The 72,089-nt window shown below is 42.2% G+C and overlaps 1 protein-coding gene across 1 annotated transcript; it reads right to left on the minus strand.

Annotated features, from left to right (window-relative positions):
- Positions 1–18,814: 18,814 nt before the first annotated feature.
- Positions 18,815–25,617, minus strand: LOC307096416 (tubulin alpha-8 chain-like; the record flags this gene model as incomplete). Its single annotated transcript, XM_079766027.1, has 4 exons — positions 18,815–19,108; positions 21,957–22,634; positions 23,814–23,962; positions 25,590–25,617. The coding sequence occupies 4 exons, from the start codon at positions 25,615–25,617 to the stop codon at positions 18,815–18,817; spliced, it is 1,149 nt and encodes a 382-aa protein (XP_079622153.1).
- Positions 25,618–72,089: the final 46,472 nt, after the last annotated feature.

The raw sequence follows: 72,089 nt of genomic DNA on the forward strand, positions 1-72,089 counted from the left end.
ATTTGTCCAGTGGTGATAGTGGGGTATTAAAGTCTCCTACTATGATTGTGTTGCTATTAATCTCTCCCTTGATATCCTACAGGAGTTTTTTTATGTATTTGGGTGCTCCTATATTGGGAGCGTATATGTTTACCAGAATTATTTCTTCTTGTTGGATTTCTCCCTTTAGTATTATGAAGTGGCCTTCCTTATCTCTTGTTATGGCATTTACTTTGAGGTCTATTTTGTCAGATATAAGTATTGCTACCCCAGCTTTTTTTTCATTTCCATTTGCCTGAAAGATATTTTTCCATCCCTTCACTTTCAATCTGTGTGAGTCTCTTGTTCTGAGGTGGGTCTCTTGTAGACAGCATATATATGGGTCGTGTTTTTTTATCCATTCAGCTACTCGATGTCTTTTGATTGGAGCATTTAGTCCGTTTACATTTAAAGTTATTACTGAAAGGTATTTGTTTGCAGTCATATCTATTTTTGTGTCTGTATTCCTTCTTACCTGTTTATTTCTTCTTTTTACAGAATTCCCTTTAGCAATTCTTGCATTGCTGGTTTGGTGGTGATAAACTCCCTGAGGCTTTTTTTGTCTGCAAAGCTCCTGATTTCCCCTTCAATTTTGATTGATAGTCTTGCTGGATATAGTATTCTTGGATTCAGTCCTTTGCTTTGCAACACTTTGTATACCTCCTTCCATTCACTTCTAGCTTGTTGTGTTTCTGTTGAGTAATCATTTGACAATCTGATGGGTGTTCCTTTGTAGGTAACTCTCTGTCTCTCTCTTGCCGCCTTTAGGATTCTCTCTTTATCATTTATATTTGCCATTGAAATTATGACATGTCTTGGTGTGGGTCTTTTGGGGTTGATCCTGCTTGGGACTCTCTTTACTTGCGTAACTTTTATCTTTCCCATATCCGGGAAGTTTTCTGTCATTATTTCTTCAAATAGATTTTCTAATCCCTGCTGCTCTTCTTGTCCTTCTGGCAGCCCTATTATACGCATGTTACTTCGTTTCATGTTGTCCCGAAGCTCCCTTAGGCTTTCCTCCTGCTTTTTAATTTTTTTCTCCAATTGCTGTTCAGCTTGAGCTTGTTTCTGTACCTGATCTTCTAACTCACTAATTCGGTCCTCTGCTTCTTGTAATCTACTGTTGAAACTTTCCATGGTGTTTTTGATTGTAGCTATATCACTTTTCATTTCTTCCTGATTCTTGCATAAGTTGTTGATTTTCTCATCCATCCGATGTATAAATTCCATGACCATTACTCTGAACTCCTTTTCGGTCATGTTGCAAGCTTCATTTTCACTAATTTCCTTTCTTGGCGACTCCACATTTTCTTTCCTCTGTGAGTTATTTCGTTTCCCCATTCTGGCTATTACCAGAAAGCTCAAGCTTCTGTTTGCATGGACCTGGGTCGTGTGCTGTGGGGACTTCGCTCCACCCTAGTTTCACTGAAGTGCTCTGACACTAGGACGTGTGACTGTCTTTGGTTGGTGGGAACCAAACTTGCCCAGGATCAGTGTCCCCAGTGTTCCGTGTGGTCTCGTGTGCACTTTTAGAATCAGGGGCCCTGTCTGCACCACACTGTTGGTATGTGCCGAGAATGAGATCCTTAGCATGTGCCAGGAGTCAGAGTTTCCCTGTGTCTGCACCAAGACTCGAGTGTCAAAGTCTCTGTTGCCTTGTGCGGTTTCTCGTTGAGAATCAGGGTCCCTGTGTGTGCACGCACCAACAATTGGGGTCGCTGGCTCTTAGTGTGAATGCGCTGTGAGTCAGGGATCCCAGGCAGCTGTGTCCGGCGTGCCAAATTCCCTGAAGTGGGGCTGCGTCCTGTGTGTGCTCTCTCTACTGAGCCAAACCGGCTAGAGCGCACATTCTTAAAAACCTGAAGGTGAGCCGGCTCAGTGCACTCTCCCAAAGTCCCAGAAGGGGGGCGGAGTCCGTCCTGCGCGCCAAATTCCCCAAAGGGAAGCCCCTCTGTGCACGTTTTTAAGAATCTCCGAAGGGGGAGCTGTGCCCCGCGAGCCAAATTCCCCCAAATTCCCCGAAGGGGAGCCCTCTGTGCGCACTGACAGATTTCCCCGACGGGGAGCTGCTTCTGTCCCGTGCGCGAGCGCGCGCCAAATTCCCTAAGAGGGAGCGTGTCCCTGAGCAAAGCTCGGCAGCTTGGGCCAGGGGCGGGTCTATCAGTTACTATGACGCTGTCTGTGCGCGCGCCTGTGAGCAGCTTGGGCGAGGGGCGCGTCTATCAGTTACTAGGGCGCTATCAGCGCCTGCGAGGAGGGGATAGGCTCTTTGACTCACGGAAATCTGCCGGGAAGTCTGGATTCTTGTTTGTTTGTCTGAAGCTGTGATAGCAGTTCTCTGTCCCCAGTGGCTGCAGGGTCCTGGTTTGTGTCAGAAGCCAGGATCCGAGTCTCGGGCAGCTCTGTTTCCCAAGATGGCGTGGTCTCTGAGTCCGCACCAGCCGCCGAGAAGTGTCCGCTTTGTGCGCGGGGCTCCGCCGTCTAGGGCTGCCCTGTTCGGGAGCCCCTAGGAAGACCTGCAGAATCTAACTGACCCTATCTCATACACACACACACACCACACACATCTACACTCTCCTCTATGGGTTCCTCACTCACACTCTCTCTCTCCCTACCTTCCTGCCGGTCGCCATTTTTTTTTTTTGTCCCATAGATTTTGAATTATTGTGTTTTCATTGTCATTTGTTGCCATGATGTTTTTTATATCTTCCTTGATCTCTCTGATGACCCAGTCCTTGTTCAATAGCATGCTGTTTAGTCTCCATGTGTTTGATTTCTTTGGATTGTATTTATTGTAGTTGATTTCCAGTTTTATGCCACTGTGATCTGAGAAGATGCTTGATATAATTTCTATCTTCTTGAATTTGAAGAGACTTTGCCTGTGACCCAGCATATGGTCTATCTTTGAAAATGACCCATGTGCACTTGAGAAGAATGTATATTCTGTGGCTTTGGGGTGAAATGTTCTGAAGATGTCAATTAATTCCATCTGGTCTAGTGAGTCATTTAGGATTGCTGTTTCTTTGCTGATTTTTTGTTTAGAGGATTTGTCCAATGGTGATAGTGGGGTATTAAAGACTCCTACTATGATTGTATTGCTATTAATCTCTCCCTTGATATCCGCCAAGAGTGTTTTTTTGTATTTGGGTGCTTCTATAGTGGGTGCATATATGTTTACCAGAATTATTTCTTCTTGTTGGATTTCTCCCTTTAGTATTTTGAAGTGGCCTTCCTTATCTCTTGTTATGGCATTTACTTTGAGGTCTATTTTGTCATATATAAGTATTGCTACCCCAGCTTTTTTTTCATTTCCATTTGCCTGAGAGATATTTTTCCATCCCTTCACTTTCAATCTGTGTGAGTCTCTTGTTCTGTGGTGGGTCTCTTGTAGACAGCATATATATGGGTCATGTCTTTTTTAAAAATATATTTTATTGATTTTTTTACAGAGAGGAAGAGAGAGGGATAGAGAGTTAGAAGCATCGATGAGAGAGAAACATCGATCAGCTGCCTCTTGCACACCCCCTACTGGGGATGTGCCTGCAACCAAGGTACATGCCCTTGACCCGAATCGAACCTGGGACCCTTGAGTCCGCAGGCCAATGCTCTATCCACTGAGCCAAACCGCTTTCAGCTGTGGGTCATGTTTTTTTTATCCATTCAGCCACTCGATGTCTTTTGATTGGAGCATTTAGTCCGTTTACATTTAAAGTTATTACTGAAAGGTATTTGTTTGTATTCATATCTATTTTTGTGTTTGTATTCCTTCTTACCTGTTTATTTCTTCTTTTTACAGTATTCCCTTTAGCATTTCTTGCATTGCTGGTTTGGTGGTGATAAATTCCCTGAACCTTTTTTTGTCTGCGAAGCTCCTGATTTCCCCTTCAATTTTGATTGATAGTCTTGCTGCATATAGTATTCTTGGATTCAGTCCTTTGCTTTGCAACACTTTGTATACCTCCTTCCATTCACTTCTAGCTTGTTGTGTTTCTGTTGAGTAATCATTTGACAATCTGATGGGTGTTCCTTTGTAGGTAACTCTCTGTCTCTCTCTTGCCGCCTTTAAGATTCTCTCATTATCATTTATATTTTCCATTGAAATTATGACATATCTTGGTGTGGGTCTTTTGGGGTTGATCCTGCTTGGGACTCTCTGTACTTGCATAACATTTATCTTTCCCATATCCGGGAAGTTTTCTGTCATTATTTCTTCAAATAGATTTTCTAATCCCTGCTGCTCTTCTTGTCCTTCTGGCAGCCCTATTATACGCATGTTACTTCGTTTCATGTTGTCCCAAAGCTCCCTTAGGCTTTCCTCCTGTATTTTAATTTTTTTCTCCAATTGCTGTTCAGATTGAGCTTGTTTCTGTACCTGATCTTCTAACTCACTAATTCGGTCCTCTGCTTCTTGTAGTCTACTGTTGAAACTTTCCATGGTGTTTTTGATTGTAGCTATATCACTTTTCATTTCTTCCTGATTCTTGCATAAGTTGTTGATTTTCTCATCCACCTGATGTATAAATTCCACAACCATTACTCTGAACTCCTTTTCGGTCATGTTGCAAGCTTCAGTTTCACTAATTTCCTTTCTTGGTGACTCCACATTTTCTTTCCTCTGTGAGTTATTTCGTTTCCCCATTCTGGCTATTACCAGAAAGCTCAAGCTTCCGTTTGCGTGGACCTGGGCCGTGTGCTGTGGGGACTTCGCTCCACCCGAGTTTCACTGAAGTGCTTTGACACTAGGACATGTGGCTGCCTTTGGTTGGTGGGAACCAGACTTGCCCAGGGTCAGTGTCCCCTGTGTTCTGTGTGGTCTCGTGTGCACACTTAGAATCAGGGGCCCTGTCTGCACCACACTGTTGGTATGTGCTGAAAATGAGATCCTTAGCATGTGCCAGGAGTCAGAGTTTCCCTGTGTCTGCACCAAGAATCGAGCGTCAGAGTCTCTGTTGCCTTGGGAAGTTTCTCGTTGAGAATCAGGGTCCCTGTGTGTGCATGCACCAACAATTGGGGTCACTGGCTCTTAGTGTGAATGCGCAGTGAGTCAGGGATCCCAGGCAGCTGTGTCCAGTGTGCCAAATTCCCTGAAGTGGAGCTGAGTCCTGTGTGTGTTCTCTCTACTGAGCCAAACAGGCTAGGGCTTCACACACTCTCAAATTCCTGAAGGTGAGCTGCGTCCGTGCACTCTCCCTGGTTCCCCGAAGGGGGGCAGAGTCCATCCTGCGTGCCAAATTCCCCAATGGGGAGCCCCTCTGTGCACGCTCTAAGATTCCCCGAGCGGGAGCTGTGACCCGCAAGCCAAATTCCCCCAAATTCCCTCAAGGGGAGCCCTCTGTGCGCACTGTCAGATTTCCCCGAAGGGGAGCTGCTTCTGTCCCACGCACCAAATTCCCTAAGGGGGAGCACGTCCCTGTGCAAAGCTCTGCAGCTTGGGCGAGGGGCGGGTCTATCAGTTACTTTGGCGCTATTGCAAGGCTGAGGGCGCTCTGCAGCTTGGGCGAGGGGCGGGTCTATCAGTTACTATGGCGCTATCCACGCCTGCAGGAAGAGGGATAGGCTCCTTGACTCACGGAAATCTGCCAGGAAGTCTGGGTTCTTGTTGTTTTTTGGTCTGAAGCTGTGATAGCAGTTCTCTGTCCCCAGTGGCTGCAGAGTCCTGGTTTGTGTCAGAAGCCAGGATCCGAGTCTCAGGCAGCTCTGTTTCTGAAGATGGCGTGGTCTCCATGTCCGCACCTGCCACCGAGAAGTGTTCACTTTGTGCACGGGGCTCCACTGTCTAGGACTGCCCAGTTAGGCAGCCCCTTGGAAGACCTGCAGAATCTAACTGACCCTAGCTCATACTCACAAACACACCACACACGTCTACACTCTCCTCTATGGGTTCCTCACTCACACTCCCTCTCTCTCCCTACCTTCCTTCCAGTCGCCATCTTCCCCCCCCCCCCATAATCAAACTTCTAAAACCTAAAGGTAAAGAAAAAATCTTGAAAGCAGCAAGACATAAAAATGACACCTTATCAATAAGGAGAAAGCAATTTAAAAAATGAAAGTGGATTTCTTCTCAGACCAGAGGCCAAAAAGAAATGGCACAACATTTTCAAATGCTGAAAGAAAAGAGCTCTCTACTCAGAATTCTATTATCCAGTGAAAATGCCCTTCAAGAATAACACGGATATCATGACATTCTCAGATGAAGGAAAACTAAGAGAATTTGTTTCCAGGAGAACTACTCATGAAAGAATGACTAATGGAAGTTCTTGAAATTGAAAGAAAATAATAAAAGAAATAATTTTAGAACATCAGGGAAGAATAAAGAACAACATAAAGAATAATAATATAATAGGTAGACACACTAGATTTTCCTTTTTGAGCGTTCTAGAGTATCTTTGATGGTTGAAGTGAAAATTATAACATTATATAATGTGGTTTTCAAAGTATCTAGAGGAAATATTTAAGAGAATTACATTATAAATGAGGGAGGGTAAAAATTACTTAAGGGAATATAAGGTTTCTATACTTCTCTTAAATTTTCAACACGAGTGGACTGTGATACCAGTGTAATATAGTAACTACAGCAACCTAAAGGACAGACCTAAGACCTAACATACCAATAATTACTAAATGTAAATGGTCTAAATATGCTAATTATTAGACAGATTGGCAGAGTGGGTTTAAAATAAACCATGAACCAACTATATGTTGTCCTCAGAAAACTCTCTTCAAATATAATGATATAAGTAGGTTGATAGTAAAACTGGAAAAATACTAGTAAGTGCCATGTAAACAACAATCAAAGAAAGCAGCAGTGGCTATATTAATATCAGAGTAGATTTCAGAGCAAAAATTATGAGGGACAGAAAAGCATATTACATAATGATAAAAAGATCAACCCACCAAGAAGACATAGAAATCCTAAATGTATATACACCAAAATGTACAGATGCCAAATATGTGAAGCAAAAACGGACAAAACTAAAGGGAAAAAAGAGACAAACTCACATATATAGTTGGGGACTTCAATACCTTTCTCAATAAGTGATAGAACAGCTAAATGGGAAATCAGCAAGGATTATAGATACACAAGAATGCCATCAACCAACAGAATATAATCAATATTTAAGAACACTTTCTGCAACAATAGCAGCATATATTCTTTTCAAGTGCACATGGAATATTTACCAAGATTGAATTTATCAGACCACTGGCACAACATATCAAAATTTGTGGGACATAGTTAAAGCAGTGCTGAGAAAGAAATTTATAGCACTAAACATCTACATTAGAAAAGAAGTCTCAAACCGCACAAGGCAACAGACACTCTGACACCCGATTCTTGGTGCAGACACAGGGAAACTCTGACTCCTGGCACATGCTAAGGATCTCATTTTCAGCACATACCAACAGTGTGGTGCAGACAGGGCCCCTGATTCTAAGTGTGCACACGAGACCACACAGAACACAGGGGACACTGACCCTGGGCAAGTCTGGTTCCCACCAACCAAAGGCAGCCACATGTCCTAGTGTCAAAGCACTTCAGTGAAACTCGGGTGGAGCGAAGTCCCCACAGCACACGGCCCAGGTCCACGCAAATGGAAGCTTGAGCTTTCTGGTGATAGCCAGAACTGGGAAATGAAATAACTCACAGAGGAAAGAAAATGTGGAGTCACCAAGAAAGGAAATTAGTGAAACTGAAGCTTGCAACATGACCGAAAAGGAGTTCAGAGTAATGGTTGTGGAATTTATACATCAGGTGGATGAGAAAATCAACAACTTATGCAAGAATCAGGAAGAAATGAAAAGTGATATAGCTACAATCAAAAACACCATGGAAAGTTTCAACAGTAGACTACAAGAAGCAGAGGACTGAATTAGTGAGTTAGAAGATCAGGTACAGAAACAAGCTCAATCTGAACAGCAATTGGAGAAAAAAATTAAAATACAGGAGGAAAGCCTAAGGGAGCTTTGGGACAACATGAAATGAAGTAACATGCGTATAATAGGGCTGCCAGAAGGACAAGAAGAGCAGCAGGGATTAGAAAATCTATTTGAAGAAATAATGACAGAAAACTTCCCGGATATGGGAAAGATAAATGTTATGCAAGTACAGAGAGTCCCAAGCAGGATCAACCCCAAAAGACCCACACCAAGATATGTCATAATTTCAATGGAAAATATAAATGATAATGAGAGAATCTTAAAGGCGGCAAGAGAGAGACAGAGAGTTACCTACAAAGGAACACCCATCAGATTGTCAAATGATTACTCAACAGAAACACAACAAGCTAGAAGTGAATGGAAGGAGGTATACAAAGTGTTGCAAAGCAAAGGACTGAATCCAAGAATACTATATGCAGCAAGACTATCAATCAAAATTGAAGGGGAAATCAGGAGCTTCGCAGACAAAAAAAAGGTTCAGGGAATTTATCACCACCAAACCAGCAATGCAAGAAATGCTAAAGGGAATACTGTAAAAAGAAGAAATAAACAGGTAAGAAGGAATACAGACACAAAAATAGATATGAATACAAACAAATACCTTTCAGTAATAACTTTAAATGTAAACGGACTAAATGCTCCAATCAAAAGACATCGAGTGGCTGAATGGATAAAAAAAACATGACCCACAGCTGAAAGCGGTTTGGCTCAGTGGATAGAGCATTGGCCTGCGGACTCAAGGGTCCCAGGTTCGATTCGGGTCAAGGGTATGTACCTTGGTTGCAGGCACATCCCCAGTAGGGGGTGTGCAAGAGGCAGCTGATCGATGTTTCTCTCTCATCGATGCTTCTAACTCTCTATCCCTCTCTCTTCCTCTCTGTAAAAAAAAATCAATAAAATATATTTTTTTAAAAAACATGACCCATATATATGCTGTCTACAAGAGACCCACCTCAGAACAAGAGACTCACACAGATTGAAAGTGAAGGGATGGAAAAATATCTTTCAGGCAAATGGAAATGAAAAAAAAAGCTGGGGTAGCAATACTTATATCTGACAAAATAGACCTCAAAGTAAATGCCATAACAAGAGATAAGGAAGGCCACTTCAAAATACTAAAGGGAGAAATCCAACAAGAAGAAATAATTCTGGTAAACATATACGCTCCCAATATAGGAGCACCCAAATACATAAAAAACTCCAGGAGGATATCAAGGGAGACAATAGCAATACAATCATAGTAGGAGTCTTTAATACCCCACTATCACCATTGGACAAATCCTCTAAACAAAAAATCAGCAAAGAAACAGCAATCCTAAATGACTCACTAGACCAGATGGAATTAATTGACATCTTCAGAACATTTCACCCCAAAGCCACAGAATATACATTCTTCTCAAGTGCACATGGGTCATTTTCAAAGATAGACCATATGCTGGGTCACAGGCAAAGTCTCTTCAAATTCAAGAAGATAGAAATTATATCAAGCATCTTCTCAGATCACAGTGGCATAAAACTGGAAATCAACTACAATAAATACAATCCAAAGAAATCAAACACATGGAGACTAAACAGCATGCTATTGAACAAGGACTGGGTCACCAGAGAGATCAAGGAAGATATAAAAAACATCATGGCAACAAATGACAATGAAAACACAATAATTCAAAATCTATGGGACACAGCGAAAGCAGTCTTGAGAGGGAAGTTCATAGCTCTACAAGACTATTGCAAAAAACAAGAAACAATGGTAATAAATTACCTAACACTACAACTCAAAGAGCTAGAAAAAGAGCAGCAAGAAAAGCCCAGTGTAACGAGAAGGAAGGAAATAACAAACATCAGAGCGGAGATAAATGACATAGAGACCAAAGAAAAAATACAAAAGATCAACAAAACCAAGAGCTGGTTCTTTGAAAGGATAAACAAGATTGATGGACCTCTAGCCAGGCTCACCAAGAAGCAAAGAGAGAGGACCCAAATAAACAAAATCAGAAATGAAAGAGGTGAAATAACAACAGACCCCGCTGAGATACAAAGGATTGTTACAAAATACTACGAACAACTCTATTCCAACAAACTGGACAACCTGGAGGAAATGGACATATTCCTAGAAAAATATAACCTTCCAGAAATCAATCAAGAAGAATCTAAACAGCTCAATAGGCCAATAACTATGGATGAAATTGAAGCAGTCATCAAAAAGCTTCCGGCAAGCAAAAGCCCAGGGCCTGACGGCTTCACAGGAGAGATTTCCCAAACATTCAAGGAAGAACTAAAACCTATCCGCCTCAGACTATTCCAAAAAATTCAAAGAGGAAGGAACACTTCCAAGCTCCTTCTATGAAGCTAGCATCACCCTAATACCAATACCAGATAAAGACAACGCAATGAAAGAGAATTACAGACCAATATCCCTCATGAACATAGATGCCAAAATCCTCAACAAAATTCTAGCAAATCGGCTCCAGCAATACATCAGAAAGATCATACATCATGACCAAGTAGGATTTATCCCAGGAATGCAAGGATGGTACAATATCCGCAAATCAATAAACGTGATACATCACATAAACAAATTGAGAGATAAAAATCACATAGTCATATCAATTGATGCAGAAACAGCATTTGACAAGATCCAACACCCTTTCTTGATAAAAACTCTCAACAAGATGGGAATAGAAGGCTCGTACCTCAACATAATAAAAGCTATATATGATAAACCCACAGCAAACATCATACTCAATGGACAAAAAGTAAAAACATTTCCCCTAAGAACAGGAACAAGACAGGGATGCCCACTCTCACCACTCCTGTTTGACATAGTACTGGAAGTATTAGCCATTGCAATTAGACAAGAAGAAGAAATAAAAAACATCCAAATTGGAAAAGAACAAGTAAAGCTGTCTTTATTTGCAGACGACATGATATTGTACATAAAAAATCCGAAAGACTCCATCAAAAAACTAATAGACTTAATAAATGAATTCGGCAATGTAGCAGGATACACAATTAACGCCAAGAAATCTATGGCCTTTCTATACACCAATAGTGAACTTACAGACAGGGAGACTGAAAAGGCAATCCCATTTACCATCGCTCCAAAAATATTGATACCTAGGAATAAACCTAACTAAGGAGGTAAAAGACCTATACACAGAAAACTACAGGACACTGAAAAAAGAGATAGAGGAAGACGTAAACCGATGGAAGAACATACCATGTTCATGGATTGGTAGAATCAACATCATTCAAATGTCCATACTACCCAAAGCAATCTATAGATTCAATGCACTCCCCATAAAATACCAACGACATATTTCACAGACCTTGAAAGAACTCTCCAAAAATTCATCTGGAATAAAAAAAGACCCAGAATAGCCACAGCAATCCTGAGAAAGAAGAATAAAGTAGGAGGGATCTCAATACCAGATTTCAAGCTGTATTACAAAGCCACTATTCTCAAAACAGCCTGGTACTGGCACAAGAACAGACATATTGATCAATGGAACAGAATAGAGAATCCAGATATTGACCCAAACCACTATGCTCAATATTTGACAAAGGAGGCATGAACATACAATGGAATAAAGACAGTTGGGAAAATTGGACTGATACATGCAAAAAAATGAAGCTAGATCACCAACTTACGCCATACACAAAAATAAACTCAAAATGGATACAGGACTTAAACATAAGATGGGAAACCATAAAAATACTAGAGGAATCCACAGGCAGCAAAATCTCAGACATATGTCAAAAGAACTTCTTCACCGATACTGCCCCTAGGGCAATGGAAGCTAAAGAGAAAATAAACAAATTGGACTACATCAAAATAAAAAGCTTTTTTACAGCAAAAGCAACTATCAACAAAACAACAAGAAAGCCCACTGCATGGGAGAACATATTTGCAAATGGCATCACTGATAAAGGTTTAATCTCCAACATCTACAGGCAGCTTATACAACTTAATTAAAGGAAGATAAATGATCCAATAAAAAAATGGGCAACAGACCTAAATAGAATCTTTTCAAAAGAAGACAGAAGGAAGGCCAAGAGACACATGAAAACATGCTCAACGTCACTTATTTTCCGAGAGATGCAAATCAAAACAACAATGCGGTACCATCTCACACCTGTCAGAATGGCTATCATCAACAAATCAACAAACGAAAAGTGTTGGCGAGGACGCAGAGAAAAAGGAACCCTCGTGCACTGCTGGTGGGAATGCAGACTGGTGCAACCACTGTGGAGAACAGTATGGAGTTTCCTCAAAAAACTGAAAATGGAACTCCCATTTGACCCAGTAATCCCACTCCTAGGAATATATCCTAAGAAACTGGGAACACCAATAAGAAAGGATATATGCACCCCTATGTTCATAGCAGCACAATTTACAATAGCAAAGATCTGGAAACAGCCTAGGTGCCCATCAGCTGATGACTGGATCAGAAAACACAATGGAATACTATGCTGCCATAAAAAAGAAGGAATTCTTACCATTTGCAGCAACCTGGATGGAATTGGAGAACATTATGCTGAGTGAAATAAGCCAGTCAATGAAAGAAAAATACCACATGATCTCACTCATTTATGGATAATAAAGAACATTATAAACTTGAACAAAAAGATAGATACAGAGGCAGTAAAGCATCAAACAGTCTGTCAAATTACAGCAGGAAGGTTAATGAGAGGTGGGGAAGATAAGAGATCAATCAAAGGACTTGTATGCATGCATATAAGCATAACCAATGGACGCAAAACTCTGGGGGGTGAGGGCATATATGGGAGTGGGATGGGGACAATGGTAAGGTATGTATACATATAATACCTTAATAGAAAAAATGTGCACTAAAAAAGAAAAGAAAAGAAGTCTCAAATCAGTAATCTAAGCTCTAACCATAAGAGATTAGAAAAAATGCAAAGCAAACCCAAAACAAACAGAAGGAAGGAATTAATAAAGAGTATAAATCAATGAGAGTGAAAACTGATACACACAAAAAAAAATCAATGAAATAGAAAGCTTATTCTTTGGAAAGATCAATAAAATTGACAAACTTCTAGCAAGACTGACAAAGAAAAAAAGCAAGAAAATACAAATAAAGAAGTATCAGGAATTAAACAGGAATACTACGAGGACCCTGCAGACACAAAAGCATAATAAGAATATACTATAAACTCTATACACATAAGTTTTTTTAAGTTATTTATATTGATTGTAGAGAGGAAGGGAGAGGGATTGAGAGTGAAAGAAACATCAATGATGAGAGAGAATCACTGATCGGCTGCCTTCTGCACGCCCCCTACTGGGGATTGAGCCCGCAGCCCAGGCATGTGCCCTTGGCCGGAATCGAACCTGGGATCCTTCAGTCCACAGGCCGACACTCTAGCCAATGAGCCAAACCGGCTAGGGCTATACACATAAGTTTGATAATTTATTGCAACTGGACCAACTTCTTGAATAGCACAAACTGCCATAGCTCACCAATACAAAAGAGATCATTTACATAATACTATAACTTTTCAAGAAATTGAACTGTTAATTTGTAAAACTCCCAATAAAGAAATATGCAGGTCCAGTTGGTTTCACTGTAGAATTCTGCCAAATGTTTTAAGAATTAACATTAATTGTACACTTTCAGAAATAGGAGAGAAACCATTTCCCACCTCATTTTATAAGACAGGTATTATCTTTTTTTTCTCTCATATATTTTTATTGATTTCAGAGAGGAAGGGAAAGGGAGATAGAAACATCAGTGATGAGAGAGAATCACTGATTGGCTGCCTCCTGCACGACCCACACTGGGGATTTGGCCGGAATCAAACCCGGGACCCTTCAGTCCGCAGGCCGACGCTCCACTCACTGAGCCAAACTGGCTAGGGCAGACCGGTATTATCTTTTTTTTAATATATTTATTTATTTTTTTAAAAAAATATATTTTATTGATTTTTTACAGAGAGGAAGGGAGAGGAATAGAGAGTTAGAAACATCGATGAGAGAGAAACATCAATCAGCTGCCTCCTGCACACCCCTTACTGGGGATGTGCCCACAACCAAGGTACATGCCCTTGATAGGAATCGAACCCGGGACCCTTCAGTCTGCAGGCCGACGCTCTATCCACTGAGTCAAACCGGTTTCGGCTAGACCGGTATTATCTTGATACCAAATCAGACACAGTACAAATAAGAGAAAACTGCAGACCAACATCCCTCATGAATGTAGATGTAAAATTCTTCACAAAATATTAGCAAATAGAATTCAGCAATGTATAAGACGAATTCTACACCTTGACCAAGTATGGTTTTATTCCAGGAATCGAAGACTGGTTCCCTTTCAAAAATCAATTTAATCCACCATTTCATTCTATTTTTCTCAGGGCTTCCAAAGAATATCGAATAGAAACATTTAGGAAAAGTTAACAATTAATAAGGTATCCATTTAATGGATATGGACATACTATGGGCCCATCCCTGGATATCTTACCTACCAGTAGTTTAGAGTTGTCTTGATATTTTCTAAAATCCTGCTAGAGCTGCCAACTTCAGAGAAGAGATGCAATAACTTGTCCTCTCCTATGTAAATGATATACACTTTTTCTTTTCCCCCATCCATCATTTTATGAGGCAGTAAGTGTAGGGTAGACAAGAGAATAGAATTGGTAGTCCATTTCTTACACAAACTCTAAATCTCAGGTTCTCCATTTGTAAAATGAGAATATCCATTTGAGACTGTTGGAAGAATTAGAGATAAGGTATGTATATATATAAACTATAGTTGATATTCTATTTAAAACCTTTCAATGCTTCTGTGTATACTAGTACTTGTTCCACATATGTGTTTTTGCCCTATGGGCAGCATCTCCTGACTCCAGAACTCCCCATGATGGCTCTTTTCTTTATTCAGGTCTCCATGCGGCCTTTTCTGACAACCCAATATAAAAGAGTACAATAGAATCTTGGTTCTGAAACTTAATTTGTTCCAGAAGGCTGTTGGAGAAGCAATTTGTTTGAAAACCAAACTGTTTTTTTTCCCATCAGAAATAATGTAAATTGAATTAAATTGTACCAGACCCACAAATGATTCCTTCTTTTAACCTTTCATATATACATGTCTAATGCACTGTTTTTTTAATTTAATAAATATTTATTGTTCAGATTATTACAATTGTTTCTCCTTTTTCCCCCCATAGCTCCCCTCCGCCTGGTTCCCACCCCACCCTCTGCCCTTGCCTTCCCTCCACTGTCCTCATCCATAGGTGAACGATTTTTGTCCAGTCTCTTCCCACACCACACACACCCCCTTCCCCCTGAGAATTATCGGTACACTCCCTTTCTATGCCCCTGATTCTATTATATTCACCAGTTTATTCTATTCACCAGTTTATTCTGTTCCTCAGATTTTTAATTCACTTGATTTTTAGGTTCACTTGTTGATAGATATGTATTTGTTGTTCATAATTTTTATCTTTCCTTTTTTCTTCTTCCTCTTCTTAAAGAATACCTTTCAGCATTTCATATTATACTGGTTTGGTAGTGATGAACTCCTTTAGCTTTTTCTTATCTGTGAAGCTCTTTATCTGACCTTCCATTCTGAATGATAACTTTGCTGGGTAGAGTAATCTTGGTTGTAGGTTCTTGCTGTTCATCACTTTGAATATTTCTTGCCACTCCCTTCTGGCCTGCATAGTTTCTGTTGAGAAATCAGCTGATAATTGTATGGGTGCTCCCTTGTAGGTAATTAACTGTTTTTCTCTTGCTGCTTTTAATATTCTCTCTTTGTCTTTTGCTCTTGGCATTTTAATTATGATGTGTCTTGGTGTGGTCCTCTTTGGATTCCTTTTGTTTGGGGTTCTGTGCTCTTCCTGGACTTGTAAGTCTATTTCTTTCACCAGGTGGGGGAAGTTTTCTGTCATTATTTCTTCAAATAGGTTTTCAGTATCTTGCTCTCTCTCTTCTTCTGGCACCCCATAATTCTGATGTTGGTACGCTTGAAGTTGTCCCAGAGGCTTCTTACATTATCTTCAACTTTTTGGATTCTTTTTTCTTTTTGCTTTTCTGGATGAGTGTTTTTTTACTTCTTTGTATTTCAAATTTTTTACTTGATTCCTGCATTCCTCTAGTCTGCTGCTGGGTCTCTGTATAATATTTTTATTTCAGTCAGTGTATGTTTAATTTATAGTTAGTCCTTTTTCATATCCATGAGGGTCTCACTAAATTTATCGGCCTTTTCTAGGAAATTCCTGAAAAACCTTATAACCATGGTTTTGAATTCTATATCCAGTCGTTTGTTTTCCTCCATTTCTTTCGTTTGTGATCTGTTACTTTGTCTCTGCATTTTTGCTGCTTCCCTGAGTTGGTAGGGTAGCTCTGTGTGCTAGGTTTCCTATATGTCCCAGTGGGTCGGCCTCCCCAGTTACCTGAGGTAGGACTCTCTTGGTGCACCCCTTTGTGGTCTGTGTGTACAGCCTTGTTGTAGTTAAGTCTTGATTGTTGTTGGTATCACTGGGAGGAATTGACCTCCAGGCAAATTGGCTATGTGTATCAGCTCTGTCTATGCCAGGAGACCTGTGCTGGAGACAGCCTTATAGGACCAGACTTGCAGAATTGCAAAAGCCTCTGTGCTCAGCTTGGATGGGGTGGAGTCTCAGGGCTGAGCAGACAGTGTTGGCTTCCCGCGCGCCTCCAGACCTCTGCCTTCCGCGGCTCCCCTGAGTTTTTACCTGACAGTCCAGATTTCCCCTGTAAGATTGTGGGTCTCCAGGGGTTCGCCTGGAACTGGTGTTCAGTGCAGTTGGAACTAGGGTTCAGTGCATTCAGGAGCTTCCGACTTCCTTCCGCTAGGGAGAGCTAGCGGCAACCTCTGCAGTCAGTCTTCTCTGTGTGCACTCGTGTGCATGTGCGCCTCCTGACCCCTGCCCATCGCGGCTTCCCCGAGTCTCTGAGTCTCCGTGTGCCTTTCTCTCTACCTGACAGTCCAAACTCCCCCCATAAGAGTCTGAGTCCATGGGGTTTCACCTGGAACTGGGGTTCAGTGCAGTCGGAACTGGGGTTCAGTGCAGTCGGGGGCTTCCTTCCCCCTCCCACCAGAGAAAGCCAGCCAAGCACTCAGCCACCCTTCCTCTCTGCACGCGTGTCTCCGTACCTCAGCCCTTTGCAGCTCCTTTGATTGTCCGTGAGCTTTTCTCTTTCCTTCTAGTTGTAGAATTTCCACTCAGCCAGCTTTCCTGTGGTTCTGGAGGATGTCCATTCTGTCTTTTAGTTGTAGTTTTGAAATTATTGTGTGAGGCAGAAGTTTAGGTGCTTATCTATGCCTCCATCTTGGTTTCTCCCCTCCTAATGCACTGTTTAATCTATAAATAAACACTTTTTAAAAAGGACATGAAATGTAAATTAACATTTAACAAAAAAGAAATGAAATGTACAGTAAAAATTATTTAAAAATAATAAGTAGCAACAAAAGCAAAATAACCTATGAAAATGCCCTAACCAGTTTGGCTCAGTGGATAGAGCATCAGCCTGCAGACTGAAGGGTCCCACGTCCGATTCTGGTCAAGGGCATGTACCTTGGTTGCGGGCACATCCCCAGTAGGGGGCGTGCAAGAGGCAGCTAATCGATGTTTCTCTCTCATCGATGTTTCTACCTCTCTATTCCTCTTCCTTCTTCTCTGTAAAAAAATTAATAAAATATATTTAAAAAAAATAATAACCCATGAAAATATTCACAGCACAATTTCCTGAGATGTTTATAACATGAGGACATGAAATGTAAATGTTAGTGGTAAACTGACTCATACTCATGCATTCTCTTCTTTGTCACCTGAGAGACTTGTGACTAATCATTCAGGCATCAGCACAAAAGGGTTATCAGGTTGAGAAGCAAATTGTTCAAGATGACAGATAGTCAGGAACTGAGATTTGACTGTATTCCCCCAGGCACTTCTCATCGCTGTTGGTTTACTTCATATCACTTAACACTATCTGAAATTATCTCATTCCTTCCTTTGTGTGAATATGTGGGCAGGAGATGTGTCTGTCTCGTTTCTCACTGATTCGCCAGTTCTTAAATAGTGTCACTCCCTTCCTAATGCCAGATCTTTCTTTCCCCTAGTGTTTTACCATCCCCTAACCAACAGGCTGTGTTTCAAGGTGAACATAGCCTGTGGGGAAGCATGGGACTTGATTAGAAAGTCTGTAAAGAGGAAACTCTGAAAGGTCAGAACCTCCTGGGGGAGTTGGATGAAGGCAATCACCCCTGCCTTAATCTTTCCAAACAATTCTGTATACACGGGAGCCCCTGGGTGTTTACTGGAATCTTTATGCTTAATCTTTAGACATCCTTGCTTAAACACTACAGATGCATGTCTTCTCAAGGATACTTACCTTGCTGATAGTATCTGATAGTTAATTTTAGTTCACGCTGTTATTAAATAAAAGCCTAAGGAGACAGGTGAATGGGGCTGTTTGGTTTCTCTAGCTAGGCACTCCTTTAGCCCTCTCTTTCACAGAAACATGTGTCAGAGTAATCATTCATCTGTCGCTCAGGGTCTGCTGGTCAGCTCTGGCAATAACCTAATCCAGAATTCAAAATCCTGATCAGACCTCACCACACGTGTAAGTGGGATTCACCTTAACCCAGAGACAATGACTCTCATTTTCTGTAATGACACAAAGCTGCTTTTACCCAAGGGAGGATCTGATGAAGCACAGCATCCATTTTCAGCCCAGTCATACCATATGTACTGGTGTCAGACAGAGATCAGGCTGGAGCTGGGAGTGTCATTTATGACTCTTAGAATAGTTACATGTGCTTCGAGTGGAACAGCAAAAATAAAGAGGCACAGCCATGAGGAACATGTATATTTAAAATTCCTCCCCTTCATTTTCTTCTTCAAATGAATCAGTCCCCACTTCTTCATAATCCTTCTCTAGGGCAGCTAGGTCCTCCCTGGCTTCAGAAAATTCTCCTTCTTCCATTCCCTCTCCAACATACCAATGGACAAATGCCTGCTTGGCATACATGAGGTCAAACTTGTGGTCAAGGTGGGCCCAGGTCTCTGCAATCGCTGTGGTGTTGCTCAACATGCAGACAGCCCACTGGACTTCGGCCAGGTCCCCTCCTGGCACCACAGTGGGTGGCTGGTAGTTGATGCCCACCTGGAGAACAGATAAAGAGGAAGAACAACAAAAGAAGATGCAGGGTAGCCAAAGGGTGACTTGAGATGAGGCAACTTCATCACATGGTGTGGAAGTAAGACTCAGGCACAGGCATGAGAGTGGGACTACAAAGCTAGGGGTTAAAAGAGGGGAGCAGGAGGTTGGGAAGCAGGGAGGTAGAGAGAGAGGTAAATTCTGAGAAGAAAGTAAAAGTGAGTGGGATTGGGTACAGGCAAATTCAAGAAGAAGGACTAGAGAATCTAAAGACTGATAAAGACAAAAAGGAGAACAGGGCTGGTAATAGAGATGTTTGTGGGGAGATTCAAGTAGACAAATGAAGGTAATGAATGAGATTGTCAAGGGGGAGGTATATAATACTAGTACATGTTTATCTTTAAAATGGAAATAGGTTCCCTTTTAGAGGCAAATTAATTTCTAGACTTGAAGTTATTATGAAGTTTATTCTTTCTCAAATGGTCATTTGAAGTTCCTCTTAGTTATGCTGTCAATAAATTTAGGGAAGTTTCTCTGCCAAGGGTGAAGGGTTGTTTAAAAGGTCATAGAGATATTCCAGAGCAATAAATAAAAAGATCCAAAAGGACTGGCAATGAAGTTAGTGTTAATCAAGCCTTGTATCTCTAAGAAGTGGGACTTCTTAGAAGAAAAGGAAGGACTCCAAGCAAAGAAAGTTAGTTAAAAACTCTTGCCTGGACAAGTCTACTTCTCAATTCTGGTAGCATGACAGGGTCCACCAACAAATCCAGCTAAATCTTATGGTGGGACTACTATGTTAGAAATCTTTCTTTTCCTCACATACATATCAAACCAAAGCCAAGCCTAGGAACTGTAGAAACCTGGAAGAAATCTAAAGTGACAAACTGTGATAATACTTATGGACTGAGATTCATGGTGCCACCTGAAAAATACCTCTTCTACCCAGGCCACCATGCATTAATTGCCAATCTCTTCAATTCATAGCTTTAAAATAAATACATGACTTATTGAGAGGTGGAGGTGGAAGTGACAGCAGGCTATACAGGTAAGGTGGTTAACTCATTAAATGGATTCACAAAGGTCTACTATCTCTTAGATAAAAGTGGTATCTTGGTGATAAAGGTGATGCTAAGACAGGAGTAAGTACCAAAAATAAGAATGGGAAGGGCAATGAATATGAACTCAGCCACATTACATAATTTGCTAGATCTGGCCCTGACCTGAAAAAACGTGTTGCCTAGAGCTAACTCTCTTTTTTGAACCATAGTATTCCTTGACCTAAACCAAGTGGAGACAAGCACCATTGAGAAGGATGAAAGAGGAGGAAGTTCAACACCAGCTTTCCCACTGCCTGTGCTTTTCTGAAAAGCAGATCAAGTTGATGGCACTATCTTATCTTTCTGGAAATGACCCCAAAGCTTCAGTTTAAAATAAAGTAGATAATGGGAGGGGGTCTTCCTTTGTTAATTTCCCCATCACCGTCACATCTCATTTTTTCTACCTTCTTCTTATTAGCATGTGTTTTTTTTTAAATATATTTTATTGATTTTTTACAGAGGGGAAGGGAGAGGGCTAGAGAGCTAGAAACATCGATGAGAGAGAATCATCGACCAGCTGCCTCCTGCACACCCCCTACTGGGGATGTGCCCGCAGCCAATGTACATGCCCTTGACCGGAATCGAACCTGGGACCTTTCAGTCCGCAGACCGACGCTCTATCCATTGAGCCAAACCGGTTTCGGCTTATTAGCATGTTTTATTGTTTCCATTTGAAATAGGAAAAAAAGAAATGCATTTTTCGAAGCGTGTGACTGTTTTCATAAGAATATCCAGAACTGACACACAAAATAGGCAGAATCTAGAAAAAAAAGATTATGTATGTAGCTATGAGTAGGGCAATGAGGAAGAATGTTACAATTCCTTACTCAGCAGATCAGCTAGGTCAGAGTTTCATAGGCCAAATAGGTCAGCCAAGAGGCTGTAACATGGTACCTTGTTTTTGTAAGTCCCACCAGGGAAAAACTGAGATATGTTCATCACTATCTCCAGTCTGGTGCTCAGTAAACCTCTGAATTATTAAAGGCCTGGGCGGTACTAATTAATATAAATGGTGGTAGTTATTTTGCTGGTGGAATCTCTTTAAAGACCATGGAACACAGGACAAAGTGATCAACCAGTTCACATGTTCAGAGCCAGCTGCATGCCCTGCTAGTGCAACTCAAATGGTGGTTTTATCACTATTCAGTGTTTAACTAGCACTTTATCCAGGGGTCTTCCCTGGATATTCCACATCTCCACAAGAATATTTAATTTTTCACAATAAATTAGGAGAACACATCTTTTGTTAAGTGGAGGGAATTACACCTCTTAGGCAACTTTAATAATTTGGTTATCTCCATTTTCTAATATACTATCAAATCACAACTACCTCTACTCCTTTATCCTGTTCATATCATTTGCCCACACATATTCTTTCTAGCCTGTCCACTCCTCCCTATAAAAGAAACACCCTTTTCTGCCTGACCTGTGAGATGCTTGTAGATCTTAGGGTAGGAGCTGTAGAAGTCTTCTCCCTATTTCAATAGTGCCCCTCCCATTCTTTTACTAATCCTTTATAATAAATTCCCCCCTTACCTGTATAAATTAAATGAGTGAGTGAGTGAATTAATGAATTTAATTAATGGTACAGTTGGCTTAAGCCCCTCTTCCCATATCATTCCAATAAAGCCTGAAGTGTCCATGGAATTGTGCATCTGTCCAAGACTCTGAAGTTTATACATCCTTCTCCCTCATCCTTGGTAATCTACCTCTGCTTCTCTAGTTGTCTAACTCCTCCCTGTGTCATCAGCTCTCACCTTGAAGCCAGTGGGACACCAGACTACAAACTGGATGGTCCTCTTGGTTTTGATGGCGGCAATAGCGATATTCACATCCTTGGGCACCACATCCCCACGGTAGAGCATGCAGCAGGCCATGTACTTGCCATGTCTTGGGTCACACTTCACCATCTGACTATTGGGCTCAAAGCAGGAGCTGGTTATCTCAGCCACAGAGAGTTGTTCATGATAGGCTTTCTCAGCAGAGATGATGGGTGCATAGGTGACCAGTGGGAAGTGGATGTGGGGGTAGGGCACCAAGTTAGTCTGGAACTCGGTGAGGTCCACATTGAGGGCCCTGTCAAAGCGGAGAGAGGCAGTGATGGAGGATACAATCTGGCTGATAAGGCGGTTGAGGTTGGTATAGGTGGAGCGCTCAACGTCTAGGTTCCTACAGCAGATGTCATAGATGGCTTCATTATCTACCATGAAAACACAATCTGAATGTTCCACTATGGTGTGGGTGGTTAAGATGGAGTTATAGGGCTCGACCACTGCAGTGGAGACCTGGGCTGTGTAGATAGCAAACTCTAGCTTGGACTTCTTGCCATAATCCAGGGAGAGGCATTCCTTCAGTAGAGAAGTGAAGCCAGAACCAGTGCCCCCACCAAAACTATGGAAGATCAGGAAGCCCTGCAAGCCAGAGCAGGCATCTGTCTTGAGAGAGTAAGACATGAGAAGAAACCATGAAGACAAGTTTCTAAGAATACCCTAATGTGGACAAAGGCAGGCAATCCTTCTGTCTGACCCTCTACATCCCTCAACATTTTTATGTGGGTGAAATCAAGCAGCCTTGAAGGAATAAGGAAACACAAAGGAGTTGGATTGACCTTGGGAAGGCTAGCTAAAATATGGGGCAGCAAACTATACATGCATATGCCTCCAGATACATGAGCATTTCAATCCAGTGGCTTTGTGGAAGCAGGAATGAAAGTTTCAGAACAACAGTAGTTAATGACTATGCCCTTTGAGAGCCCCCAATTCCTCACCCACTTCCCCTGCCTTCATTATTTGATTTTGTGGAAACTGCTGACCTATAGATCTCAGCCCAAACTGGGAAGGTGGCTCAGGAAACAATTTCAGAAATATAAATGGAGTCAGAGAACCTGATTTTTAATATCAATTTGACATTTTCCAGTTGTACAAATTTAAGCAAGTTATGGAACCTCTCCAGACTTTTTTTCTTTGCTTGGAGTCCTTCCTTTTCTTCTAAGAAGTCCCACTTCTTAGAGATACAAGGCTTGATTACCTAGGCTGTTTCCAGATCTTAGCTATTGTAAATTGTACTGCATATTTGCAAATGGTATCACTGATAAAGGTTTAATCTCCAACATCTACAGGCAGCTTATACAACTTAATAAAAGAAGGATAAATGATCCAATAAAAAAATGGGCAACGGACCTAAATAGAATCTTTTCAAAAGAAGACAGAAGGAAGGTCAAGAGACACATAAAAACATGCTCAACATCACTAATTATCCGAGAGATGCAAATCAAAACAACAATGCAGTACCATCACACCTGTCAGAATGGCTATCATCAACAAATGAACAAATGACAAGTGTTGGTGAGGATGCAGAGAAAAAGGAACCCTCGTGCACTACTGGTGGGAATGCAGACTGGTGCAACCACTGTGGAGAACAGTATGGAGTTTCCTCAAAAAACTGAAAATGGAACTCCCATTTGACCCAGTAATCCCACTCCTAGGAATATATCCTAAGAGACTGGGAACACCAATAAGAAAGGATATATGCACCCCTATGTTCATAGCAGCACAATTTACAATAGCTAAGATCTGGAAGCCTATCCACTTGAGCTTGCCCTTATTAACACTTACCAGCTTCCTTATGCGGTCCAGCACCAGGTCGATGCTCTCCTTGCTCACTGTGTAGTGGCCCCGGGCATAGTTGTTAGCTGCATCCTCCTTTCCTGTGATCAGCTGCTCTGGATGGAAGAGCTGGCAGTAGGTTCCTGCCTGAACCTCATCTACCAAGAGAGGGGGACCATTGGGTCTTACCATCTCCTTTCCCATTAGAATATCATATAACACCCTTCTGGGGCTTCACTTCCCTACTGTAAAACTCTACAAAGGTGAATCCAGACAACCTTGTAACAAACATGCAAAAGGCTAAGATAAGTCTAAAGTGGCATAGGCACTAAAAGAACCAGAAGCCAGTGACTCCCAGCAGGTGATGAAAAGCCTGCTGCTCTCCTGGCTACAACTTAAAAAAGCCTTAACTTTACAAAGCTCACTGAACACTAAAGTTGATTGCCACTCCTTCCATCTACCTTGATCCCTCAAGGCTTCCCTCTTATTTTTTCTTTCATGCTGCAAAGTTATCTCAAAACTTAACCTGATTTCACTTGCATTAAAATGTTCTAGAGACAGAGAAAGATTCAGGGTGATCTGCCCATTTTCTAGTCTCTCCCAGGAATAGTTCCCCATCACCTCCACCTCAAGGTGGTAATAATATATATCAGGCATTTGAGATACTTTAGAATGAAAGGTTCTAGAGGAGCAGGAGCCCTGGAAAGGCTGTCAAGAGGACTCTGCTCCCCTCTAAGGGTCCACACGAAATGGGCACATAGCCAATTAGAGGCACCAGGTCCCAACTGCACCCCTTCTTCTCTTCAGGGGTCTCCTACTCCCCTAGAGAAAGCATCCATTTGCATGGTGGCCTGTAAGGGTAATCTGCACTTTTTGTATTTGTACAAAGTTCGCAAGGGCAGAAGTACCTGGAGTCAGCTGTGCCTAGAAATTAGTGGTCAGGCCTTATAGACATTTGCCCAGACATCTTTGTGAAGCTTATCCATCCCTTGATTGTTGACCCAGCTTGGAGCTGAGAAAATCCAAATACAGGGAAATGGTGCTTGAAGGGATGAACTCATGGAGAGACCTGAATTTCTGTTTTCTAAGATTTAAGTGAAGTTCATGCTTCTATAGCCACCTCTGGCTATAAGAAAAATGCCTGCTATTATTCCATTTTGTGTGCCAGGCACTGCAAGCTTATATCAAACCCGTGAGAATAGGTTGAAATTATTATAGAATCAGAAACCTCGAGAAACTGGTTATTTGTTGCCTTCTTATAATACCTAAAATCAGGCGTCCTCAAACTACGGCCCGCGGGCCACATGCGGGTGTTTTTGCCGTTTTATTTTTTTACTTCAAAATAAGATATGTGCAGTGTGCATAGGAATTTGTTCATAGGTTTTTTTTTTTAAACTATAGTCCGGCCCTCCAACGGTCTGAGGGACAGTGAACTGGCCCCTGTTTAAAAAGTTTGAGGACCCCTGCCTAAAATCATTTGTATTTTTTAGCCTTAGTATATTGTAAACAATTTTGACAATTTAATCTGTCTCTACAGGTTTAAGCAGAGAGCATTTTATTTGCAGTTAAGTTAGAGCTGTGATGGGAGAGCAAAGAGTCCTGGTCCCTATTGTGAGTTCCCCAGTTATGGACAATTCAAGGAGCTGACAGACATCATGGGGAGCAGAAGGGTTCTAGCTGAGCCATCCTCACCTTCCAGTTGAAGATTCTGCTTCCTTAGACTTATGGGCAAAACCTCACAGTCTCATGTTGCTTTCTGTGGGGAGGGTCCTAGTCCATACTCACCTACAACAGTAGGCTCCAGGTCTACCATGGCAGCCCGGGGGACATGCTTCCCATTGCCAGTCTCACTAAAAAAGGTGGTGAATGAGTCGTTGTCATTGATCTTGCTGGCCTGGGCACCAAAGGTGCCATCTGCCTGAATTCCGTGTTCCAGGAAGAAGAGCTCCCAGCAGGCGTTGCCAATCTGAACTCCCGCTTGACCCACATGGACTGATATGCATTCCCTCTGTGGGGAGAGTGCAGAATCACGGTCAGAGAGCCCTAGGACCTAGCCATGTCTCTGTCCTATATCTATCACATTTGAGGACTTGTCTCTCCCAGCATTCACCTCACAGGATGTCTATCCCCCAGCCATGCCATCCCAGAACCAGGGTCTGAAGTCTCAGGTGTCTGAGGGCCATTACATGGGGACTAAGAATTAGCTCTGAAGAACCATTTTGTGGTTTGCTCTAAAGGTTACTTTCCAAGGTTAATTCTTTGTAGCAAGAAAAGGAAAAAGGGGGCAGCTGCACAAATGAAACAAGGGACTAATTCTAAACCATGAGACGTCTGTGCTGATGAAGGAGGTCAAAGATCAAACCAGTGATAACAGTAAAAATTACCCCTAAATTCACTACCATATACAGTGCCCCATATACAGTACCACATTCATATTTGTGCCCAGACCCTGACTTTCCTAGACAGCAGGCACACACATGCATGCACACACACAGAGTCTCAAAATATCATAGAGCAGATAAACATTCATGGAAAGAGTATACTTTGGAAGTACATATCATGGGTACAATTAGCATTCTGATCACAAACATAGGAATAAGAAAGGGTTGGTCCTTAAAGAGTCTGAACAGAAACTCTGGCACCAAAGACTCTAGGCCTGCACTGTCCACTGCAGTGGTTCTAGCCGCTGTGGCTACTGAGCACCGGAAATGCAGCTCATCCAAATTGACATGTTATAAATGTCAAACATACACTGGGTTTCAAAACTTATTATGAAAAGGAAGGCAAAATATCTCATTCGTAATTTTATATTAATTTCATGTTAAATCTGTTATGTGTTTTAATTCATTGTATTTTATTTTATTTTTAAAAAAATGGTTGGTACATCATCAAGGGAGAATTGGGAGTATATAAATTAGACTCTTCCTGAACTCTGAGAAGTTAGAAAATTTCTTTGTGGCCACCACAACCTATTTCCTTGCCTATGTCTGGCCAAGTGTTAAATAAAGCTGATCTTTAGAGTGCTCTTACCTCTTACCTCTTTGTTACTCTGATGTGAAGCCGCAATTACCTGATTGTCCTAGCACCAACAGCTTAGGAGGGTTATTTTTTCAGGGAGGAAGGGGAGAATGAGTGTGTGAGTATGTGAATGTGTGAAAAGAAACCAACCATGGTTTTTTTCTGGGAGAAGGGCTTCATTTCCCCTATCACAACCCACCCACCTGTGGGGAAGCAGTGACCAGTACAAGATGACTCTGTGCTTATGACTCCCACCAGAGCCCAGCAGGAAATCATGTGCCTGATCTGTGAGTTTTTATTCTTATCTATGACCCTACCTGGTATTTTCCATCTCTGGGTAACCCAAGCCAGACACAGAGCCTCCAGAGCACGTGGTTGGGTATGGAAACACACTGAGTACAGGTCAGAGTATAGGACTCCTGGAAACTTGGAATTTCTCCAGAGATGGGAGCAGAGCATCTACTCCGAGTAACATCTCAAAGGGTCAGAGATTATCAGGACCCATTGATCCCTAATTAAATTTTCCAACTAAACACCAACTCTACACATGTCTCTGTGCCCTTGCCTTTGGGGAGTCTAGAGTACAGGTATTCACAGCAGCCAATAGATAACACAGCCAAGCTGGAACTACAACTGGCTGCTTTTCCATGACCCTGGTGTCCAGGGTAAGCCTTCATTCACAGTTTCCCACACTCCCGGGTTTGAATCTTGTTGTATTAATTATTTGCTATGTTGTGTGACCTTGGCTGAGTTACTTAACCTCCCCTTGTCTGAAAATAATAAGTTAGCCATGGTTATTGTTGTCATCTTTACCAACATCAATTTCATCATTCCACCTTATAACTTTATTTTCTACCTGAAAGAGATACAAGTAGAAAGATAGAGTCTTCAGGTCCCCATTCCACTCACTTTTATTGGTAAGTCTATTTTTTGCCTTCATATTAGGACTCAATTCTGGCCTAAGAACAGCAGTGTACCACAACCCAGGAACTAACCACAACCAGCACATTATCGACCAAACTACATTTTCACATCCAGCATGCAGCCGTGGCTTCCTAAAGAGGTATCTAAAGCTGAGGGGATGTTGGAAAAGCCTAAAAGAAGCCTCATTCTTCATTCTAGGTGACCACATCCTCTGTGGTCCTGACCCTCAGCTTACGGAGCCTTGCCCCCTCACCATCATCACACTCCAATCATCCTCCAGGCCTGCCTGTGCAGCTGCTTGGTCTCTGGTCAGCCCTCCCTTCTGAACTCCCTGGGCCATTTTGACAAGATGCAGGGATACTTAAAGAAGGTGAAAGGTCATAAGGGAAAGAGTCAAAAGATCTTAGGAACCTGAAAACCACAAACATAGTGATATTAATGTTCTAGTCTCTTTTGATACACCCTTTAGTCTTATACTAATAAATATGCCAGTTGTCACTGACAAAATCTCTCTCTCTCTCTCTCTCTCTCTCTCTCTCACACACACACACACACACACACACACACACACACACACACACACAAGAGTGTCAGTTAATCAATGTAGAAGAAATAATATTAAGAAATATTGCCAGGCCCTGGTTGGACAGCCCAGTTGGTTAAAGCATTGACCCAATATGCCAAAATTGTGGGTTCGATTCCCAGTCAGGGTACATATAAGAAGCAACCAATGAATGCATAAATAAGTAGAGCAGCCCAATTGGTGTGGCTCAACAGTTGAACATTGAACCATGAACCTAGAAGTCACAGTTCAATTCCAGGTCAGGGCACATGCCTGGGTTTCAGGCTCAATCCCCAGTAGGGGACATGCAGGAGGCAGCCAAACAATGATTCTCTCTCATCATTGATGTTTCTATCTCTTTATCCTTCTCCCTTCCTCTCTATGAAATCAATAAAAACATATCTTTTAAAAGTGGAACAAATCAATGTTTCCCTCTCCCACCCTCGCTCTCTAAAATCAATCAGTAAACAAAAAATTTTAAATTAAAAAAGAAATATTGCCATATTACAAATATTTCTAATTACATAATTGATTTGAACAAGGATGCCAACACCATGAAGTGAAAGGCTGGATATTCATAGTGCTAAAGAATTACTTTTACTTACAGGTCACAAGGAGTAAAAGAAACCACAATGGTCACCAGCCTAGTGCTGGGGTCAATATTAACACTACTAATAATGAGAAAACTAAATATTAAGTAACTCCTGATGTGATACAACATGAAAATCACAGCAACACCCACAAGTAATTCTTGTCAGAAATACTCAGTCTTTAATCCATTAAATCCTTGGATTTAGCTTCCATTTAATAGAAAATACAGGAATCAGAGCCATAAGTGACATTATGAGAAAACAATAAAATTAATCCAGAAGGTGGGACATTATACATGGCAATTGATCCAATCTTTTTAATTCAGAAAAATAAAGGTGATACCAAAAGAAACTTATGAAGCAAAATATCTACATCTACATGTATGTAATCTTTGAATTCTGGTTTGAACAAATCAAAATATTTGGGAGACAAATAGAGAAATGGAATAATTTTGTTAAGCATGACAATGAAAATACAGTTAAGTAAAATGTCCTTATTTTTTTTGAGTCATTTTTTAAGCACTTGAGGTAAAATGTCATATCTATATTTTACTTTAAAATACGTCAACAAACACAGCAGGTAAATATAGCAGGAATATAATTATTATTAAATATAGATCATATATGGGTGGCATTATACTACTATATTTTTCTGAAGTTTTCAAATTTTCAAAAAGAAAAACATTAAAGAAAGGAAATAGAGGAGGAGCAAGGGTAGGGATTCTACTCATCATAATTACCTTATTCTTAAGGTTCTTCCTGTCCCATTTCACTTAGTCATTTATTCAACTAACATTTGCCAGAGCAAATAAGAATTTTAAAGTTACACAAAGAAATCACAAATGACATTAAAACTTCCATAAGCCTGCATAGAGCACTAAGATCAGAGCACCTGCTCAGCATTCCAACTCAACACACACAAGGAGCAGTCCAAGGCTCCTCTATGTCACTCCTCCAGCTCAGGCACTGGACTAGCCCTATCCAATCACTTAGCCTCATCACCCTCACCATCCTCCTGTTACAGAGGATATATGACATCTTATGCTAACCAACAAAATAAACTTCTTGATTAAATAACATATAATGAACAATGCTTCTTCCCAAATTAGGGAATAAGATGTATGCCTTAAAACAAAGGCCCGGTTTGTCATATATCGCTAACAGCATTTTAAGCATATTACAGGAATTAGCCTCAGTGAAGGAGGCTGATTCCAGCAACTGGACATTCTGGCTCCAGGAGACTTAGTGACTCTCAACCATAAAAACTGAACCTTCGCTTGACCAGTTCAATATAATCATTGAAATGGACTGCGCTGACTTACGGGTAGAGAACTTTCAACCCCCCTTCCCCATTTCTTTGTTCTGCTTTCCCTCTCCCTCCTGATAAAAATCTCTGCCTGCACTGAGATGTTAAGATGGGCTTTGGGATGAGAGTCCCCCATCTTCTCAGATGGCCAGCACTTGAATAAACTACTTTCCTTCTCATAAGCACCTGTCTCATGAATTTGGCTTTCCTTGTGGCAAACAGCCAAACCTGCATTCAGTTATACTCCTGCCTGGAAGTTCTACAGAGATAAGCACAGAGTAGACCCAAAGCTCGTGACTTTGGGAGGCAAGATGTCATGCACAAGGAAGGTCATCCATCTTCCATAACCGGGAACATTGTGTTAGTTCAGAATGGTTGGGATACCTGAGCTGGACTGGCTTCCTGGGTCACTGAATATGATTCCCTCCCCATCACTTTACAGATGAAGGAGCCAAGGCTCAGAAAGGTAAAGAAACAGATTCAAGATTTTACAATTCTGTAACAAAAGAGCCTAAACTGGAATTCAGGTCTTCTGATCTTGGTCTGAGTTCTTCACTTTATACTTCCTGCTTCACCCATACTCTGAACTTCCAGGGCCCTGGGCTGTGCTCACGCCTACATCAATGCAAGGCCAAACCTGTATGGCAAAACTTCAAACAAGAAAATGTTCCACAGAGAGAAACTGAGAGTGGCTTATGATAGTGCCTATTTGAAAATGAGTCATCCTTCTCTAATAGAAATAGAAATCTGTTTCTCAGGATGGGGGGAGGGTGTGCTGAGAGTAAGCTGAGCCAGCAGAGGATATGTAAGTCATACATTTGCTCATATTTCAGATTCTCCTCTCTAGCCAATCAGAGCTCATGCTTTCTCTCTTACACTATTTCTGTCTCTCGATTCTATTTTGAATCTGGGCTTGTAGAGCTTAGACCAGAAAATTGAATGAGCAACTATTAAATGGTGTGATAAACGCAATGATAGGGGAATTGGGCTCTTGGGACTTTGTGAAGTGAAGTGTGTGCTACTGGTGCCTTTTTGTCCAGCAGTGCAGGGGCTGAAGATGGGAAGATAGAGAGACCCTAATAGAGGAATTCCTTTCCTCAAGAAAACAGAGACATTCCTCCCACAGACCTAGTGCTGGGATAACTATGAAAGTTTCCTACTTTGTCATTCCTACAACAAATATTTATTGTGCTATTACATACAAAATGGTATTGAAAGGTACTGAGCTAATTCCTATTCATCCTCCAGGTCTCTCATTAAAAGCCACTTTCTACAGGAAATCTGGAAAACCACAAACCAACATAGGAGCCCTACTATGTGCTCCCACAAGTCCTTTCTTCCTTATCATTGCATTTATCACACCATTTAATAGTTATTTGCTCAATTTTCTGAATTCCCTAGTAAAGGGAGTAAATTCTGTGAGGGCAAGGAACCCTTGTTTACTCACTGAATCTCCAGCATTGACTACAGTGCTTGAACATAGCAGGTGGTCAATAAACATATGGATGGTTAGTATGAAAACCCTGCCCTAAGGAGGCTCACATCTATTTAACAAGAAGGAGAGTGGCCAGTGCTTATGAGGCAATGGGAATTCAAAAAAGAAAGAAACAATTTCTGGCTTGGTTTCTTGGAGAAGGAATATTTGCAAAGACCTTGACAAACATGACCATTTTAGTTAAGTTTAGGAGCAATATGAACAAGAAGCAGGAAAAGTTAGGGCAGGTCTCACAAATTGCTCAGTTTGTCTGAGGCATAATCTCATGAAGGGCAGAGCAGATGTGACATTTGTGCTACCATTCTCCACAGGAAAGGGGGCCTATGTTTTGTAGAACGTCAAAAAGAGAAACTCAACAACCTTTATAATTGCACTGCAAGAAACCTTTCCCTATGTCAATCTTATATTATTTCTATTTTAATACTAGTTATTTCCTTTTGCTTTCTCTTCAAAGGATTAAGGTCAGCTAATCACAGTCCTCTATAGAAGGAGGCTTTGTAGATTTAATAATCATTTTGAAGTATCACAAAACAGTAAAATTGGCACATTATCTAGGAAAGGAACTGACACAGGCCAATACTATATGCCATGTGAAAACCTGAGACGAGTCCGCATATCTTTGACCACCTGTGTGGCTTTCAGGAAGCATATTATTACAGCAAATTATTTCTAGTTGTCAGACTGGGATAATAAAACACCTAAACTTTAGGGTCTAGGTCAGAGATGGCAAGTAAAACGTAACTCCAACAGTTTCACAGAGGGATAATTAAAGTGAGAACAAATGTGACTCATTAAAAATTATTTGAATTATTTCTGCTCAAAACCCTTCAATTACAACCCTTTGCAATTAATCAGAACAAAGAATAGATTTGCTAATCAGTAACAGCCACAACAAGGAGTCAGCCTAAATTCACATCAGTTGAGTGAAGGTAGCTCTGCAGTTACAGCAGTAGTAGGGACGATATAGAGTAGACCAACATTAGGAATGGCAGGGGTAAGTAGATTCCCTGCAGGAGACCCAGTGATGTCAAAAGTCACTTGAGCTTTAACTGATATTGGGTACAAGTGTAGGAGATATTAAGGAGTGTGAATCTGATTTACACAGTGCCCACTTTGTTTCCCCATTCTCTTCCATAGCTCATTATCTGGGAGAAATTCTAACGGGAAGACACTGACAGGGGAAATGTCAAGGCTGCAGATAGGTGGCCAAATATAAAAGTTTGTCTACTTCCTCCCCCCAACAGTGCCACATACTCCTACTCATCCCCTATCACTGGCCCTATATTCAACAGCTAATTCCCCCTTGAAAATTATTTTTAACTTTCATCTTCCTTTCAAGGTCACCAGGAGCCCCCTCCAAAAGGACCCTCAACATCAGCATTACCTCCCTGGTATCTTCCAATGAAAATGTACCCAGTTCCTTTGCCCCAGCCATGGCCTGAAAGAGCTCTGCTTATCAGGCCCCTCCACTGCTCAGAGGCATGTAGCCACTGAAATCTATAAGAACCTGTGTCATAGTAATATATAGAAATGTTTAAAAATGATTTAAAAATGCCTATATATATATATATATATATATATATATATATATATATATATTAAGGTGACCAGATTTTAACATTGGTAAAGCGGGGCACCATTGACCAGGCGGGGGGGGGGGGGATTCTTTTTTTTAAAAAATATATTTTATTGATTTTTTACAGAGAGGAAGAGAGAGGGATAGAGAGTTAGAAACATTGATGAGAGAGAAACATCGATCAGCTGCCTCTTGCACACCCCCTACTGGGGATGTGCCCGCAACCAAGGTACATGCCCTTGACCAGAATTGAACCTGGAACCCTTGAGTGTGCAGGCCGACGCTCTATCCAATGAGCCAAACCGGTTTCGGCCCGGGCGGGGGGGGGGGGGGTTGTTCTTGATTAAAAATTTGGTCTATATTGTAATCGCTTTTGGTTTTTTTAATAAAAGGAAATTCACTTCTTAGATCATCGTTGAATTTGCATCCTCTTTTCTTACTCATTATGTTAAAAATCTAAAAAAAATAATTTAAAATTATATTATAAATTATTATATACATATTGCTTAAAAACACAGTAAGTAGGTACATAATTTTTTTTCATCAACAGTTCATTTATTCTTTCCAATACATTCTGGTTAGAAATAAAATAAATTTAATCAAATTCCATCTTCACATTATTTTTCAGATTTAATGAACAAAAGTTTGACAACTCCATCTCTTTCCTTTAATTTTCTTTTTCTTTTTTATCTACCTCAGGAACATTAGAACCCTCTTAAATTTCTTTTTAAGTTTACAGGTGTTAAAAGGCAAACTGAGGCATATTAAAAATGTTAAGAATTTATTTGAGCAAAAATTGATTCAAGTTCTAGAAGTGGTCAGAAGTGCTCCGCTGACAGGAGCTGGGGAAGACTTTTATAGAGAAAATGCAGAAGTAACCCAAAGAAATTATTTGATTGGCTATAGCTTAAGTATTTGTATTATTTGGCAAAGCCTAATTAACTGTTTGTGATTAGTTGTCTTTAAGTTTTAATTTTTTTTTAACTTGAGCATTTATAAGCTCAAGTTTTGGTTGCTTGTATAGGACACCAAAGTATTGGAGCCACTTTGTAATAGCGTCCTTTTTTTAATTTAACACGGGTAATTTATTTCCCTATCTTTTCCAATTGAATTATGATAGTCAGATATCATTTTTTAATTTTTTTACAAATCACTTTTTTTATTAAGGTATTATATGTGTACATATCTTACCATTGCCCCCTCCACCCCACTCCCATATATGCCCTCACCCCCCAGAGTTTTGTGTCCATTGGTTATGCTTATATGCATGCATACAAGTCCTTCGGTTGATCTCTTATCTTCCCCACCTCTCCCTAACCTTCCTGCTGTAATTAATTACATGAACATATTTTATTGTTAGTTTATAAATTAAATTAATTTGATTGTTATAAAGTAACTATATTTTAAAAATTATTTTAATCCTATATTTCTTTCTAAATAATAACAATACTAACTTGTACTATTTTTCCTCTGAATTTGCCATAACGTAAGTCGTAAGTGTCACTTTCAAGGCCGGCGCTAGACTTTTTGCTGCCACTATAAAATATAAATAATACGAGTACTGTCTGCTAAATTCAAGAAAATTTATGTATTTATGAAATAAATAAATAAATTACTTACCTAAATTATCTGAATAGCTGATTTGTAATGACATCACTTGTTTAACTAGCTTACTAGCACGCAGTACAATGTGTATCGTCTGAAAGACAGTTACAAAATGTTTTCGTCGTTGCCAATCCCAAAAAATGCCATTGTTCATTAAGTCCAAACAATGGTGGTCGAATTCTAACAACTGATCAACAATGCGAACTTTGATAAGCAGTTCTCGATAATCAGTTCTCAACAATTATTTGTTATTATTAAAGTTTAACATTATTAAATTAACAAAAATAATATAAAATTATATCCTGGCTAAATAGCCACATGGCCGCCGAAAACCGTATATTCCCTTCCCGTTCTCCCATCGTTCCCTAGCTTGTCATGCATTCTTTCCAAAAATCGGGACTTTTTTAAAACACCGCGGGACAAATTGTTAAAAATCGGGACTGTCGAGAGGAAACCAAGATGGCGGCATAGGTTAAACACCTAACCTACAGCCGGGCACAACAATTTCAAAAACACAACTAAAAATCAAAACGGACATCATCCAGAACCACAGGAAAGCTGGCTGACTGAAATGCCCACAATTAGAAGGAAAGAGAGGACCACAAGGAAAATCAGGGAAGCCGTAAAAGCTTGAGGTATGGACACACGGGCGGAGACACGAGCCCGCGCGCATGCGGGGAAGACGGAGCCGGAGAGGAAGGGGCGGCTGACGGCCTGGCTGGCGTTCTCTGGCGGGAAGGAGATAAAAGCGCCAGATTGTGCTGAACCCCAGCTCCGACTGCACTGAACCCCAGTTCCGGGCGAAACCCTGGGAAGCCGGGCTCATGCTGGGGGAGTCTGGGCTGTGGGGCGGAGACACGGAGGAGTTGCGCCGGAGCCACGCACGGGAATGTGTGCAGAGGAGGGTCTGTTGCCTGTGCCGCTGGATTGCCCTAGCGGGAGGGAGACAAGGGCTCCGGACTGTGCTGAACCCCCAGTTCCAACTGCACTGAACCCCAGTCCCGGGAAAGACCCGGGGAAGCCAGGCTCATACTGGGGAAAGCTGGGCTGTGGGGCAGAGGTGCAGAGAGGAGGCGAAGAGCAGAGCACCGGAGGCGCGCAGGGGATTGTGCGCGGAGGATGGGCTGCTGACAGTGCCGCTGAGTCGCCCTGGAGGGAAGGAGACAAGAGCGCCAGACTGCGGTGAGCCCCAATTCTGACTACATGGAAACCCAGTTCTGGGCGAGAATCTGGGAATCCAGATTCATTGGGGGAGAGACTAGACTGTTTGGCAGCACGCGAAACTCCAGGGCGCTTTTCTGTCAGAGGTGTTTGCTGGGAGTACAGAGGGACACTGAGACACAGGAACCTCATAGGGCGGGGCTGACGGGAAGCCAAGGCGGTAGGCTCCGCCCTGTAACTCCGCCCCATCCAAGCTGAACACAGAGGCTTTTACAATTTTACAAGTCTAGTTGAATGGGGCTGTCTCCCGGCATAGACACAACTGATCCTCACAGCCAATTGGACTGGAGGTCACATCCTCCCAGTGTACCAACAGCAATCAAGGCTTAACAACACCAAGACTTTGCACTCAGCCCACAAAGGGGGGTATCAAGAGCGACCACCTAGGGAGATTGGGAAGCTGAGCGATAGGGAGGCAGCCAAAAGGGGAAGACACCGAAACAGGTCACGAATATAAGGGATGCTGTAATTCATGCTGAGGGGCCACAGGCAGTAGCTGACCTACACTCCATTGGAGACCCAGAAACGAAGGCATCTAGTGGTCGGTGTGAGATGACACCAGATTTCAACCACTACCATAAGGGACACATTCAAGAGGCAGACGCAGTGAGCGCCAAAGCCTTGCTGCACCAAGACCCGGCAAATAAACGTGTCTCCCGCACAGCAACTCTTCCTTTATAGACACAGAGGGTCCGCACGACCAATTGGCCTGGTGGACAATTCCTCCCAGTGACACCAACAACAATCAAGACTTAACTATACAAACAAGGACCAAGATGGAGGCATAGGGCAGAAGCCTGATTGCTGCCTACCACAACAATTTTGAGACTACGACGGGAGAGCAGAGCAGACACCATCCAGAACCACCGGAGGGCTGACTGAGCAGATGCTCTACAACTAGAATAAAAGAGAGGGGTATGCGGGATGAAGATGACGCCGGTGACCCAAAGACCACACTTTAAAAACTACGGCTCAGGCGACACAATGGCGACCTGGATCGTGCTCGGCGCAGTTCCCCCAGCGGTCTCCGGCTGAGGGGAAGGCTTCACTCGCTGCCGAGCACGGACAGACGAGCCCCTGGGAGACATGGGGTGGGAGACTACGCGCTTGCTGACCTCCGAGTCCTTCAAGAATCTCAACGCCCCGGAAGCGGCCAGGTGCGCACGCTCGGCGACCGGCCACCGCTGCAGACCCAAGGGCCGACGCAGCCACCCCGGACCAGCCAGCCGCCGCACCGGGCACAACGGAGCTTCGCCGAGCCCGCCGCCCAACGAGTTCTGCGGTGGCTGCCCTGGAACTCTGAGAAAATGGCCGAAGGAATTGCTGAGAGGGAATTGACCAACAGGAATTGGGATCAAGAAGACGAAACCCCGCTGGGTCCCGGATCCGGGTGAAGCTGCGTGCCCCTGGGTCTGGGTGAGGCTGGGAACTGGGTCAGGGTGAGGCTGGGCCCCGGGTCCGGGTGAGGCCACGTGCCCTTGGGTCCGGGCAAGGCCATGCGCCCCTGGGTCCGGGTGAGGCTGAATCCTGGGTCCGGGTGAGGCTGGGTCCTGGGTCCGGGCGAGGCCGTGCGCCCCTGGATCCGGGTGAGGCTGGGTCCCGGGTCCGGGCGAGGCCGTGCGCCCCTGGATCCGGGTGAGGCTGGGTCCCGGGTCCGGGTGAGGCCGTGGGCCCCTGGATCCGGGTGAGCCTGGCCCCGGGTCCGGGTGAGGCCGTGGGCCCCTGGATCCGGGGGAGCCTGGGTCCCGGGTCCGGGTGAGGCCGTGGGCCCCTGGATCCGGGGGAGCCTGGGTCCCGGGTCCGGGTGAGGCCGTGGGCCCCTGGATCCGGGGGAGCCTGGGTCCCGGGTCCGGGTGAGGCCGTGGGCCCCTGGATCCAGGGGAGCCTGGGTCCCGGGTCCGGGTGAGGCCGTGGGCCCCTGGATCCGGGTGAGGCCACGCGCCCCTGGGTCCGGGTGAGGCCATGCGCCCCTGGGTCCGGATGAAGCTGAATCCTGGGTCTGGGCGAGGCCGTGTGCCCCTAGATCCGGGTGAGGCTGGATCTCGGGTCCGGGTGAGGCCGTGGGCCCCTGGATCCGGGTGAAGCCGTGCCCCTGGATCCGGCCGAGACCAAACCAGAGGGAGTCGGACCTGCATTACCACCATTTGTCCACCATCCAGAGCTGAGGGGTCAGTGCCGACATGTACTCATAAGGAACTGGTGGACATTGATATTGGGTCTCAAAAGAACTGTTGGACCAGAAAGAAACTCACTACAGACTGATTCATTTGCCTGTCAGCATAACTATTATTGCTCGTCGCTCATTCAATTCTTATAAGTATATCTCTAGTGACACATGATTTCGCTCATCTAGGGGAATTGATGAACAACATAGACTGATGAACAAGAACAGAACCAGAAACAAGGAGGCATCGATCGGACTATCGGGCCTCAGAGGGAGGATAGGGGAGGGTGGGGGGAGGGGGGAGAGATCAACCAAAGGTCTTGTGTGCATGCATATGAGCCTAACCAATGCTTAAGTTCAACAGAGGGTTGGGGCATCCATGGGGAGGGGTGTGGGATGGGAATGGGGGGATGAGGACAAATATGTGACACCTTAATCAATAAAGAAATTAAAAAAAAAATCGGGACTGTCCCACAAAAAGCGGGACGTCTGGTCACCTTAATATATATATATGGTTTTAAAATGTTTAAATTAACTTTCCTTGAAACTTAAAGTGTGATTCCCCACTGCCCTGAAGCGTGTGTACCTCATAGATAAAAATTTGAACTTCAGTAAACAACTCAGAGTGACTTGTCAAGATAACCACTTGAGTGAGTGATGTACTCTCCCTAGATAACCACATGTAGCCCCTCTCCCTGTTTGAGATAAACATGTGTGCATTGACATAATTCATTGATAGCCACCTGGGTGGCTGCAAATGGGGTACAGGCTTTAAAACGGGTCCAGACCAGCCAAAGTGCTCATCTGTCAAGACAGCCACAAAGGCACGTACGTCCTTTTGCCAGTCAGGCAAGTGACACCACTCCACGCTCCTCTCCCTGCCAGAAGGACAGAAGAATGGCTAGCAACCCCCGATCAAGACACAACTGAGATCTCGGGTGAGGAACGCCAGCCCCCTGCATCTGGACCAGCCCAGCCCAGCTGCTGGACCCCAGAGGACAGCACCACTGGGGATCCCCAATAGGCCTATACCGGCAGCACCAGGAATTGTGTAATAAAGTACTGTGTGATTTGCAACTGCATATGTTTCATGTGGTGTAATTCCTCCAGCAGTTAATTGAATTATTTTGCGTACTCTTAACATTTAAATTAAAGCTTCTGGTCATTTATCCAGCATATAAGACGACTTATTAACCCAGGAAAATCTCAAAAGTCAGGGGTCTTTTGTGCTGGAAAATATGGTATTTGGGTTTTAAGCAATCTGATATACATTGTCAGAGATTTTTCTAACCTACCGTATTTTCCGGCGTATAAGACCCCGACTTTTGAGAAGATTTCCCTGGGTTAAAAAGTCGTCTTATACGCCGGAAAGTATGGTAAAATACCTAGGAATAAACTTAACTAAGGAGGTAAAAGACTCATACTCGGAAAACTACAGGACATTGAAAAAAGAGATAGAGGAAGACATAAACAGCTGGAAGAACATACCGTGTTCATGGATTGGTAGAATCAACATCATTAAATGTCCATACTACCTAAAACAATCTATAGATTCAATGTACTGCCCATTAAAATACCAATGGCATATTTCACAGACCTAGGACAAACTCTCCAAAAATTCATCTGGAATAAAAAAAGACCCTGAAAAGCTGCAGCAATCTTGAGAAAGAAGAACAAAATAGGAGGGATCGCAATACCAGATATCAAGCTGTATTACAAAGGCACTGTTCTCAAAACTGCCTGGTCCTGGCACAAGAACAGACATATAGACCAGTGGAATAGAATAGAGACCCCAGAAATTGACCCAAACCACTATGCTCAATTAATATTTGACAAAGGAGGCAAGAACATACAATGGAGTCAAGACAGTCTCTTCAATAAATGGTGTTGGGAAAATTGGAAAGATATATGCCAAAAAATGAAACTAGACCACCAACTTATACCATACACAAAAATAAACTCAAAATGGATAAAAGACTTAAACATAAGATGAGAAACCATAAAAATCTTAGAGGCATCCACAGGCAGCAAAATCTCAGACATATGCAGAAGCAATATTTTCACCAATACAGCTCCTAGGGCAATGGAAACTAAAGAGAAAATAAACAAATGGGACTACATCAAAATGAAAAGCCTCTGCACAGTAAAAGAAACCAACAAAACAACAAGAAAGCCCACTGCATGGGAGAACATATTTGCCAATGTTATAAGGGTTTAATCTCCAACATTTACAGGGAACTCATACAACTTAACAAAATGAAGATAAACAACCCAATCAAAAAATGGGCAACTGACCTAAATAGATACTTTTCAAAAGAGGACATAAGGAAGGCCAAGAGACATATAAAAACACTAGAGGCCTGGTGCATGAAATACATGCATGGGGGAGGGGTGTCCTTCAGCCCAGCCTGTACCCTCTCCAATCTGGGACCCCCTCGAGGATTGGGCCTAAACGGGTAGTCGGACATCCTTCTCACAATCCAGGACTGCTGGCTCCCAACTACTCGCCTGCCTGCCTTCCTGATTGCCCCTAACCACTTCTGCCTGCCAGCCTGATCACCCCCTAACCACTCCCCTTCCAGCCTGATTAATGCCTAACTGCTCTTCTGCCAGCCCGATTGCCCCTAACTGCCCTCCCCTGCTGGCCTGGTTACCCCTAACTGCCCTCTTCTGCCAGCCTGGTTGCCCCCAACTGCCCTCCCCTACAGGCCTGGTCCCCCCCCAACTGCCCTCCCCTACAGGCCTGGTTACCCTTAAATGCCCTCCCCTGCAGGCCTGGTCACCCCCAACTGCCCTCCCTTGCTGGCCTGGTCCCTCCCAACTGCCCTCCCCTGCTGGCCATCTTGTGGCAGCCATCTTGTGTCCACATGGGGGCAGCCATCTTTGACCACATGGGGGCAGCCATCTTGTGTGTTGGAGTGAGTCAATTTGCATATTACTCTTTTATTAGATAGTATGTTCAAAATCACTAATCATCCGAGAGATGCAAATCAAAACAACAATGCAGTACCATCTCACACCCATCAGAATGGCTATCATCAACAAATGAATAAATGACAAGTGCTGGTGAGGATGCAGAGAAAAAGGAACCCTCATGCACTGCTGGTGGGAATGCTGATTGGTGCAACCACTATGGAGAACAGTATGGAGTTTCCTCAAAAAACTAAAAATGGAACTCCCATTTGACCCTGTGATCCCACTTCTAGGAATATATCCCAAGAAAGTAGAAACACCAATCAGAAAGGATATATGCACCCCTATGTTCATAACAGCATAATTTACCATAGCTAAGATTTGGAAACAGCCTAAGTGCCCATCAGCAGATGAGTGGATTAGAAAACTGTGGTACATCTACACAATGGAATATTATGCTGCGGTAAAAAAGGAATTCTTACCGTTTGCAACAGCATCAATGGAACTGGAGAGCATTATGCTAAGCGAAATAAGCCAGTCAGAGAAAAATAAATATCACATGACCTTCCTCATTTGTGGAATATAATGAACAGCATAAAGTGATGAACAAAAACAGATCTAGAGACAGAGAAGCATTGATCAGACCGTCAAACCTCAGAGAGAAGGTAGGGGAGGGTGGGGGTAAGCGGGAGAGATCAATCAAACGACTTGTATGCATGCATATAAGCCTAACCAATGGACACAAACACCAGGGGGGTGAGTGCATGAGTGGGAGTGAGGGGGCAATGAGGGGATAAGGGCACATACATAATACCTTAACAATAAAGCAGGGGTCCTCAAACTTTTTAAACAGGGGGCCAGTTCACTGTCCCTCAGACCGTTGGAGAGCCAGACTATAGTTTTAAAAAAAAACTATGAACAAATTCCTATGCACACTGCACATATCTTATTTTGAAGTAAAAAACAAAACGGCAAAAACACCCGTATGTGGCCCGCGGGCCGTAGTTTGAGGACGCCTGCAATAAAGAAAAAAGAAAAAAAAGACAATGCTGCCCATGCAATTGAATATTCTAAATAGAACCTACTATATAAAAATCAATGTTTCAAAATAAGTAAAAGATATATTCTCTTTTCAAAATATTCAAACACAGTTTTTAAACATGCAAATTCTTTAGCACATTTAAATAAAGTTTTACTGTTTAAATTTTTTATTTTCCAGGTGTTTTCAGAAACTTGCCCATTGAATACAATCAAAGTTTGCTCAGAGGGCTAAATTATGATCCTTGGCTCCCCTGAAAGCCTACTTTAGGCTCCATTTTGAGAGTCACTATGATGTTTAGGTAAAAATTAAAATACGTAAAAGGAAGCACTTTGAAAATTCTAAAGCACTAGCTAATGCTAGATATTATAAATATTAAATATAAAATATTGAGCATGATGCCTATTTGCTTCAAAATAATGGGGAGAGAAAGGATGATAAATGAAGCAATACTTATAAGTAGGTAATATTTGAAATTGGATGGTTCATATATAGGAGTCCATTACAATATTTTCCTCTTTTCAATATGTTTGAAATTTTGTGTAATAAAAAGTTTAAAAGCAAACACTTGCAAATCTGAACCATAATCCTTCTTCATATTGTAGGTGAGAAAAAACAGTCCAGAGAAGTTAAGTGACTTTCTTGAAACCAAACAGGTAGCTACAGAGCCAGAAGCCAAAATTCTGAACTCCCAGTCTGGGTTCCTTCCATGGTTCCACATATGGGGCCTCAGGCAGAAATTGATTCCTCTAGCCACTTTCCTGAATATCCCTGAGTCCTTAAGTCTCTCAGGTGTATCCAGGAACATGCTCAGAAGAAGGAGGGTGCTGGACAGATCTGGAGCTAGAAACAGCAAAGCTGGAGCCAGAGCCAGAAGGCTCTGGGCACTTTACAAATTGAGCAGAGGCCAGGTGAAGTGGGGAAGTTCTCCCCTGGCTTACTTTGTCACTGACACCTGAATCAAGAGTGCCAGAGAACCTGATCTTGGTCTCAGAGACATGTTTATTCTGTCCTCCTCCCCAACCCAACTTTTTCAAACTACCTCCTTACTGCTAAAATACCACAACTCTGGACCAGGAGATTCTGGGTTTCCAGGTGGTCATAGAAGTGGATTGGAGTGGCTATTACCCACCCCAATTGTGGGGGTGAGGGGAGGGATTCTAGAGGGTGGAACTAGAAATGTGGAGAGGCCTCCTCCTCAGTAAGTAAGATCCATGACAATGAAAGGAGACAGATGCAGTGTGGGGACCAGGCCTGTGCTAAGCCCCCTAAGCCAGGTAGGAAACCAAACAAGAAGTCTGAGATTCCCTGGTGAGCCAGAGAGAGCTATCTGTGTGCCAAAGTCCTTCTGACTGACTGCTAGAAAAACTGAGGAGTTCCAAGTGCTGGGAAGCTGAGAAAGCTCAAATTGTAAGTGGCCCAAACCCAAGCCAGATCGTGGGGACAAGAAAGGAGAACTACCCCAAGTTTGGAGTGACTGTGATGCCCTAAGTCCCCTGTCACATTCTGGGACAATGACACTCGTGGTTGGTTGGGTGTAGTGAGCTGACTGAGCCCACTCCCCCAACCATGGGCCCACCCATCTGGAATCTTGGACTGCCCCTTCCCCCCTCATTCTGATCCCTGAGCTGTCCATTTGGGGCTCCCTCAGAATTTCCCCTGTCTTGTACTGGGCTCTCTCATGTGCACAAAGCTCCATTGGTCCCACCACCCTGAACTGACACCCCCAGGAGACTTCAAACTCTACTGATCCAAAGTTATGGATCCGATATTCCCCACATAGATGTGGCCCTAGGCTGGGTGCCTGCCCTTCCCCAGCCCCTGCGCTTCAGGCTCACCATCTCGGCTGCGCACGTCTCCTGCTTGCCCCCCAGCTGGCCTGCTCACCCCAACTGCTCCAGATACAGCCATGTCCACTGTTGTGACACACTGGGCGGGAGGGGGACAGGCTTGCTTATCCAGCAGCTGCTCTGTAGCATCACAGTGCCCAGGGAGGGGAGGAACCCAGGCAGGTCACAGTGGCTCCTCCCCGCCCCCCCCCACACATATGCACTCGTACTCCCCTCCTCCCCCTCTTACGAGGCCCCACCCAGCCTCTCCATCCAGCTTGTGCCCTCTGGACGCTCTGGGAACTTCGCTGTTGGATTCCATGCCACTGAGCAAGGGAGCAGTCTTATTACTAAAGAGCACTCCTCCATAATGGGATATAGGCAATTATTATTCAAGCTTCTTAGGAAAGAAATGTGAAAACTCACTTCCCAAACTTTCATTCTCTTCCTGTTGCCACCAGGAAGGGCTGGCCCAGGCAGGAAAGGCACCTAGTTGGGGTTTAGTTGAGGGCATTCGCCCTCAAACCAGGCGAGTAGAGAAATGATGGAGATGATTCAGAGCTCACTAATGAGGAGCAGGCTCCATGCTCAGCTGTGCTGCTGCTGCTGCTGCTGCTGCTGCTGCTGCTGCTACTGCTCAGGAGGGCTTGAGCAAGTTGCTGCACCTTTACTCTGGAAACCTATTTCTACCCACATCAAAGTCTACCTGGTCACTGGAGAGTTACATGAGATAACATCTATAATAATAAAAGTGTAATATGCTCATTAGACCAGACCGTTCCTCTGGATGCCCTTCCAAAAGACCTTCCAGATGAAGCTGGGGCTGCAAGGAAAGCCCAAGTCCCAGTTGCCTGCCAGCAGCCAGAGGGAAGCCTGGGTCCTGGGTGCCAGAGGAAGGCCCAGGTCTCAGGTGCCAGAGGGAAGCCAGTGCTGGCAGCTGGGGGAAGGAAGGCCTACTCGTGCATGAATTTCGTGCATCAGGCCTCTAGTACTTTATAAAGCAGGTACTCAATACTTTAGTTGTTCCTGTTTCTACCATTCTATCAGGGTACATCACCCCACCACCACCACCATTATTTTCAAATCTGTTTCTTAATCCATTTATCATCACTCCCTCTTCCTACTTTTATACTCAGAAAGTATAGAATGATTCCAGGGGTCTGGCTGCCTCTTTGCCTAGTTTAAGGACTGTCTCCCCTGGTAACAAATGACACTAAATAGCAAGGGATTTTCCCCTACCCTCCCTCTAGTTGAGAGGGGTGGGATAACAAGATCTGGCCTGGGTAAGAGCCCCTGTGTTCACACTTGTAATTTTGACCACTGTACTAAACGTCCCTCTACTTTCCCTCACCTTCCCCTAGTTTAGTTGTGGGATGAATGATTATCAGTCCCTGGTTTCACTGAAAAATTGACCACCAATGTGTGCTGATATGTGTGACCCAGCTCCTATCTTCTCTCCCAACTTTACCAGGCACCTGACCACCAACCACCAAGTCACTCCAGGCAAATCTGTGGCTTTTCTGCAAGATACTACTACATAGAGCATTCTCTGACCAAACATGGTGACTCTCCAAGTTTCCAAGCACAGATACAGATTTATTTGCCCTAAGAGAATTCTCTGGCCCGTAAAGAATGAGGACTTCCTCTCTTCCTTCCTCCCTTTTTTTCTTCCTTTCCTTCCTTCCTTCCTTCCTTCCTTCCTTCCTTCCTTCCTTCCTTCCTTCCTTCCTTCCTTCCTTTCCTTCTTCCTTCCTTCCTTCCTTCCTTCCTTCCTTCCTTCCTTCCTTCCTTCCTTCCTTCCTTTCTTCTTTCTTTCTTTTTTTTCTTCCTTCCTTCCTTCCTTCCTTCCTTCCTTCCTTCCTTCCTTCCTTCCTTCCTTCCTTCCTTTCTTTCTTTCTTTCTTTCTTTTCTTTCTTTCTTTCTTTCTTTCTTTCTTTCTTTCTTTCTTTCTTTCTTTCTTTCTTTCTTTCTTTCTTTCTTTCTTTCTTTCTTTCTGCCAGTAGAGAATGAGGACTTCCTTTCCTCCTTTCTTCCTTCCTTTCTCCCTCCCTCCCTCCCTTTCTCCCTCCCTCCCTTCCTTCCTTCCTTCCTTCCTTCCTTCCTTCCTTCCTTCCTTCCTTCCTTCCTTCCTTCCTTCCTTCCTTCCTTCCTTCCTCTTTCTTTCTGTTGCAATTTGTTCTGCTGACCATCCATTCATATATTTTCCTATTTATACTACTAGAGGCCCGGTGCACGAAATTTGTGCACTGGGAGGGGGGTTGTCCCTCTGCCCAGCCTGCACCCTCTCCAATCTGGAACATCCCTCTCACAATCCGGGACTGCTAGCTTCCAACTGCTCGCCTGCCTTCCAGCCTGATCACCTCCTAACCACTCCACTGCCAGCCTAAATGATGCCTAACTGCTCCCCTGCCGGCCCGATTGTCCCCAACTGCCCTCCCCTGCAGGCCTGGTTGCCCCTAACTGCCCTCCCCTGCTGGCCTGATCCCCCACTACTACCATCCCCTGCCGGCCATCTTTTACCACATAGGGGTGGCCATCTTTGACCACATGGGGGCGGCCATCTTGTGTGAGGGTCAATTTGCATATTACCTGTTTATTATATAGGATGACTTTCTAGAAGACAGGACACGTCTTAATCATCTTTGCATCTGAGATAGTACCATTCATAATGCTTTACCCAATGATGTATACAGTACTTAGTATATGATGAGTTGAATTTTTGCCTATCATAATTTAAGATCCTCAAAACTGAGAACCATGATTAAGCTAACTGCCAAGCACATGATAAATGCTCAATAAAGGATAATGACTATTAACTATTTGTCACTCTTCCAAAACCCCATAACATATTCTATTAGTTCTTCCATTACATTGATCACTTTCTACTTTATATTCTAGAGATGTGTGAGTGTATGTGTTAAAACATTCCTACAGAATTGGAACACCTTGAAGGCAGGGTTGTTATATTCAGCTTTGTGCTCTCCCCATCAAAATAGCTAGTCAAGTGCAAAGATGCTTAATAAACAATGCTGAACAAATTGATTTTTTGAGTTCTCTGTGAACGAGCCAATATGTTATGAGCAGATCTTAATGTTTCAGGATAAAAGTGATAATGATAATACTAGCAATTAGGGTGGTATTCATTGCCTTTCATTATAATGAGGATCTTTTTTTCCTTTTCTTTATTAAGGTATTATATGTGTACATATCTTACCATTGCCCCCCCCACCCCACTCCATACATGCCCTCACCCCCAGTGTTTTGTGTCCATTGATTATGCTTATATGCATGCATACAAGTCCTTCGATTGATCTCTTATCTCCCCCATCTCTCCCTAAACTTCCTGCTATAATTTGACAGTCTGTTTGATGCTTTACTATCTCTGTATCTATCTTTTTGTTCATCAGTTTATAATGTTCTTTATTATCCATAAATGAGTGAGATCATGTGGTATTTTTCTTTCATTGACTGGCTTATTTCACTCAGCATAATGTTCTCCAGTTCCATCCAGGTTGCTGCAAATGGTAAGAATTCCTTCTTTTTTATGGCAGCATAGTATTCTATTGGGTAGATGTACCATAGTTTTCTGATCCAGTCATCTGTTGACAGGCACCTAGACTGTTTCCAAATCTTAGCTATTATAAATTGTGCTGCTATGAACACAGAGGTGCATATATCCAAACTGGTGTTTCCAATTTCTTAGGATATATTCCTAGGAGTGGGATTACTGGGTCAAATGGGAGTTCCATTCTTAGTTTTTTGAGGAAACTTCATACTGTTCTCCACAGTGGCTGCACCAGTCTGCATTCCCACCAGCAGTGCACAAGGGTTCCATTTTCTTTGCATACTTGCCAACACTTGTCATTTGTTGATTTGTTGAAAATAGCCATTCTGACAGGTGTGAGATAGTACCACATTGTCGTTTTGATTTGCATCTCTTGGATAATTAGTGACTTTGCGCATGTTTTCATGTGTCTCTTGGCCTTCCTTCTGTCTTCTTTCGAAAAATTCTATTTAGGTCCATTGCCCATTTTTTTATTGGATCATTTATCTTCCTTTTATTAACCCTACCATAGGGCTGTACCAATTTTTTGGTAATTTCCAAATCTGCCGCTATACCGCTATACCGCTATACCTAATTTTCGGTACTTTGCCTAGTACATGAAAAAAAAAAATGTGTCACAAACTAAAAATAACCAACCAATCGTGGTCAAACCTCATGGTTAGCCATTGCAAATGTCTGCCCCCATGTGTTTGAATTGCTCATGAGCCCAGGTATAGGGGACAGTTAGGTTCAAGGCCTCAGGTCTGGTAGGATTAAATTGCATAAGTTGCCTGTAGATGTTGGAGATTAAACCTTTATCAATGATAACATTTGCAAATATATTCTGCCATACAGTGGGGTTTCTTGTTGTTTTGTTGATGGTATCTTTTGCTGTGAAAAAAGTATTTATTTTGATATAGTCCCATTTGTTTATTTTCTCTTTAGCTTCCATTGCACTAGGAGCAGTATCAGTGAAGAAGTTCCTTTGGCATATGTCCGAGATTTTGCTGCCTGTGGATTCCTCTAATATTTTTATGGTTTCCCGTCTTATGTTTAAGTCCTGTATATATTTTGAGTTAATTTTTGTGTATGGTGTAAGTTGGTGATCTAGTTTCATTTTTTTGCATGTATCTGTCCAATTTTCCCAACACCATTTATTGAAGAAACTGTCTTGGCTCCATTGTATGTTCATGCCTCCTTTGTCAAATATTAATGGAGCATAGTGGTTTGGGTTGATATCTGCATTCTCTATTCTATTCCATTGGTCATATGTCTGTTCTTATGCCAGTACCAGGCTGTTTTGAGAACAGTGGCTTTGTAATACAGCTTGAAATCTGGTATGGAGATCCCTACTACTTTATTCTTTCTCAGGATTTCTGTGGCTATTCGGGGTCTTTTTTTTTTTATTCCAGATTAATTTTTGGAGAGTTCTTTCAAGGTCTGTGAAATATGCCGTTGGTTTTTTAATGAGGAGTGCATTGAATCTATAGATTGCTTTGGGTAGTATGGATATTTTAATGATGTTTATTCTACCAGTCCATGAACATGGTATGTTCTTCCATCTGTTTACGTCTTCCTCTATCTTTTTTTCAGTGTCCTGTAGTTTTCCGCATATAGGTCTCTTACCTCCTTGGTTAAGTTTATTCCTAGGTATCTTAATTTTTTTGGTGCGATGGTAAATGGGATTGCTTTTTTAGTCTCTCTTTCTGTAAGATCACTATTGGTGTATAGAAAGGCCATAGATTTCGTGGCGTTAATGTTGTATCCTGCTACATTGCCAAATTCATTTATTAAGTCTGTTAGTTTTTTGATGGAGTCTTTCATTTTTTTTATGTACAATATCATGTCATCTGCAAATAAGGTCACCTTTACTTCTTCTTTTCCAATTTGGATTCCTTTTATTTCTTCTTTTTGTATGATCACAATAGCTAATACTTCCACTATTATGTCAAACAGGAATGGTGAGAGTGGGCATCCCTGTCTTGTTCGTGTTCTTAGGGGAAATAGTTTTAGTTTTTGCCCATTGAGTATGATGTTAGCTGTGGGTTTATCATATATAGCTTTTATTATGTTGAGGTATGATCCTTCTATTCCCACCTTGTTGAGAGTTTTTATCAAAAAAGGGTGTTGGATTTTGTCAAATGCTTTTTCTGCATCAATTGATATGACTATGTGATTTTTATCTCTCAATTTGTTTATGTGATGAATCACGGATATTGCACCATCCTTGCATTCCTGGGATAAATCCTACTTGGTCATGGTGTATGATCTTTCTGATGTACTGCTGGAGCCAATTTGCTAGAATTTTGTTGAGGATTTTGGCATCTATGTTCATGAGGGATATTGGTCTGTAATTCTCTTTCATTGTGTTGTCTTTATCTGGTTTTGGTATTAGGGTGATGCTGGCTTCATAGAAGGAGCTTGGAAGTGTTCCTTCCTCTTGAATTTTTTGGAATAGTCTGAGGCGGATAGGTTTTAGTTCTTCCTTGAAAGTTTGGTAAAACTCTCCTGTGAAGCCATCAGGCCCTGGGCATTTGTTTGCCGGAAGCTTTTTGATGACTGCTTCAATTTCGTCCATAGTTACTGGCCTATTGAGCTGTTTAGATTCTTCCTGATTGAGTTTTGGAAGGTTATATTTTTCTAGGCATATGTACATTTCCTTCAGGTTGTCCAGTTTGTTGCAATAAAGTTGTTCGTAGTATTTTGTAACAATCCTTTGTATTTCGTCGGGGTCTGTTGTTATTTCACCTGGTTCATTTCTGATTTTGTTTATTTGGGTCCTCTCTCTTTGCTTCTTGGTGAGCCTGGCTAGAGGTTCATCAATATTGTTTATCCTTTCAAAGAACCAGCTCTTGGTTTTGTTGATCTTTTGGATTGTTTCTTTAGTCTCTATGTCGTTTATCTCCGCTCTGATCTTTATTATTTCTTTCCTTCTGCTTACACTGGGCTTTTCTTGTTGCTCTCTCTCTAACTCTTTGAGTTTTGGGGTTAGGTAATTTATTACCATTGTTTCTTGTTTTTTTGCAGTAGGCTTGTAGAGCTATGAACTTCCCTCTCAGGACTGCTTTCGCTGTGTCCCATAGATTTTGGATTGTTGTGTTTTCATTGTCATTTGTTGCCATGATGTTTTTTATTTCTTCCTTGATCTCTCTGGTAACCCAGTCATTGTTTAATAGCATGCTGTTTAGTTTCCATGTGTTAGATTTTTTTGGATCATTTTTGTTGTAGTTGATTTCCAGTTTTATGCCACTGTGATCTGAGAAGATACTCAGTATGATTTCTATCTTCTTGAATTTGAAGAGACTTTGCCTATGTGCCAGCATATGGTCTATCTTTGAAAATGTCCTATGTGTACCTGAGAAGAACCTATATTCTGTGGCTTTGGGGTGAAATGTTCTGAAGATGTCAATTATTTCCATCTAGTCTAATGAGTCATTTAGGATTGATATTTCTTTGCTGATTTTTTGTTTAGAGGATTTGTCCAATGGTGATAGTGGGGTATTAAAGTCTCCTACTATGAGTGTATTGCTGTCAATCTCTCCTTTGATATCCTCCAGGAGTGTTTTTTTTAATGTATTTGGGTGCTCCCGTATTGGGTGCATATATATTTACCAGAGTTATTTCTTCTTGATGGATTGCTCCCTTTAGTATTATGAAGTGGCTTTCCTTATCTCTTGCTATGTCCTTCACTTTGAGATCTAATTTGTCAGATATAAGTATTGCTACCCCAGCTCTTTTTTCATTTCCATTCGCCCTCAGTCTGTGTGCGTCTTTTTTTCTGAGGTGGGTTTCTTGTAGACAGCAGATATATGGGTCTTGTTGTCTTATCCAATCCGTTACTCTGTGTCTTTTGATTGGGGCATTTAATCAATTTACATTTAAAGTTATTATTGATAGGTAGTTATTTATTGCCATTCTTATTCTTTACCCCTGTGTTCCATCTTCACTCCCTATATTCTTTTTTGTAGCAGACTCTTTAACATTTATTGCATTGCTGGTTTAGTGGTGATAAATTCCCTTAGTGCTTTTTTGTCTGTGAAGCTCCTGATTTCACCTTCCATTTTGATTGATAACATTGCTGGGTACAGTATTCTTGGATTCAGACTCTTCCTTTGCATGACTTTGTATATTTCATTCCATTCCCTTCTGGCCTGATGAGTTTCTGTTGAGAAATCAGTTGCTAGTCTGATGGGGGTTCCTTTGTATGTAACTTTCTGTCTCTCTCTGGCCGCTTTTAAGATTCTTATTTTGTCATTGGTGTTTGCCAATTTAATTATAATGTGTCTTGGCATCGGTCTTTTGGGGTTCATTTTGCTTGGGACTCTGTGAGCTTCTTGGATTTGTGTGGGTTTTTCTTCCATATATTGGGGAAGTTTTCTGTCATTATTTCTTCAAACAGTTTTTCTATTCCTTGCTCAGTTTCCTCTCATCCTGGAACCCCTATTATTTGGATGTTGTTTTGTTTCGTGTTGTCCCACAGTTCCCTTAGGCTCTCCTCATGCTTTCTAATTTTTTTTTCTACAAGTTGCTCTAATTGGGTATTTTTTCCCACCTTGTCTTCTAGCTTACTGATGCGGTCCTCTGCTTCTTCTAGCTTACTCTTGATGCTTTCAATTTAGTCCTTTACATCAGTGATGTCATTTTTCATTTCTTCTTGGTTCTTTTTCATTTCTTCTTGGTTATTACTCATATTGTCAAATTTGTCTTCCATTCTTTTCAGCCACCTTATGACCATTTCTCTGAATTCTTTCTCTGACATTTTATTAGCCTATATTTCATTTACTTCCATTTCTGGTGATGCCTGCTCTTCTTTCATATGCGGGCTGTTTCTTTGTCTCTCCATGGTCTCTCTTCTCTGGATGTCTGGTTATGTATTTCTCTCTCTCCTTATCCCAGGTGAAATCTGACCTTTCCGTGGTGGAGTGTAGACCTCCTCTGAAACCGCGTGTTTGCACCAATTGGGGATCGGTGTTCTGGGGCTCACAGCTGTTTGGTGTTTTCTACAGTTGCAACTTTTTAAGCTTCTGATAAGGTCCACTTTCCCCTTCAAGATGGCGCAGTTTCCGCATCCGAGCCGGTCGCTCTGAGAGGGAACCCAGCTGCAGTGGGGGCTGCCCGATCAGGGGAACCCCGTCCAGCAGTTCCCCACCTTCTCCTGGAGTTTAACTGTCCTTTAACTCACCAACAAATACTCCCCATGCGACCCTCAGCTGTTCCTTCTTTCTGCTCTGGGATAAGGCTTGGGAACCATCTGTCTATTCCGCCATCATTTTTTTTTTTTCATAATGAGGCCCTTTAAACCTCACCATTTTCCCCTTTATGAAGTTTAGGGCTGGATGAAGCCATGACTATACGATAAATACTAGATATATCATCTTCTGGTTCCAAGGTGGTAAAAAGAAGAGTAGCTGCTATAGACTAAATTGTGTCCTCTTCCCAAATTCATATGTTGAATCCCTAACCTCCAAGGTATTTGGAGACAGGGCCTTTGGGAAGTAATTAAGGTTAAATGAAGTCATAAGAATGGGGCCCTAATTCAGACTGATGTCCCCATAAGAGGAAGAGACACCAGGAGTACATATGTACAGAAGAAGGTCATGTGAGGACACAGAAAGCAGGTGGCCATCTACAAGACAGGAAGAGAGGCCTTACCAGAAACTGACCCTGCTGGGCTTTAACCTTGGTCTTCCAGTCTTCAGAACTGTGAAAAAATTAATTCTGTTCATTAAGCCACCCAGTATATGGTATTTCATTATAGCAGCTGGAATAGACTAAGAGGCCTTAGATTCTTTGGAACTTAAAAAATGTTCACTTCTTTTTGGTTTTTAAGTCCTCTGCCTTATAATTATTTGACTGTGGCAACCCCGAACTCATTAATAACTTTCCCTATCACCCTCCACCCTATGCCTTTCTCTCTGAGTTGAAGTTTTGAAAGAAGGAAAAACATACTTTTTTTGGTCCCTATGATGGTTAATTTTATGTGTCAACTTTACTGAGCCATAGGATGCTCAGACATTTGGTCAAACATTATTCTGGGTATGTCTGTGAGGGTGTTTCTGGGTGATATTAATATTTGAATCAATAAACTGAATAAAGAAGCTTGTCCTCCTCAGTATGTGTAGGCTTTATCCAGTTAACTGAAGATCTGAGTAGAACAAAAAGGCTGAGTAAGAGAAAAGGGCTGTCTGCTTGACTATTGAGCTGGGACATAAGTCTTGTCTTGCCCTTGGACTAGAACTTAACCATCCACTCTCCTGAGTTTCCAGCTTGCTGACTACAGATTTTAGGATGTTTCAGCCTCGATAATCATGTGAGCCAATTCCTTATAATAAATAATTATTTGTTATAGTTATAATAAATATGTATATAAAGAAAAATACTTATTATATAATATATGTGTATATGTATACATATATATACATATATATATATGTGTGTGTGTGTGTGTATATGTGTGTGTATATATATATATATATATATATATATATATATATATATATATATAAAACCAAAAGATTTGTATGGGATGGAGTGGCATCATAGGAAAGATAAGACAGTCTGGTCATTCCCTTTTCTCTGAGGCTTTGGTATTGTCACCAGAACTGTTCCATACTGGGGGCTGGCCCTGCACCAGCAGGGTCCGGTATCTCCAGGCTCTTGACTTTCTCAGGAAAGAATTCAAGAACATGTCTGAGTGAGAGTTAAAGTGAGAGTAAAAACAAATTTTATTCAGAGAGAGACATAGAGGCTAGGATGCACTTCTGTGAAAGAAGCAAAAGTACACGACTAAGTGGACCCAGGCAAACTCGCCAGTGAGTTGCACACATGAACAGTCAGTTCTTGGGATTTTCTACTTCCAAGGGTGTATTTTTTCTGAACTTTGTGGCACAAAATTCTGATTCTGCCTTCTGGTTTGGAGGTATAGGTCTTGTTATTAATATGGTTCGTTTGGGAAATGTCATAGCATTGGTCCCCTCACCCCGTTCTATTTATGGTATCAGTTTTAATTACAATGAGCTTTGGGATCAGTCTCTGGTCAATTTTCCCTCCATTGGGTGAAACTGATTTTAGCCAGTCCTTACTGTTGTTGACTTCTGTGACCCCACATGAGTTTCCTGCCATAAACTATTTTCCATTTGATCATAATTGGATGTGGGGGCTCTGATGAGAGGACCTATCGGTTTATTGGTCTGTAATGTCTGATGCTACTACCTCATTCCACTTGTTAGGAGCGTTCCCTAATCTGCCTCAGAATTCTGTATATAGCTAATTTCTCAGTTGTATATGTTGTATATTTCTCTCCTGAAACAATTATATATATATATATATATATATATATATATATATATATATATATATTCTATTTCTCTGGAGAGCCCAGACTAATACAGTCCCGTTTTTGCAGGTGAAGAAACTGAAGTCAAATTCAGGCTATTTAGGGAAAAGCAACCTTCCATACAGTGTGATTTAGGCCTTGTAAAGAAATTACTTCACCTTTACCACATTCCAGTTTACTACTGATCAGAAGCCAGTGCTGAAGCCCTTACCTTCATTTCATCTAAGGCTCTGTTACAGATCAGGTAATCACCTTCTTCAGCTGCCAGTCCCTGAAAATGCACCAAAAGGAGAAACCAAGATGGCGGCATAGGTAAACACCTAAAATGCTGCCTCGCACAACAATTTCAAAACTACAACTAAAAGACAGAACAGACATCATGCAGAACCACAGGAAAGCTGGCTGAGTGGAAATTCCACAACTATAAGGAAAGAGGAAAGCACACGGAGAAGCAGAGGAGCTGCAAAGGGCTGAGGTATGGAGACACACGTGCAGAGAGGAAGGGCGGCTGAGTGCCTGGCTGGCTTTCTCTGGCAGGAGGGGGAAGGAAGCCCCCAACTGCACTGAACCACAGTTCCGACTGCACTGAACCCCAGTTCAGGCCGAAACCCCATGGACCCAGGTTCATAAGGGGGAAGTCTGGACTGGTAGAGAGAAAGGCATACGGAGACTCGGATACTCAGAGAAACTGCGGTGGGCAGGGGTCAGGAGACGCACACGCACGCGGGTGCGCACAGAAAAGAATGACTGCTGAGGTTGCCGCTAGCTCTCCCTAGCAGAAGGGAGTCAGAAGCTCCTGACTGCACTGAACCCCAGTTCTGACTGCACTGAACACCAGTTCCGGGTGAGCCTGGGGGAATCTGGACTGTCAGGCAGAAACTCAGGGGAGCTGCAGAAGGCAGAGGTCTGGATGCGTGCACAAAAGGGCAGGGCTGACGGGAAGCCAAGACTGTCTGCTCAGCCCTGAGACTCTGCCCCATCCAAGCTGAGCACAGAGGCTTTTGCAATTTTGCAAGTCTGGTCCTATAAGGCTGTCTCCAGCACAAGTCTCTGGGCATAGACACAGATGATACACATAGCCAATTTGCCTGGAGGTCAATTCCTCCCAGTGATACCAACAACAATCAAGATTTAACTACAACAAGGTTGTACACACAGACCACAAAGGGGTGCATCAAGAGTGTACACCTCAGGTAACTGGGGAGGCCTACCCACTGGGACATATAGGAAACCTAGAACACAAAGCTACTCTACGAACTCAGGGAAGCAGCGAAAATGCGGAGAAAAAGTAACAGATCGGAAACGAAAGAAATGGAGGAAAACAAATGACTGGATATAGAATTCAAAACCACAGTTATAAGGTTTTTCAAGAATTTCCTAGAAAAGGCTGATAAATTTAGTGAGACCCTCGAGGATAAGAAAAAGGACCAACTAGAAATTAAACATACACTGACTGAAATAAAAATATTATACAGAGACCCAACAGCAGACTAAAGGAACGCAAGAATCAAGTCAAAGATTTGAAATACAAAGAAACAAAAAACACTCAACCGGAAAAGCAAAAAGAAAAAAGAATCCAAAAAGTTGAAGATAGTGTAAGAAGCCTCTGGGACAACTTCAAGCATACCAACATCAAAATTATGGGGTGCCAGAAGAGAAAGAGCAAGATAGTGAAAACCTATTTGAAGAAATAATGACTGAAAACTTCCTCCACCTGGTGAAAGAAATAGACTTACAAGTCCAGGAAGTGCACAGAACCCCAAACAAAAGGAATCCAAAGAGGACCACACCAAGACACATCATAATTAAAATGCCAAGAGCAAAAGACAAAGAGAGAATATTAAAAGCAGCAAGAGAAAAACAGTTAATTACCTACAAGGGAGCACCCATACGATTGTCAGCTGATTTCTCAACAGAAACTATGCAGGCCAGATGGGAGTGGCAAGAAATATTCAAAGTGATGAACAGCAAGAACCTACAACCAAGATTATTCTACCCAGCAAAGTTATCATTCAGAATGGAAGGTCAGATAAAGAGTTTCACAGATAAAAAAAAGCTAAAGAAGTTCATCACCACCAAACAAGTATTATATGAAATGCCGAAAGGTATTCTTTAAGAGGAGGAAAAAGAAAAAAGTAAAGATAAAAATTATGAACAACAAATGCATATCTATCAACAAGTGAACCCAAAAATCAAGTGAATTAAAAATCTGAGGAACAGAATAAACTGGTGAATATAATAGAATCAGGGGCATAGAAAGGGAGTGGACTGATAATTCTCAGGGGGAAAGAAGTATAGGAGGTGCAGGAAGAGACTGGACAAAAATTGTACACCTATGGATGAGGACAGTGGATGGGGAGATAAGGGCAGAGGGTGGGGTGGGAACCGGATGTAGGGGAGCTTTGGGGGGGCAAAGGAGAAATTATTGTAATAATCTGAACAATAAAGATTTATTAAATTAAAAAAAAGCACCAAAACATCTGTGTGGGATAAAATGGCGTTATAAGAAAGATAAAGCAGTCGGGTCATTATCTTGGTTCTCTCCGAGGTCTTGGTGTTCAGCATATAATTCTTCACTTGTTATATATTCCCTCTTGTCAGACACTAAAACAATTCACTGAATTCATTCATATTAATTCTCTCTCTCTCTCTCTATTTCTCTCTCTCTCTCTCTCTCTCTCTCTCTCTCTCTCTCTCTCCAGTTATTTCACTTATTGCTATGGGTATTGCAAAGTGTTCCAATCTTTCTGAACAACACCCATGCAGGATGTTAAAAGAGTTAGAAAACTATTCTCACCATTGATGAAAATAGACCACAAGGAAAATACTAGTCCTGTTTCATAGCATTTTCATATACAATCTATTTAGAGCTGTTATTCATATTAGCAAAAAGTTGAAAAGAACTGAACTGGCCAACATATTTAATAGGAAGGAATACTATATAGCTACTAATATGTAGTAGTGGGTTGAATTCCTGCCCCCAAAAGATACATGCACTTGAGGCAGGTTAGTAAGAACCTAGGAAATTTCCTTGGCAAATGGAATGGGGAAACTTAGCCAAACAAACAATCAAGCAATATACAGCCAGATAATATATCACAAGGTCTTATCTTCCCTAACCAAGAACACTTAGGAGCAAATGGTTTACACATTTCAGACCATGCCAGTACGGACCTGCCTCTGTCCAGTCCCTCTTGGGTGACATTCTTTGAGGATGAAATTGACCATAGAATGACCCTGACCCCTCTATATGCTCATTTTGATGCATCAGCATATTAAAGGACACATGTGGAAAGCTGATGAATATTCTATTGAGATCCTCCCCTGAGACCGCACCTAAATTTCCTGTCTTTAGAAAACAGATAAAAACCCTTAAGACAAAGGACCCTGTTTTTGCTCTCCATGGAGCACACCTGAACCTTCCTCTTCCCCCTTCCTTCCTCAGACAGGTATCTCTGCTTTCTTCTTCCTAAGCTTGAAGGTTCCCCATGAGACTTGCAACAAGGGGAGCACTGGATAGTGACAGCTCATCCTGGGCTAACCTCCTAAGCCTGTCTCCAAAGGCCCTCCTTTTGCCTTTATAAATTGTTTCCTGAGTCCACGCAGCCCAGCTGCTCACTTCTTCTGCCTCTGTAACTTTATTTCTAAAGGGCCAAGGCAGCCTCACCTAGGCTCACTCCTGTTTCTATGACCATACTTCTTCTATCCTAAACTCTTACTTTGTTTCACTGTCCCAGCTTTAATAAACGTACTCTCAAAATCAACTGGACAAAGCTGTGATATCTTTCCTGCACAAAGTCAAGAACCCATACATTCCATACCATGTTGGGGCAGACCTGCCTTGAGCCAGTCCCTTTCCAGTGATACACTCAGAACCTCATACTGTCACCTTATTTGGAATAAGAGTCTTTGTAGATATAATTAAGGATCTCAAGATGAGATCTTCCTGGATCAGACTAAGTCCTAAATTCAAAGACAAGTGCCCTAATAAGAGACAGAAAAGAAGATATAGAAACAGAAGAGGCCAAGTAAAGATGGAGACAGATTTATGCTGCCACAAGCCAAAACCATCTAGAGCCACTGGAAGCTGGAAGACACAAGGGAGGATTCTCCCCCAGAGACTCCAGAGAGAGACTGCTTCATCTTGAACTTCTGACCACCAGAGCTGTGAGAGAATAAAGTTCTGTTGTTTAAAGTCACCCAGTTTGTGGTAATTTGTTGTAGTAGCCCTAGAAAAAAATATTGTAAGGAAGTAAATAATGTGGGAAACTGAATAGATGATAGTATTAAGTGGGAAAAAAATACTGCAGAACTCAAAGTAGCAGGTATGTTATTATAATAAGCTAGCGGCCCAGTGCATGAAATTCGTGCATGGGTACGGTCCCTAGGCCTGGCCTGCAATCAGGGCCATCTTACCAGGCTGTCTGCAGCCAGTCTTGCCCCTACCCCCCCCCCCCCCCGCCGCCATCCACCCTCCGTTCCCCATTCACCATCGGGTGATCAGAGCCTGACAGCTGGGGAAAGGAACGAGAGGTCGGCCATTCCCACTTGCTTGCTGGCTCCACCCCCACCACGGGTCACCCTCTGTGTGTGGGGTGACGGGTGGGATGGGGGCCTTGGCATAGCACCATCCATATCCCCTGCCACCCACCCCTGGTTCCCTGTTCGCCATCGGGCGATCTGAGCCTGCTCGCCAGGAAAAGAGACCAAGAGTTGGTCAGTGAGCCTCATAGTGATTGGTCAGGTGGTTGTTCTGGTTGTTCCACCATTAGGATCAATTTGCATGTTACCCTTTTATTATATAGGATAGAGGCCTGGTGCACAGGTGGGGGCTGGCAGACCTGCCCTGATGGGGGTCCTGGATCAGGGTGGGGGTTCCCACTGGGGGGTGGGACTGGCCGGGGTGAGGGTCCGTGAGTGGTTTGCAGGCCAGCCATGCCCCCAATCATGGTGGGGGTCCCGCTGGGGGGCAGGGCCGGCCGGGGCAAGGGACTGCAGTTGTTCTGGCCTCTGGTCATTCTGGTATTCTGCCATTTTGGTAGCTGGGATTTTATTATATAGAATAAGTATAAATAATTTATCAAAAATATGTAATTTTATTTTCATGGGGTATTTTTAGTAAGGTTAAATGAAGACATTTCATGTCTTACAAGTATAATAAGTAACATGAAATATTAAACAAACCTGAAAATAAAGTCCAGTCATCCATGTGACAGCAGAGCTAAGCTAGGATCAATGCTATTTTTCACTCTGGTCAGTTTGATGTTTTGGCTTTTGAACCCAACAATATTGCCTCATGAATTCATTTTTAAAATTCAAGTATCCACCAAAACCTTACCCAATTTCACCTGCTTCCTTATTATGGACTCCTGCTTATCTTTCAGAACAGACTCACTATCCTCGTCACCAGCCTTTGTTTGTAGACAAATAAAATACTCTCTCACAAACTCTACAACATTCCATCTCATCAGCTCCAACCCTGCTCTTACTATAAGCCCTAAGTAAAAGGTAAAGCAGAGAGCACGTTATTATTATTTATTTTTTGGCCTACTGCCTGATTATTTTAAACAGCTCAAAGAAAGTATTAATTTGAAGTTGCATGTATAACTATACACTGATCTTCAATGGGCCATTTGAAACTTACTTGATCCAGCTGTTGATTGCAGCAGGAATGGCACCAGGTGTTAGAACAGTAGGGTCAAACTGAACCTGGGTTCAGCAACCTTGTACTTGAGTTCTGGCTAGGAAAGAATTCAGAGCCAAGAGTCCAATTGTTAGAGAACATTTATTTAGAAAAATCATAAAGGTAGAAGAAGTAATTCATAGAAGAAATTGGCTTAGAAAACAAGCTGTAGAGGCAAAGGAAGGGCCCTTGGAGCTTAGAAATGAGGAAAGTGAAGGTCTCACACCTGGGGGGATGGAAGCCGGGAGGGGAGAGGTGTGGGTGTGCTCCCAGGAGAGAGTGTACTTGGTCCTCCTTCAATATTCTCAATAGAATATTTCCAGGTGTGTCCTTTCAGGGTCAGGGTCTCCAATGACTCGTCACACCAGGTCAGGGGGTCATTAGTCAATGTAGCTGGTCCTGAGTGTAGCTGGTCCTTGGTGTCCCTTGTCTGGTTTTACTGCTTTTCTGGGCCTTAAACTAAATACAACTGAGGCTTAGATATTATCTCTAGGGAGGAAAGGTCAGGGAGTCTAAACTGCACAACCAGTGATATGCTAGGGGAGGAAATATCACCCTGGGGATGAGGTCCTATCCTACAATTATCTGTTGATAGGCACCTGGGGCTTTCTACCCTGGTGACCTTCTGTTCCTAGTCCATCATCCTTGCTCTGGTCATATCTGTTTAACTGCCTATCGCACAACTAAATGTGTCTACATGGAAAACCAATATCTATTTAACTTTTCTATTGCATGTATCTATTTCAATTATTTTAAACCATTGCAATAAAAAACTTAACATCCTGTTTTATAATAGTAAATATTTCATTCCTAAGTTATTTGTGCAAAGTTATAGAGCAATTTAGTAGCAGAGCTAGGACCCAAAACCCTCCAGTTCTATTTCTAAAAGTCCACATTACATAATATATTTTCCTTTATCTTCCTCAAAATTATGGGTTTTTTGAAAAATAAAAAAGGAAGGAAGAGAGAGGAAAAAATGGTGACAGAATAGAGTCGTGTTTGGAGTCTGGTCCTGGGGCGGAGAGTAGGAGCGACAGAGGTTCGCAGGGGGAGTGCATGTTGGCAAGCCAAGGGACAGCTAAACTCCAGGAGAAGGCAGGGGAGTGCTGGGCAGGTTTCCCCTAACCGTGCAGCACCCACAGGGGCTGGGTCCCCTCCCGGAGCTGCGGGCTCACCGAGCGCCTCGCCATCTTGCAAGGAAAGGAGGATTTTATTGGAAACCTGACTTTCCACGACAACTGCAAACGCTGAACAGCTGCGAGCACCAGAACACCGGTCCCCTATTGGCGCAAACATTCGGATTCAAAGGAACTCTTCACTGCACCACGTTTGCCTGAAATAAGGTGTGGTTTCTAATCACCGCGGTGGGAGGGAAGCGCACGAGTCGCAAGACCCGCAGGAACCGGGAGGTCTGTGCCTAGAAAAATCAGCGGCAGTTGGAGCTGCCGTGATCCGTGAATGTGGAAGGGGGTCCTCTGAGCTAACAGAAGTGACCTCTTAAAAGCAACTCATTTTAATCTGACGAGGAGGATCAGACTAAGAATTTTCAAAGGAGTGCAGGCTCCTTAGTCTGGCGCACAGACCCACTGTCCGCACACTTGGGCTCTTTCCGACTCTGATTACTAAGCCCAATACATAGGAAAACCCAGGTGGAAAAACCCTGAAAGACTGCAGGGGGAAGTTGTTTTGTCGGAACTGGGGAGCAGAAGTGGGTGTGACCATTGGAGAGGCAGCCCTGAGGTGCACACCTCCACAAACCGGTAGTGAGTGCCATAGAGGGGAAAAAAATAAGCTAGAGAGGCCCGGAAGTCAATTCATAAACACTGCCACCCAGGGGCTGAAACGCTAATTGTCTCTGGTGTAATCAAAAATAAATACGAGAAATTAAGACACGGCCGGCTCAAAAAGCAGGACTGGTTTACAACACTGAGAAGCAGTGGAACGAAGCTGAACTGAAATACCGCCCAGACTGGGAAACAGGCATACCAAACAGAATAATAGAGGAAGTGAATGACAGCCGCTACTGCACATTTTAGTCTTCCTATTTTTAAATTTTTAATTATTTTTTCAATTTTTTTTAATTTTTTTTATTCTAATTCTTTTATTTTCATTTTTTGCATCTTTTACCTAAGAAACTAAATTTTTTTCTTTTTCCTCACTCGATTTTCACCTTTTTACTTATTACATTTTTATTTTCAATCAGCATTATTATTACTATTATTTTACTTTTTTTTCCTTTTTCTTTAAATGTCATTTGATTTTCCCTTTCTTGTATTTTGGGATTAGTGTCCTACATTCTATTTGCTACTTTCCCTTACCCTATCTCAACGCTAACATTTTGCCATCACTCTCCTCCTAACCTTTCCCCTTTTGGTCTCCTGTTTATCTTAACCCTTTCTGGATATAGATTTTCCCTACTTTTTCAGTTTACCCTCTGCTAAAATTTCACCCTACTTATATATCTAATTCCCAAACCCCTGCTCCAAATCCATACATACCTCTCTCTACGCTACCAAAAAAAATTATTTTTCTCTCTGGCCTTTTGTTGTTGTTTTCTTGAATGTTGATTAGATTGAATTTTTATGCTTTTTTATGAGATTGTTTTGATTATTCTTTTTGTTTGTTTGGTTGGTTCTTTTGTTTGCTTTGTTTTTTACTTTTGTTTTCCCTTGCCTCACTTGATATTAGTTGGTGTTGCAGTTTGTATTAATCTCCAGGCTCGTGTTACTGGAATTTGCTGGGATTAGTGGTTGTTCTAGTGGAGTCTACTCCCCATATATATAGTTTGTTCCCCTTTTCTCTCTTAGTATTGTTCTTGTCTCTCTTACTTTTTTTTTCTTTTCCTTTTTTTTCCTTCTCTTTTCCCAAGTTCAGATTCACACTCTTTTTTTTTTGTTCTTTCTTTTTACTCTCCCTCTTCCACTCCTATACCCTAATTTGTCTTTCTCTGGTGGTTACCTTTATTGGAGGTTATTAATATCGTGAATACAATTCTGTTCAGTGCCTTGTGTTGTGCCTGGTTGTGTTGTATTTTGTACCTTTAAATCAACGCCAGAGAGAGAGAGAACTTTATAACCAGACATCCGGAGAAGAGAGACCATGGGGAGACAAAGAAACAGCCCCCATAGGAAAGAGAAGCAGGCATCACCAGAAAAGGAAGTAAACGAATTAGAGGCCAACAACCTATCAGAGAAAGAATTCAGAGAAATGGTCATAAGGTGGCTGAAAAGGATGGAAGACAAATTCGACAATATGAGTAAGAACCAAGAGGAAATGAAGAAGAACCAAGAATAAATGAAAAATGACATCACTGCTGTAAAGAACTCAATAGAAAGCATCAAGAGTAGACTAGAAGAAGCAGAGGACCGCATAAGTGAGCTAGAAGACAAGATGGAAAAAAATACCCAATTACAACAGCTTCTAGAAACAAAAATTAGAAAGCATGAGGAGAGCCTAAGGGAACTTTGGGACAACACAAAACAAAACAACATCAGGATAATAGGGGTACCAGAAGGAAAGGAAACGGAGCAAGGAATAGAAAACCTGTTAGAAGAAATAATAACAGAAAACTTCCCTGATATAGGGAAGAAAAAACCCACACAAATCCAAGAAGCTCACAGAGTTCCAAGCAAAATGAACCCCAAAAGACCGACACCAAGGCACATTATAATTAAGTTGGCAAACACCAACGACAAAGTAAGAATCTTAAAAGCGGCCAGAGAGAGACAGACAGTTACATACAAAGGAACCCCCATCAGACTAGAACTGATTTCTCAACAGAAACTCATCAGGCCAGAAGGGAATGGAATGAAATATACAAAGTCATGCAAAGGAAGGGTCTCAATCCAAGAATACTGTACCCAGCAAGGCTATCAATCAAAATCGAAGGTGAAATCAGGAGCTTCACAGACAAAATAGGGCTAAGGGAGTTTATCACCACCAAACCAGCAATGAAAGAAATGCTAAAGGGTCAGCTGTAAAAAAAAAAAAAAGAAAGAAAGAAATAAGAAGCAAAGAAGGAACACAGGGGTATAGAATAAAAATGGCGACAAATAAGTGCCTATCAATAATAACTTTAAATGTAAATGGATTGAATGCCCCAATCAAAAGACACAGGGTAAGAGATTGGATAAGAAAACAAAACCCGCCCCGGGTCCGGGAGAGGCCGTGGGCCCCTGGATCCGGGTGAGCCTGGGTCCCGGGTCCGGGTGAGGCCGTGGGCCCCTGGATCCGGGTGAGCCTGGGTCCCGGGTCCGGGTGAGGCCGTGGGCCCCTGGATCCGGGTGAGCCTGGGTCCCGGGTCCGGGTGAGGCCGTGGGCCCCTAGATCCGGGTGAAGCCGTGGCCCTGGGTCCGGGTGAGGCCGTGGGCCCTTGGATCCGGGTGAGCCTGGGTCCCGGGTCCGGGTGAGGCCGTGGGCCCCTGGATCCGGGTGAGCCTGGGTCCCGGGTCCGGGTGAGGCCGTGGGCCCCTGGATCCGGGTGAGCCTGGGTCCCGGGTCCGGGTGAGGCCGTGGGCCCCTGGATCCGGGAGAGCCTGGGTCCCGGGTCCGGATGAGGCCGTGGGCCTCTAGATCCGGGTGAAGCCGTGGCCCTGGGTCCGGGTGAGGCCGTGGGCCCCTAGATCCGGGTGAAGCCGTGGCCCTGGGTCCGGCCGAGACCAAACCAGAGGGAGTCGGACCTGCATTACCACCATTTGTCCACCATCCAGAGCTGAGGGGTCAGTGCCGACATGTACTCATAAGGAACTGGTGGACATTGATATTGGGTCTCAAAAGAACTGTTGGTCCAGAAAGAAACTCACTACAGACTGATTCATTTGCCTGTCAGCATAACTATTATTGCTCGTCGCACATTCAATTCTTATAAGTATATCTCTAGTGACACATGATTTCGCTCATCTAGGGGAAATGATGAACAACATGGACTGATGAACAAGAACAGAACCAGAAACAAGGAGGCATCGATCGGACTATCGGGCCTCAGAGGGAGGATAGGGGAGGGTGGGGGGAGGGGGGAGAGATCAACCAAAGGTCTTGTGTGCATGCATAACAGCCTAACCAATGGTTAAGTTCAACAGGGGGTTGGGGAATCCATGGGGAGGGGTGTGGGATGGGAATGGGGGAATGAGGACAAATATGTGACACCTTAATCAATAAAGAAATTAAAAAAAATAAAAAGATAAAAAAATAAAATAAAATAAATTTAAAAAAAAAGAAAAAAGAAAACAAAACCCATATATCTGCTGTCTACAGGAAACCCACCTCAAAAAAAATGGACGCATACAGACTAAGAGTAAAGGGATGGAAAAATGTTTTCCAGGCGAATGGAAATGAAAAAAAAGCTGGGGTAGCAATAGTTATATCTGACAAATTAGATCTCAAAGTGTAGGACATTATAAGAGATAATGAAGGCCACTTCATAATACTAAAGGGAGAAATCCAAGAAGAAATAACTCTGGTAAACATATATGCACCCAATACAGGAGCACCAAGATACATTAAAAAACTCCTGGAAGATATCAAAGGAGAGATTGAAAGCAATACAATCATAGTAGGAGACTTCAATACCCCACTATCACCAATGGACAAATCCTCTAAACAAAAAATCAGCAAAGAAACATCAATCCTAAATGACTCACTAGACCAGATGGAATTAATCGACATCTTCAGAACATTTCACCCCAAAGCCACAGAATATACATTCTTCTCAAGTGCACATGGGTCATTTTCAAAGATAAACCATATGTTAGGACATAGGCAAAGTCTCTCCAAATTCAAGAAGATAGAAATTATATCAAGTATCTTCTCAGATCACAGTGGCATAAAACTGGAAATCAACTACAATAAAAACAACCCAAAGAAATCAAACACATGGAGACTAAACAGCATGCTATTAAACAAGGACTGGGTTACCAAAGACATCAAGGAAGAAATAAAAAACATCATGGCAACAAATGACAATGAAAACACAACAATCCAAAATCTATGGGACACAGCGAAAGCAGTCCTGAGAGGGAAGTTCATAGCTCTACAAGCCTACTGCAAAAAAACAAGAAACAATGGTAATAAATTACCTAACCCAAAAACTCAAAGAGTTAGAGAGAGAGCAACAAGAAAAGCCCAGTGTAAGCAGAAGGAAAGAAATAATAAAGATCAGAGCGGAGATAAACGACATAGAGACTAAAGAAACAATCCAAAAGATCAACAAAACCAAGAGTTGGTTCTTTGAAAGGATAAACAAGATTGATGAACCTCTAGCCAGGCTCACCAAGAAGCAAAGAGAGAGGACCCAAATAAACAGAATCAGAAATGAACGAGGTGAAATAACAACAGACCCCGACGAAATACAAAGGATTGTTACAAAATACTACGAACAACTCTATTCCAACAAACTGGACAACCTGGAGGAAATGGACATATTCCTAGACAAATACAACCTTCCAAAACTCAATCAGGAAGAATCTAAACAGCTCAACAGGCCAGTAACTATGGAAGAAATTGAAGCAGTCACCAAAAAGCTTCCGGCAAACAAAAGCCCGGGGCCAGACGGCTTCACAGGAGAGTTTTACCAAACTTTCAAGGAAGAACTAAAACCTATCCTCCTCAGACTATTCAAAAAAATTCAAGAGGAAGGAACACTTCCAGGCTCCTTCTATGAAGCCAGCATCACCCTAATACCAAAACCAGATAAAGACAACACAATGAAAGAGAATTACAGACCAATATCTCTTATGAACATAGATGCCAAAATCCTCAACAAAATCCTAGCAAATCGGCTCCAGCAATACATCAGAAAGATCATACACCATGATCAAGTCTGATTTATCCCAGGAATGCAAGGATGGTACAATATCCGCAAATCAATAAATGTGATACATCACATAAACAAATTGAGAGATAAAAATCACATAGTCATATCAATAGATGCAGAAAAAGCATTTGACAAAATCCAACACCCTTTCTTGATAAAAACTCTCAACAAGGTGGGAATAAAAGGATCATACCTCAACATAATAAAAGCTATATATGATAAACCCACAGCAAACATCATACTCAATGGGCATAAACTAAAACCATTTCCCCTAAGAACAGGAACAAGACAGGGATGCCCACTCTCACCACTCCTGTTTGACATAGTACTGGAAGTATCAGCTATCGCAATTAGGCAAGAAGAAATAAAAGGCATCCAAATTGGAAAAGAAGAAGTGAAGCTGTCCTTATTTGCAGATGACGTAATATTGTACATAAAAAACCCAAAAGATTCCATCAAAAAACTAATAGAATTAATAAATGAATTCGGCAATGTAGCGGGATACAAAATTAACGCCAAGAAATCTATGGCCTTTCTATACACCAATAGTGAACTTACAGAAAGAGAGACTAAAAAAGCAATCCCATTTACCATCGCACCAAAAAAATTAAGATACCTAGGAATAAACTTAACTAAGGAGGTAAAAGACCTATACACGGAAAACTACAGGACACTGAAAAAAGAGATAGAGGAAGACGTAAACAGATGGAAGAACATACCATGTTCATGGATTGGTAGAATCAACATCATTAAAATGTCCATACTACCCAAAGCAATCTACAGATTCAATGCACTCCCCATCAAAATACCAACAGCATATTTCACAGACCTAGAAAGAACTCTCCAAAAATTCATCTGGAATAAAAAAAGACCCCGAATAGCTGCAGCAATCCTGAGAAAGAAGAATAAAGTAGGAGGGATCTCAATACCATATTTCAAGCTGTATTACAAAGCCACTGTTCTCAAAACAGCCTGGTACTGGCACAAGAGCAGACATATAGATCAATGGAACAGAATAGAGAATCCAGATATCGACCCAAACCACTATGATCAATTAATATTTGACAAAGGAGGCATGAACATACAATGGAGTCAAGACAATCTCTTCAATAAATGGTGTTGGGAAAATTGGACACACACATGCAAAAAAATGAAACTAGATCACCAACTTACACCATACACAAAAATAAACTCAAAATGGATACAGGACTTAAACATAAGACGGGAAACCATAAAAATACTAGAGGAATCCACAGGCAACAAAATCTCAGACATGCCAAAAGAACTTCTTCACTGACACTGCCCCTAGGGCAATGGAAGCTAAAGAGAAAATTAACAAATGGGACTACATCAAAATAAAAAGCTTTTTTACAGCAAAAGAAACCATCAACAAAACAGCAAGAAAGCCCACTGCATGGGAGAACATATTTGCAAATGCCATCACTGATAAAGGTTCAATCTCCAACATCTATAGGCAGCTTATGCAACTTAATAAAAGGAAGATAAATGATCCAATTAAAAAATGGGCAACGGACCTAAACAGAATATTTTCAAAAGAAGACAGAAGGAAGGCCAAGAGACACATGAAAACATGCTCAAAGTCACTAATTATCCGAGAGATGCAAATCAAAACAACAATGAGGTACCATCTCACACTTGTCAGAATGGCTATCATCAACAAATCAACAAACGACAAGTGTTGGCGAGGATGCGGAGAAAAAGGAACCCTGGTGCACTGCTGGTGGGAATGCAGACTGGTGCAGCCACTGTGGAGAACAGTATGGAGTTTCCTCAAAAAACTGAAAATGGAACTCCCATTTGACCCAGTAATCCCACTCCTGGGAGTATATCCGAGGAAACTAGAAACACCTATCAGAAAGGATATATGCACCCCTATGTTCATAGCAGCACAATTTACAATAGCTAAGATTTGGAAACAGCCTAGGTGCCCGTCAGCAGATGACTGGATCAGAAAACTGTGGTACATCTACACAATGGAATACTATGCTGCCATAAAAAAGAAGGAATTCTCATCATTTGCAGCAACCTGGATGGAATTGGAGAATATTATACTAAGTGAAATAAGCCAGTCAATGAAAGAAAAATACCACATGATCTCACTCATTTATGGATAATAAAGAACATTATAAACTGATGAACAAAAAGATAGATACAGAGACAGTAAAGCAACAAACAGACTTTCAAATTACAGGGGGAAAGTTAGGGAGTGGTGTGGGAGATAAGAAATCAAACGAAGGACTTGTATGCATGCATATAAGCATAAACAATGGACTCAAAACTCTGGGGGGTGAGGGCATGTATGGGTGTGGGGTGGGGGGGTAATGGTAAGATATGTACACATATAATACCTCAATAAAAAAAGATCTGAAAAAAAAAGAATAGGTCTAGGGATAGGGCTATATGTAGGTTTAGTTTTAGGGTTAGGTTTAGTTTTAGCGTTTGGGTTAGGATTTGGGTTAGGGTTAGGGTTAACATTAGCTTTAGGCTTAATGTTAGGGTTTGGGCTAGGTTTTGTGCTAAGTTTAGGGTTTGCGTTAGGCCTATGTTTAGGGTTATGTTTAGGGATAGGTTTAAAGTTAGGGTTAGTGTCAGGGTTAAGATTAGCTTTAGCATTAGTGTTAGGGTTAGGGCTATGGTCAGAGCTAAGGTTAGGTTTAGGGTTAGGACTAGGGTCATGTTTAGGGTTAGGGCTAAAGTTAATGTTAGGGTTAGGGTTTGCATTGGTGTTAAGGCTAGGTTTAGGGCTAGGGTTAGGGTTATAGGTAGGGTTAGGGTTACAATAAGGATTAGGGTTAGGGCTAGTGTTAGGGTTAGGATTAGTATTAGGGTTAAAGTTAAGTGTAAGTTTAGGGTTAGATTTAATGTTAGCGGTAGGATTAGGGTTAGGTTTATGGTTTACGTTAGGTTGAGGGTTAGGGTTAACGTTAATTCTAGGCTTCAGGTTAAGGGTTAGGGTTATGGCCAGGGTTATGGTTAGGTTTGGTGCTAGGTTTAGGGTTAGATTTAGGGATTCATTTAGTTTTAGGGTTATGGTTAGTGTTAGCATTAGGGTTAAGCCTAGGTTTAGGGCTAGGGTTTCGGCAAATGTTAGGGTTGGGCTTAGGGTTATGGCTATGGTTACGGTTATAGGTGGGGTTAGAATTAGGATTAGGGATAGGGTTAGTGCTAGGGTTAGGGTTAGGTTTATGGTTAAGGATAGGTCTGGGGATAGGTTTAGGTTTAGGCTTAGGGTTAGGACTAGGTTTTGGGCTAAGGTTAGGGTTAGGGTTAGGGCTATGGTTAGGGTTAGTTTTAGGGATAAGTTTAGGTTTAGGGTTAGGGTTAACGTTAGTGTTAAGGTTTGGGTTCGGGCTATGGTTAGAGTTAGGGTTAGGGCTAGGGTTAATGTTAGGATTAGCGTTAGGGTTAAGGCTAGGGTTAGGGGTAGAGTTAGGACTATAGTTAAGTTTAAGGCTAGAGTTACGATTATGGTTAGGTCTAGAGTTAGGGTTATGGTTTGGTCTAGAGTTAGGGCTATATTAGTGCTATAGTTAGGGTTAGGATTAGTTTTATGGTTAGGGCTAGGTTTAGGGTTAGGTGTAGGGTTAGGTTTAGTGTTAGGGTTAGGATTAGCTTTAGGATTAAGGCTAGTATTCAGGCTAGCCTTAGGGCTAGAGTTAGGGTTAGGGTTAGGGTTAGTTTTAGGGTTAGGGCAAGTGTTAGGGATAGGATTAGGATTAGGGTTAAAGTTATGTTTAGGTTTAGGGTTAGGGTCAGGGTTAAGGTTAGGGTTAGGGTTAGTGTTAGGGTTAGGGCTATGGTCTGAGCTAAGGTTAGGGTTAGGGTTAGGATTATGTCCATGTTAGGCTTAGGGCTAAGGTTAGGGTTATGTTTAGGTTAGCGTTAGGGTTAAGGCTAGGTTTAGGGCTATGGTTAGGCTTATTGTTAGTGTTAGGGTTGGGGTTACGATAAGGATTAGGGTTAGGGTTAGGTTTAGGGTTAGGCTTATTGTTAGGTTTAGGGATTGTTTTACGTTTAGTGTTAGGGTTAGCTTTCAAGTTAGGGTTAAGTCTAAATTTAGGGTTATACGTAGGTTTAGTGTTAGGGTTAGGATTAGGATTACGGTTAGGGTTAGGGTTAGGGCTAGGGTTAAGTTAGGGCTAAATTTCTAGCTAAGTTTAGGGTTAGGGTTAGTGCTTGATTCTGGCTAAGTTTATAGTTAGTTTTAGGGTTAGGGTTAGTGTTAGGGTTAGGTTTAGGTTTAGGTTTAGGGTTAGGGTTATAGTTAGCTTTAGAATTAGGATTAATGTTAGGGTTAGAGCTAGTTTTCAGGCTACAGTTAGGTTTTGGGTTAGGGTTACGGCTATGGTTAGGGATAGGTTTAGGTTTAGGGTTAGGGTTTCGGTTAGGGTTAGTGTTAGGGTTAGTGTTAGCGTTAGTGTTAGTGTTAAGGCTAGGGTTAAGGCTAGGGTTAGGGCTAGAGTTAGGGTTAGAATTAGGATTAGGTTTAGGACTTGTGTTATGGTTAGGTTCGGGTTATGTTTAGGATTAGGTTTATGTTTGGCTTTAGATTTTGTGTTAGGGTTAGGATTAGGGTTAGAGTTAGGGTTAGAGTTAGCATTTAATTAGGTTGAGGGTTAGGGTTAGGGTTAGGGTTATTGCTAAGGTT

Source organism: Cnephaeus nilssonii (assembly GCF_951640355.1).
Source record: "Cnephaeus nilssonii genome assembly, chromosome: X".
Lineage (NCBI taxonomy): Eukaryota > Metazoa > Chordata > Mammalia > Chiroptera > Vespertilionidae > Cnephaeus > Cnephaeus nilssonii.